This window comes from Malania oleifera, chromosome 1 (assembly GCF_029873635.1).
Source record: "Malania oleifera isolate guangnan ecotype guangnan chromosome 1, ASM2987363v1, whole genome shotgun sequence".
NCBI lineage: Eukaryota > Viridiplantae > Streptophyta > Magnoliopsida > Santalales > Ximeniaceae > Malania > Malania oleifera.
This window is the reverse complement of record NC_080417.1, coordinates 129,719,979-129,792,067: the sequence shown is the minus strand read 5'-3', so window position 1 is coordinate 129,792,067 and position 72,089 is coordinate 129,719,979. Positions and strand designations below refer to the sequence as shown.

General features: G+C 36.2%; 2 protein-coding genes across 3 annotated transcripts; one reads left to right on the top strand and one right to left on the bottom strand.

The window, feature by feature from the left end:
* The first annotated feature begins 32,655 nt into the window (after nucleotides 1-32,655).
* On the top strand, nucleotides 32,656-37,319 carry LOC131146580 (TPR repeat-containing thioredoxin TTL1). The gene is made up of 7 exons (XM_058096252.1): nucleotides 32,656-34,218; nucleotides 34,883-35,078; nucleotides 35,180-35,364; nucleotides 35,485-35,818; nucleotides 35,921-36,125; nucleotides 36,211-36,317; nucleotides 36,442-37,319. Exons 1-7 carry the CDS (start codon nucleotides 33,266-33,268, stop codon nucleotides 36,592-36,594), a joined length of 2,133 nt encoding a protein of 710 aa, XP_057952235.1. The 5' UTR covers nucleotides 32,656-33,265; the 3' UTR covers nucleotides 36,595-37,319.
* A 6,419-nt stretch (nucleotides 37,320-43,738) lies between these two features.
* On the bottom strand, nucleotides 43,739-62,322 carry LOC131146563 (ubiquitin-conjugating enzyme E2 35). 2 transcript variants are annotated; one of them, XM_058096243.1, is made up of 8 exons: nucleotides 62,041-62,322; nucleotides 61,775-61,802; nucleotides 61,360-61,446; nucleotides 54,950-55,008; nucleotides 45,547-45,588; nucleotides 45,375-45,448; nucleotides 44,176-44,273; nucleotides 43,739-44,009 (listed from the first exon to the last, which is right to left on the bottom strand). In XM_058096243.1, the coding sequence occupies exons 1-8, from the start codon at nucleotides 62,074-62,076 to the stop codon at nucleotides 43,972-43,974; spliced, it is 462 nt and encodes a 153-aa protein (XP_057952226.1). In that variant the 5' UTR covers nucleotides 62,077-62,322; the 3' UTR covers nucleotides 43,739-43,971. The 2 variants fall into 2 exon arrangements, with proteins under 2 accessions (XP_057952226.1, XP_057952219.1); XM_058096236.1 differs by having other exon boundaries at nucleotides 43,739-44,273; nucleotides 62,041-62,272.
* Nucleotides 62,323-72,089: the final 9,767 nt, after the last annotated feature.

Below are 72,089 nucleotides of genomic sequence, written 5' to 3'. Positions count from 1 at the left end.
ACTGGAGCTTCCTCATATGCTAGATCACCCCTGAGTTCCAAGTCTGCATAGCTAATGATATGGGAAGGATCGGGGACGTATTTCCTTAACATAGAAACATTCCTTAACATAGAAACATGAAACACATCATAAATCCTGGATAGCGATGGTGGTAAAGCCAGTCGATAGGCCACTAACCCAATCTTCTCGAGTATCTCAAATGGACCAATGAACCTAGGGCTCAACTTACCCTTCTTCCAAAATCTCATGATCCCCTTCAATGGTACTATTTTCAGGAAAACATGATCACCTACTCCAAATTCCTGTTCCCAGCGGCGAGTATCTGCATAGCTTTTCTGCCGACTCTGCGCTACACTGATCTTGTCTCGAATAAGTTAGACTTTATCACACGCTTACTGAATTATCTTTAGACCCAAAACTCGCATTTCACCTACTTTATCCCAGAAAAGAAGGGATCGGCATCTCCTACCATATAATGCCTCGTAGGGTGCCATGTCGATGCTAGTATGACAACTGTTATTATAAGCAAATTCAACTAGTGGCAAAAACTGAATCTAGCTACCTCCAAAGTCTAGTACACAGGCACGAAGCATATCTTCTAATACCCGAATTGTTCTCTCAGTATGACCATTGGTTTGAGGGTGGAAAGCAGTGCTGAATGCTAACTGAGTCCCCAATGCCTCCTATAAACTCCTCTAAAACCGTGATGTAAAACATGGATCACGGTCAGAGACTATGGACACCGGCACTCCATGGGGTCAAACAATCTCATGTATATATATCTCTGCTAACCTATTCATAGGGTAGCTAATTTTAATAGGCAGAAAGTGCGCTGTCTTCGTCAACCTATCAACAATTACCCAGATGGCATTCTAACCATGCGGCGCTGGAGGCAACCTATTAACAAAATCTATAGATACGTGGTCCCACTTCCACTCGGGAATGAAAAATGGCTGCAACTGCCATGTCGACTTCTAATGCTCAGCCTTAACCTGCTGGCACGTCAAACACTACTGCACAAATTCTACTATTTCTCTCTTCATGCCACTCCACCAAAAATACTCTCCGCATATCCCTATATATTTTCGTACTACCAGGATGAACAATGTATAAAGATATGTGTGCCTCCTCTAGAATCGTCCTCCTGATGCTGTCATCTGCAGGCACACACAATCTGGTGCAAAATCTTAGAGCCCCATCGTTTGAAATGCTGAATTCTTCCCCCTGATCATCATGTACTCTGGCTATCACTTCTGCCAATTCCGGATCATCCTTCTAAGCAACTTTAATTCTCTCATAAAGTGTAGGCTGTATCACTAAACTGGCAATAAGCGCCTAAGGATCATCCTCCACTAATTCCATACCGAATTTTTCTAAGTCCATCTGAATCGGATGTTGAACTACCGTTGCTAGCTGTGCTGTATCCCCTGATTTACGACTCAAAGCATCAGCCACCACATTTGCTTTACCTGGGTGGTAACTGATGGTGCAGTTGTAATCCTTAATGAGTTCTAACCATCTCCTTTACCGTATATTCAACTCTTTCTGTGTAAAGAAGTACTTTAGGCTTTTATAATCAGAAAATATCTCACACCTCTCACCATATAAATAATGTCTCTAGATCTTTAACGTATGTACAACCGCAGTCAATTCTAGATCGTGAGTAGGGTAGTTCTTTTCATATTCTTTCAACTGCCTAGAGGCATATGCTGTCACCCTACCTTTTCAAAGACGCGTCACTGTAAATGACATAACCATCACATCCCGATGGGATTGTCAGAACTGGTGCAGTGACGAGCCGCTACTTTAATTCCTAGAAGCTCTGCTCGCATTCTTCATCCCACACAAATCTGGCATTTTTCCTAGCTAATCGAGTGAGTGGTCCTGACAAAGCCGAAAACCCCTCAACAAAATGACGGTAATAACCTGCCAACCCTAAGAAACTTCTGATTTCCTGCACGTTCTTCGGCCTAGCCCAATTCACCACTGCGTCAATCTTGCTGGGATCCACTGCTATACCGTCTCCTAAGATCACATGGCCTAAAAATGCAACCTTCTCAAGCCAGAACTCACACTTGCTAAATTTGGCATAAAGCTTCTCCTCTCTGAGTGTCTACAGCACCAACCTCAAATGCACCTCATAATCCTCAAAACTCTTCGAGTACACCTATATATCATCAATGAAAACTACTACAAACTGATCTAGATATTGGTGAAAAACTCTGTTCATCAAGTCCATGAACACGGCTGGGGCATTCGTCAGACCAAACGGCATAACGAGGAACTCGTAGTGCCCATACCTGGTCCTGAAGGCTATCTTCGCGACGTCCTTTACTTTTACTCTCACTTGATGATACCCGGATCTAAGATCGATCTTGGAATATATCTGTGTATCCTGAAGCTGATCAAACAAATCGTCTATACGGGATAAAGGATATTTATTTTTAATTGTAACTTTATTTATCTCCTTGTAATCAATACACATCCTCATGGACCCATCTTTCTTCTTTACGAACAACACTGAAGCTCCCCATGACGATACACTAGGTTGTATAAATCCCCTATTCAGCAAATCTTACAACTGATTTTTCAATTCTCCCAACTCGGCTAGAGCCAGGTCTGCCAGACCTGGTCCATACACTAGGGGTGCTCACACACTTCTTAAAAACCACATCGACCATCCAATCTCACACCACTCCGTACAGCGGCGTTAACACAAATATCATGATCATGATGACCATGGACACATAGCAACGGTACCATGCAAGTGCTAGCTTAGACCAAGCCAACCAGGTTCTGATACCATATAACATATACTGAAACTGTAATACATGAATATTTCATATCATTAATTATAAAATCAATCATATCATTTTGCATCTATACGTATATCATGAAAATCATCGGCCCGTACGCCGGTATTACACATTTTACCATAGCTCGGCCCGTACGCAGGCAAATCATATCATAGCATAGCCCGTACGCTGGCAAATCACATCTATAGCTTGGCCCATATGATGGAAAATCATATACATAGTTCAGCCCTTACGCTGGCAAATCACATCCATAGCACGGCCCGTAGGCCGACAAAATATATCCATAGCTCAGCCCATACGCTGGCAAATCATACACATAGAACGGCCCGTACGCCGGAAAAACATATAAAAATCTTGGCCCGTACGCTGGTTTTTCATTATAAAAATTTGTATCATTAACACATTCCCAGAAAACAGTATTTCATAATAATTTCTACTCATGCACACTAATAGGTTTTTCGTATATTTAACATACCATCATTTTCAACAATATTTTCCCAAATATAAATCATATATAAATATATTTATTTCCCTAAAATCAAATGCTATAATATTATACATACTTTTCATAAAAATACTAGCTTAATTTATCCCCTTGTCTGATTCTTGAAAAGCCCCTAAGAAAATCTGTCTTGCACCTGCAAGGTTCCCCGTTCAACACCTTGAAAACAACATTACCCATAACTAAAGTTTAGTATTTTTTACGTGTATAACACTTCCTACAACTGTCAAATAACCAAATACTGAGTAGAAAGCCTTACCCTGGATTTGGGATGGTTTCCAACTCAGCCCCACCGACGATCCGCTCCAGTAAACTTGTAAAGAACTTTCCGAGAAGCGTCGTGGTGGCTTCAGATCATCGAATCGGTAGAAATTCAAACCAAAATCTTAGTGAGAAGGAGGAGAAACCATATGAGAGGAGAGAGAGAGATTCGACGTAGGAAAATGACTGAAAATTCTCGTTTAACCCTATTTATACTGTTGGATTCGTCGACGAGCCGCGTCACCTCGTCGACGAGTCTTATAGAAAGTTCGTCGACGAACTTCAAGTTTCCACAAATTCTCTCTTGATATCTTCTCATCGACGAATCCTGTCCTCGTCGACGAGCTCCTCCTATACCCTCGTCGACGAGTCCCCTGTGTTCGTTGATGAGGAGCTGAAAAATTCCTTGGGATTATGCTATCCAAAATGCAATGTCGTCGACTACCTTTTTTGTTCCTGTTTCCATTTCTCTCTCTTTTATTATTTAAATACCATTATTCTTCGAGTCGTTACATAGAGAGATAAGGAGAAAGAAGAGAGAGATGAAACAAAATGAAGAAAGAGGGGAGAGAAAAAAAATAAATTTATGTATGAGTGTTAGTGGGACACGTGCAGTAACCAAGACCACACCTTCGGAAGGGGACGTGGCGTAATCCTGGGCATCTGAAATGTGTTTTCTCTGGATGGCTAGATTACTGCCACATCAGCAATCCGAGTCAAATTCTTATAACCATTCAGAAACTGCCACATTGCGGGTTACATCATGCTAACGTCACCATGCTGCAGAAAATTCAAAAAAAACAGAAAAGTTGCCACATAATGGGTGACGTCATGCTAACGTCACCTTGCTACAGTAAATTCAAATATAAAAAAAGAAAATAAAGCTACATGTCTCCATTGTGGGGGATGCGTGACCTATTTATCCCACTACATCTCACTGAGTTGGGAATCAAAATGATCAAGCCTTTGGTTCATCTGAGTTCCATGAGAAATAAGCTTGTCAACTTTATGATAGATGGAAGATAAAGTTGAATTCTGAGATCTGGCATTCTGAGTTTGCTAGTTTAGAACTTGCTCTGCTTGAGTGGGAGGCTTTTTGGAGCCATCTGGCTGAACTTCAGTGTTTTGAACAAAAGGTCTAGAATGAATGTTTAATTCTGGATGTGCTCTGGGTTCCAGTGGTGGAAAATTTTTGTCATATAGAGAAGCCATAAAACAAGGAATAGGTTGGGTTTGGATCTGGGTTGGTACTGGGTTTTGGTAAGGAACTAGATCAGGTTATTCTGGCGGAAGTAATCCTTCTTGACAAAGAATTTCAAGAGCTCTGTCATAGATCCATAAAGGTTTAGGTTTAGGGTCTGGACACCAAATTCCTATCCATGGGCTGCTTGGGTCATCAGGCTTTCTCTGAGGAGTAAAAGGTTTACAGGATGGTTTGGTTTCCTTCTGGTGTGATTTGTGGCAGTCACAATCTGGATCACACACCATAGGGTCAACATCCCAGATAAAGTGGCCATTAATCTTGTCAGTATAAATGGGAGATCCATCTGGATTGATATTCTGAATGGGAATGTCATCTATCAAGGACTGGAAGACCGGTGGTGTGGAGGAGGAAGCACCACCTTTTGGGTCAAACATAATCTTTATGGTTGCGTCTAGCAGTCTTTGGAATTTTGGATCTGAAAGATGAATAGGTATTGACTGCTGGTAAAGTTGTTCATAGCTGGTAATCCATTCCAGACGGATCAACTGCTTCAATTCGTCCCTGGGAATTTATCGTGGAATCTGAAGAATGGTTGGCACTTCATCTTCTCTTTCAGCAGTGATTAGAATGGTGTTGTCAGACTGTCCCAGAAGGGGAAGGTCAACAACATGATCTTGAAGTCTATCGATGAGCTGATGGTAAAGAGTAACCATGTAAGTAGATGATATCTAAGGATTACCAGTGATTTGAAGCTGAACTTTTATGCAATTCTTCAGATTCTTATCCCTTAAAGGGATATTGAAATTCGGGAAGAAGGTGAGGCAGACACTTCCAGCTTGAAGTGTAGTGAGAGAAGTTCCGATTGCAGCATGCTCATATTGAGTATAAGTGGTATTGAGAAGAGTGATTCTTGCTGTAACAGGAAGTCCTTTTCTGCCATGCAAGGTGAGGAGAAGTCGAACAGCACCGAAGTGAAGGTGAGTATAACCTTCTCTCATCCATTGGTTGATCAGATCTTGGTCAAGCTTAAGATCAATATACTGTTCTCTGGAAGGGGCTGGGATAAGACACTTATCAAGGGCTGTAGTCTGAACGAATTCTTTGACTTGGGGTCTGTTATGGGATATAAGAAGAGTACGGACTTAGTTAGCTAAGGATTTCTTTTTTCTGAAAATATTATAGGGATTTACAAGAGGAAGGGAGGATTCCTGGTTCTGAGCAGAATCAGGAATATAAGAATATTCTACTAGGTTGGTAATTTTGGAAGAAGTGGTTCTTTTTATGGAAGGAGAAAGAGAGATGGAAGAAGAAAGACGATTGTCAGTAGAGGGTGTATCCATGGTTGGCAAGTTTCCCCTTAAACTATTTGTACCTCGTTCTTCTAAAAATCACTTCTATGATCTTAACTCTCCTGGTCTCCAGGAAAGAACATGGCTCTGATACCACACGAGAGTCGAGAGCCCCTTTGACCTTCTTTAGGAAAGCAACCAATCTAAGACGACATCTCCAACATAGGCCTTCCCATGGCCACTCAACGGAGAACTCGGGTCTTTCAACCAATGCTTGATCAGAGGATGTCAATAGGGACCGTACAACCTTTCTAATGTGTAGGATCCTCCTTAGAGGCAAGCATAGAGCATTCTAGGCGTGTCATGATCATCAAAGGTACACATTACAGTTTCGTTAAACCTGAGGTTTGCCTTGTGCTAGCACCGTGACTCGGCAGGTTACGGGTATCCACTGTAAAGTATTCCCTCATAATATCATGGAGGTATTACAAGCTCATAGAAGTGGAAGATAGAAGCCCTTTGGAGAAATAGTCTTTGGGGAAAAAGAGAACTTAGAGAGCCATGGATGAAAACACACAAAAGGATTTTATTTCTTTCAAACTTGTTGTAGTTCTACTCTGCCTTACAAATGGGAAGGCAATCCCTTAAATAGAGGTCTGAGACCCCCCAAGACTTACACTAGAAGCAAGCATTTTACAGACAATTGATAAGGACATAAAGCAAATATGATAAAGACATAAAGTAGACGACAACATAAAACTAAAGTGGGTGAAGACTTTTGTGGCGATGACTGACTACTGACAGAGACGACCTAACAACTGACACGACAAAGGTGACAGCACATGAGCGACTACATTTGTGTGACCCACCACCTTTAATCACGTCAACAACTTTTGACTTACATGCAAACTTATTACATACGCAAACATAAAGTGGCCCACCATTGTGGACTTTGGTGACAATAATAAGTAAACAATATGTGGGGCTAGATGCAATGAGATGGCGAGAGGTTGAGGTTGATGTAATCCTCATCCGTGATCTCTCCATAGATTGGATGATGGTAAGTTGGCAGATCCCAAGGATAATCTTCATCAGTGTCCATAGGATCATGATCAGGGCGGTCCTTGTTAGGTGGCTTAGGAGCTGGAATCTCGTCTGGAACGGCTTGGACGAGTTCAGAACAGAGCTGGAGATCGTTCATTTCACAGAGGTGTTTTAATAGTGGAGGCTTGTAGCTTAGCCATGTGTTGGGGAAGTTGTACAGTGTATCCCATTCGTAGACTTGATTCTGGGACCATAAGAGGTTCCTGTTTGATTTGTAGAAATATGGTCTATGCAGAATGAAGATACTGTGTACTGAGGCTACTTCAGCTGAGTCCATCTTTTAAAGGTTGTGATTACCCATGAGGGTAGTCAATTTCTTTCTCCAAGTGAACAGAGGATCAAAGAGCTGGAGGAAAGTCCAAAACAGGGATTTCTGATTGGCTGGATCATCAAGATGAGCATACGTCTCCTGAAGTGGGAGGAATACAGCATGTACCTGCAAAACAGAGATATACCATATATACCATAATACATAAGTATTAAAGGATGATGGCTTAATGATGTAAGGATTGAGGAAAAGGTAAGATGGGAAAGTCAGGTGATGGTCTATTAGACTAGCATAGTAGCCATAGAAGGTCTTGGCATAGGATTTCATTTTGGAGGCATCAGTGATCTCTGGAGGTATTTCTAGAGGGAACTGTATCTGGGTAAAGGCACCAAGGTAGAGGATATATGGAGGTGAGGAGGAGGATGAGGCCATGAGGATTAGTGGAATGGCTTGGTGTTTGGAGATAAGGAAAGAAGTTTTCCAAGAACGAGATAACATGTCGGCAAGAACATTGTGATCGCCTTTTATATGTTTCACAGAGAAGTCATATCTGGAAAACCAATCTTTCAGTCTGAGAATCTATGGACCAGGATGAATCTTGTTTCGGAATTCAAGCATCTTTGGGAAGGATGAATTGTCCATTTCTATTGTGAAGTGTTTTGATCTGACATAGAAGTCAAACTTCCAAATTCCATTTTTTATTGCAATAATTTCTTTGAACATAGTGTGATGGTGCTTTTGGGATTCTTTGAATTCTCCACTTGCATGTCCACAATAGGATCTCTTGTCGTCCTTATCTTCAAGTAACAAAGCACCCCAATAATGGTCACTAGCGTCTGACTGGATGATAAGATTTCATGTGGATGGAATGGTTAGAGGCGGTTAATCCTTTGCAGCTTTCTTGAGGTGTCTGACAGCTCGTGTCTGGTCAAGGCCCTATGGGGGTGGTTTCTTTTTCAACAGCTGTGACAGGGAACTGGTGAATTGACTTGCATGCGGGATAAAGTCTCTGATGTAATTAATGATGCCAAGAAATTGTTGTATTTCTTTGACAGAAAGATTATCATCAGGAAATTGTGATAATTGATTAGCAAGATGAGGACCTAGACAGATTGTCCCATGAGATATTTTCATTCCCAGAAAATCAATTTCGTGCTGTCCAATCATGCTTTTCTTTTCTGACAGCATTATCCCATACTATGATGCCAGTTGGTGGAAATGTTCAAGAAGGTGACGATGATCTGCAAGACTCTTATAAAATAACAAAATATCATCAATGTTGATCAAAGTACTGTGCAGGATAGGATTGAAAATCCTGGTCATTACCTTTTGAAATAGTAATGGTGCAATCTTCAGTCCGAAGGGTAAAACAATCCATTGGAACTTTTCATTTGGAATACGGAAAGCTATCTTGTACCTGTCATTCAGATGAATTCCAAGTTGCCAAAATGCTCCTTTTAGATCGAATTTAAAAAATATCATGGCTTCAGCAAGATGGATGAATTGCGTTCTGGCCTTTGGAATAGGGAATTTATCATCCCTAATGAACACATTTAATGGCTTATAATCAATAACCAATCTTTTCTTTCCTCTGATCCTTTTTCAACATAAAATGCTTGGCATGCCCAAGAGGAACTGGTTGGTTCAATTAAACCCAGTTGTAATAGTAAATGACATTCTTCCCTGGCAAGCTTAAGATCTGAGGGGGACATCCTCGGATGAGTAGCTTTGGTCAGACTGATATCTTCATTAAGCTTGAATGGGATGTGAATGAAAAAATCTGGGTTTTTCCACAGAGGATGGTTATGGACGAACTGGTCATGACTTTCAGCACATAGTTTTAACAACTGTTTTTGAATGGGAAGGAAATCAGAAGAGAAATGGGAAAGAGAATAGATTTTGTTTATCGAAGTAAAGGCTTTGAATTCTCTTTTGCACCGAATTCCTATGGGAAGAATTCTCAGGGATTTTGAAAGACAGTAAACATCCTATCCTAATAAAACATCTTTTTTAGGAAGTGGACTGCCAATGACATAAGTCCAAATGATGCAATTAGGAAGGAGCTTAATCCCAATTTTTCTTTTGGAAATCAATGTGGTAGTGAAAATTTAATCATTTGCAGCTCTAAAGAATTGAGTATGGGAAGACCAACAGTCTGGTGGTAGAACTTTTGGATTAACCATGGTCTTATGGGATCCTGTATCAATGGATGCAACAGCAAGTATGGGTTTACCATACTTTTCAGGGAGAAGTTGGATTTGGATATAGGGACTTATCTGAGGGCTTTCAGAAGAGAGAACAAGCTGGATATTGAACATTTCTTCTAACGGGGAATCATCTCTTGAATCGGAATTTTCTGAATCAGTAAGGACAAGGATTGTTTCTTCAGACATTTCTTCTTGATCCGATAGGACAAACTCAACGTCTGCATCAAGATCTTCTGTTTGTAACTTTTGGGTGAGTTTTGCAAACTTTGTCCTGTTCATTGGGCACTATTTGGCATAGTGTCCTTTCCTTTTGCAAATGAAGCATCGAAGAGATTTATCATGTCCTCGTTGATCCTTTTTCTTAAAGAATCTGAATTTCTTTCTTTTTCTAGAATTTTTCCTGAGTTGTTTGTCAGAACCATAATCCTTGAAGTGTTTCTTCTTTTTAGGACCACAGATGCAATCCTTTTCTTTGCATTTGATATGAAGCTTTTTGCACTATTTAATGAACTTGTGGTTCTGTTTCATCATTTTCTAGAATAGTTGATGAGTGTCACATAACTTCTCAAGAGAGGCTAAAGCAAGTTGGTGAATTTCTCCAAAAGAGATATCTCTCAAAGATCTTTGAAGAGCAAAGAGCTTTCTTTGTAGTTCAAGTTGAATATCCTCTAGGAGAGAATTAACATAGACCTATCTGAGGTTTTCATCATTCATACCGCCAAGGAGATAATATCGTCTGACATTCTTTGATAATGAAAATCAAGATCTTTCCTTTTTAATGAACAACATCTCATCTCAAAGAATTCCTGTCTGACTTCATTGGCATGAGTATCAGGGTCTCCAATAAATTCACGATAAAAAACTCCAAGAGCTTGAGAAGGAAACTGTGATCTAATGAACGTCAATTGTCTATAATCACCAAGACTTTGAAACCAATCTCTTAATCTTCCAGTGAATCTAGAGACAAATTCAAGTAGAACAGCATCAAGATTGTTTCCTGGTTTAGATAGTTGGAGGTCAATCCAAGAACCAAATTCTCCAATTCTATCTCTCCATTTTGTTGGTGATAGGCCTTCAAATGAAAACTAAGGACCATTATGGGGAATAGGTTGCTTTGGGATTCGGTCAGCAGGAGCTGATTCAACTTCAATGGGTTCTTCTACAATGGGAGTTGTAGTATCAGTCTTTTCTGGATCAGTTAGGGTTGCCATGAGCATATGTGAGAGATCTGTAATCCCGTCATCTGATGTAGACAAGGCTTCTGATGATGCTTTAGTGGAAACATCACTGTCATTTTCTTTAGAGGATGTTTCAGGGATAGTTGGAATACTGTCAGCAAGCATCGATGGTGGCTGATCCTATGATGGAAAAGGTTGTTTGAACCTTTGATCAACAAAAGTGGGATTGGAGGATTCTGTTTTGGGCAAAGCTGAGGATCTCGAAGAGGAAGGTTTGAAGGGTGGTATGAGAGAATTTCTTCTAAACATTTTAGCAGTGGATTTGAAATGTTTGGAATAATCTAGCATGTAAGTGGGAAATGGTGGTGAATGAGATGGGAAAGAGGAATAGGATGGTGAATATGGAAAGGATTTGGGGACATAGGATATTGGAGGAGGACGATGGAGATCTCATTCCATCTGAGATAACTGATCTTCGAGTCTGTTAATCTCAAACTCCTTTTGATTGAACATTGGTCCAAAATATCCTTCATCAATGTATCGTTCGGAGTTTAGTATCAAGACTAGCAATTCTTCTTTTCAGGCCAGTGTACATCTCACTGAGTTGGGAATCAAAATGATCAAGCCTTTGGTTCATCTAAGTGCCATGAGAAATAAGCTTGTCAACTTTATGATCGATAGAAGATAAAGTTGAATTCTGAGATCTGGCATTCTGAGTTTGCTAGTTTAGAACTTGCTCTGCTTGAGTGGGAGGCTTTCTGGAGCCATCTGGCTGAACTTCAGTGTTTTGAACAAAAGGTCTAGAATGAATGTTTAATTCTGGATGTGCTCTGGGTTCTAGTGGTGGAAAATTTTTGTCATATGGAGAAGCCATAAAACAAGGAATAGATTGGGTTTGGATTTGGGTAGGTACTGGGTTCTGGTAAGGAGCTGGGTCAGGCTCTTCTGGTAGAAGTAATCCTTCTTGTCGAAGAATTTCAAGAGCTCTATCATAGATCCATAAAGGTTTAGGTTTAGGGTCTGGACACCGAATTCCTATCCATGGGTTGCTTGGGTCATCAAGCTTTCTCTGAGGAGTAAAAGGTTTAAATGATGATTTGGTTTCCTTCTGGTGTGATTTGTGGCAATCACAATCTGGATCACACATCATAGGGTCAACATCCCAAATAAAGTGACCATTAATCTTGTCAATATAGATGGGAGATCCATCTGGATTGATATTGTGAATGGGAATGTCATCTTCAAAAGTAACAAGCTTTATCATCAAGGACTGGAAAACCGGTGGTGTGGAGGAGGAAGCACCATCTTTTGGGTCAAACATAGTATTTACGATTCCATCTAGCAGTCTCTGGAATTTTGGATCTGAAAGATGAATAGGTATTGACTGCTGGTGAAGTTGTTCATAGTTGGTAATCCATTCCAGAGGGATCAGCTGCTTCAATTCGTCCCTGGGAATTTGTCGTGGAATCTGTAGAATGGTTGGCACTTCATCTTCTCTTTCAGCAGCGATCAGAATGGTGTTTTATGACTGTCTTGGAAGGGGAAGGTCAACAGCATGATCTTGAAGTCTATAGATGAGCTGATGGTGAAGAGTAGCAATGTAAGCAGATGATATCTGAGGAGCACCAGTGATTTGAAGTTGAACTTTTGTGCAGTTCTTCAGATTCTTATCCCTTAAAGGGATATTGAAATTTGGGAAGAAGGTGAGGTAGACACTTCCAGCTTGAAGTGTAGTGAGAGAAGTTCTGATTGCAGCATGCTCATACTGAGTATAAGTGGTATTGAGAAGAGTGATTCTTGCTGTAACAGGAAGTCCTTTTCTGCCATGCAAGGTGAGGAGAAGTCGAACAGCACCGAAGTGAAGGTGAGCATAACCTTCTCTCATCCATTGGTTGATCATATCTTGGTCAAGCTTAAGATCAATATACTGTTCTCTAGAAGAGGCTGGGATAAGACACTTATTAAGGGCTGTAGTCTGAACGAATTCTTTGACTTGGGGTCTGTTATGGGATATAAGAAAAGTACGAACTTGGTTGGCTAAGGATTTCTTTTTTCTTAAAATATTATAGGGATTTACAAGAGGAAGGGAGGTTTCCAGAATCTGAGCAGAATCATGAATATAAGAATATTCTACTAGGTTGGTAATTTTGGAAGAAGTGGTTCTTTTTATGGAGGGAGGAAGAGAGATGGAAGAAGAAAGACGATTGTTAGTAGAGGGTGTATCCATGGTTGGCAAGTTTCCCCTTAAACTATTTGTACCTCGTTCTTCTTAAAATCACTTCTATGATCTTAACTCTCTTGGTCTCCAGGAAAGAACATGGCTCTGATACCATACATATAATGTTTTTGAATATGTAAAGATAAAAGTTAAAATATTATTTTTCTAAAATATTTTATTTGGTTCCTATAAGTCATGTTTTAATTTATTTATGCACTAATAATGATTTGCTAACTAAAATCTGTACAATTATTTTGTGTTTAGTTAATGGTTAGTTAGTGAGCTTTATTTTTAACTCAAAATAAAATTGGTTTTTGTTACCTGGAAGGTGCTCCTAGATCCATTATTTTACTTTAGATATTTATTTTTTATATTTTAATGCTATTATTTAATTGATGATATTAAAATTTTATTTAAATTTGTTGAACTTGATTACTTTAAGTAATAGTTTTTTTCGTACTTTTGAAGAATAAGATTTTTCCATAAGGTAGTGTTTGGAAGCATAGATTCCGAACCTTGAATTTAGATAAAAATTTTAATTTAATTTTATAATACATTTTATTCTAATCAAATATAACTCTAAATCTAATATCTCTCCAAACATAGGGTAAAAAGATTTATAATATCCATGATTTTACATAGAAATGATTGAATTGATTAAATTTTGTGATTTAGGAATGTTTGTCTTCAAAAAGTTCAGGGGTTTTTTTATCCGCAAAATGATAGTTTTGAAAGATAAGATATTTTGTTCCATAAAATGATTTACACAATCCATAATTTTACATATATATATTGTTAGCTTTGGTGTATTCTCAAGAGGGGGGTGAATTGGAATTTAAAACATTTTTCCTTGGTTAAATGAAGTATCCGTATAATACAACCTAGGGTCGATCTATATAATTCCCAATGCGTAGATATATGAGAGATGCGAAAATTTAAATCAAGCGCATCATTCACACAATAACATATAAGCGCGATAAATATAAAGTGCGGAAATGTAAATAAACACAGGATATGTTATCGGGGTTCGGCCAACTGTGCCTACGTCCCCACCTCTAGCTCGCAAGCATGAGGATTCCACTAATGGTTCACTTAAGGGTGGAACGGCACCGATTACAACCAGGTCAATTACCACAGGGCTGACCTCAACCTTAACCAAGTCAATTAGTTGGGCCGACCTCAACCTACACGCCTTAGCAAGATGACGCACCTAACTTTTCTAACCGGTTCTAAGCCAATTCGAAACTATTTCAAAGGATTAGTCTCCCTCTTCAAGCCCGTGCCTGGAAATACAATAATATTGAAATACAATCAAATGGAACAGTGATAGTGCTTTCGTGTAAAGCAAATATGTACCCAAATATGCTCAGTCACATACACCACAAATGATATAATATGCAAGCTCAATGTGGTTTGATATATCAACTCTCAAATAGATTTACCATCGGTGTAATCAGTGCGTGAGAGTGCAATCACTACAATCTTTGTATCATAAGATGTATTCAATCTAAGCGCTCAAACAAAGACATTAACCAAACACTATATATGTATATATTTCAATCAGCAGATTTTCTCAATAGTATAATGCTCAAGTAATGTATATGTTTGGTTTGCAAAACATATATAATCTTTGTATTCAACAAATAATATATTTGTCAATGAATATTGCAACAAAGATCAATATCACGTAAACAAATATCTTTTCAAAGTTATATCAAAATAAATCCCACAAGATATTTGGAAATGTTTTGAAGAGATTTTGCAATCCAAAAATAAATACAAACTTCACAAGATATTGCAATGAATGTGCAATACTTGGAAGTTTAATATAAGTCTTCTTAGGAGAGACTCATTAACAACGTCCCCTAAGAAAACTTAGGTTTGACTCTCAAGAAAATCGAATCAATCAAACAGTGCAAGGAGAGCAAACCTATAGAACAACCACACTTAAACACACTTACAAAGAAGTTTGAGAAGTAAGATCAAGTAAGAATAAGTGTAAGAGGCTCAAAAATGAGTATTATAGGTTTTTGGATTTTCAAAGAATTTTCCCTAATCAAATATGTTAATCTCTTAGTAATAATCCCAAATGAGGGGGTATTTATAGACACCCTATGAATTATGACCGTTGAGGACCTATTGGGAATTATTAGGAAAGTTTTAAATCATTTTAAAATAATTAACCCTATTTAAAAAATTAACCGCGGTAAAAAAATTCAGGGCAAGCCAAGAGACCTGGTCGACTAGAACCATTTTGGTAAATCGAAGTTCATATGGCTCGGTCGACTAGGACATTTTTGAACTTGTGACTCGGTCAACCGGAAGTGCATGCCCGAGGTGAATTTTCCATTTTACCGAGGTTCAGTTGACCAGGCTATTTTGAACTGGTGATTCGGTCGACCATACAGTTGGGGATTTCTCCCGAGGACCCTTGGTCGACCAGACATTTGCAATGCAATTTGGGCTCGATCGACCAAGTGGTCAAAATGTTGACCCTATGAGGTTTCGGTCTATCAGGGGGTAATTGAACTATTCAGTTCGGTCGATCGGGACATGGTCAACTGTTGACCTGGACCTAGGTTCAGTCGACCGGGGTACAAATGATCTATATGGTTTGGTCAATCGGGCTGAGGTCAAATTATTGACTCGGACCGGTTTCGGTCAACCGAGGCAGAATGAACTGCCAAGGTTGGTCAACCGAAAGTGCACAAAGTGTGCATTTTGGTCCTATTTTGAATCACAAACACCCTAATCAAGTGTCTAACATTTATAAGTGCAAAGGTGAGTGTCCTAGTGTCTTAGGGTCATTTCTGGGTCGACCGAAGGGTAACCCCTAAGGTCTTTCTAAGATCATTTTAGTTATACTTGGGTTAAGCTTACGTAATATACCATGCATGTAATGTGTGTGAGCTTATTACAAACCAAAGACCCTAATTAACTATTACAGACCAATTACACAGCTGAATATATATATATTATAATTATAAACATGAAATGGTCTTCAAACTTCATTTGTTTTATGTGCATTATGATCTTGACAATTGAGGTTGCTGCACATAATCTCAAATACCCATTAGATACAATGAGTATTTGTCATAACCAAAACCGAGCGTGACCTATAAGGTCAACGTTCTCCCCCTTTTTGATGATGACAAATACAACACGTAAAAATATGGGTATAAGCCTAAGAAGGCTCCCCCTATCAATATGCATTTAGGGAAATCAAATTTTAACCCAATTTTTGCCTCTCCATCTCCCCCTTTTGGCAACAGAAAAAAGGGCCATAAAAGTTAAAAGCTCTAGGCAATGGCCGAATGTAATATTTATACATTATAAGTTTTGGAACGTTTTTAGAAAAAATTTGGCAGAGTGTTGTTTGAAAACCAGACTTTCCAAAACAGATCATGTTTAAATAATAACCTATTTGAGTTGATAAATCCTAACAGTTTATCCACAACTACTCAAACAGTTCAGTATGATCAACGCATAGAATAGAGGTATAACTTGCAGTCATTCAAAAATATAATAGTCATACTTATGCACAAAGAATGACAAAGATAACCTTAGCAATTAAGCACACAAACAATATAATTGGTTATTAAAGGTTCAAATGACATATCAAACATGATTAGACCAGAAATATACACAAACCATTTGCAGTTGAAACATATCATAAGACCCATGGAAGATTTGAGTTAAAAACACATGGCATATTTGAGCATAAACATAGTCTAACTAGTTCACATGCATTTTTATGTGAAGTTATTGAACTAGTTATGCAACCTTAAAACATATATGTATATAATAATAAGGCAAGAGAGAAGAAGTTTGAGTTTTGAAAAAGGTTCTTGCCATAAAGTATTACAATAAATATATACATATAAATATAAATCCCCCTTGATATTTGCAAAAAGTACTGGGGGTTGTTTGCTGAAAAAGATACTTCAATTTTGAAACAAGCAAGCAAACACAAATTTTCTGGTTTTAGCATTTAAGTACATTCATAACATAACCAAAAAACCAAATTCATAATGATCCTAAAAATTCAATAAGCACATGCAAGATCATATGGCAAACACAAAATATTGTGGCAATATAAACATGCTTCAAATTTATGATTTTCAATAAAACATTTCATTCAAACGCTTGCCACACTTGATTCAATAACAAATCTAAGCTAAACATATTTGAAAGCAAAACAAACTAGGAATTTATGTTTAGATGCTCCCTCTATTAATTTGAGTTTGTGCTTAGATTTTTTAACTGCTTATACTAACCAAAGTTTAACTTCATTATGTTCAGTAGTATGACCCATTTCCAAATCTTTTAAAATCAACTATACTGAGTATTTGTCAATTACATATTATCACTTGATTAGTATAGTTGTCCCTATAGACTATAGATGCATCAGAGAGTATATATTGAGACATGCAATAATGTTCATGACCCAAGAACATTTCATATCAAAGAACTTTACGTGCAGGATACAATGTTCAGGGATATCAGAAGAGCCTCAATATTTCAATAAACAATAGTGATGCATATGAGACTTATAAGTTCTTTCTATAGGAAAGATGCTCAGATCTCTATGTGCCTGATGATTATGCAAGGATGAAAGTGTGATATTTCTGTTTAAGTTTTCACTTATCATTTCAAAAAATATTTTAAATTTAATTTTATCGTAATCATCTTTAACACAAGGTTTTGGTTTGGGAAAAATCCTATCGAAATTTTGGCAACATGCCGTCTATAAATCGGACATTTCCCAAATTTTCATACACCAAAACCTGATAGATTCAAGCAATCAATTCAAAATAGTATTTAAGCATGCGAGAACCTATAATCCACTACCAGCATGCAATTCTTATCAACTGCATCCGCCATGTAGGAGGCTTTCAACACAGGCGTGCAATCTAGTAGTATAATCAACAGATGATACAAAAGATAAACTATCCATTATAAGATATACTCATTTAACGCATAATGAATAGTAGGAATTTAGTGCTTTTCATATGAAGGCATATGAGCATAAAAGACAAAAATTCATGAGAGCATTTAATGTATATATATTCATGAAGAGAAATGCTCCCCCTGAGTTATGCACTTATTCAATTTATGCCTTTTTCATTTTATAGTTCTTTAGCCAAGTGTTTTAAGATTTTTGATGATATATGCTTGGCTTTGGATGAATAGGCTTAGAGGACCAAACAGTCACAATAGATATTTCTTTAAGTGAGCTAAGCCAGTATTGCCTCTATTGATATGAATTTCGATATGTGTGAGAGGCACAAGTTAGAATGACTTTCAATTTAAAAGTACACATGCAAAGGTCTACTTGAATTTTATGCATTCATCTCGATTGAGACCTAGGCAATCAAGTTAGTCATTCAACTCATCTTTAAGTATATAAAGCTCTAAAGGACATGACTTAATAATTTGAAAGCTTGTGAAGTGAAAATGAGTAAATACTCTTGACAATCAAATTATCATTTAGTTCAAAAGAGTATTAAGAATGAGTGGACATTTTCAAAAATATTTTTGTGCTTAGTAATCATGTGTATGCTTGGGCAAAGAGTATATAGGATATGTGAATGTTGTGAACAATGCTCTTCGGAGAATGGAAAGTATCCTATAAATATAATTACAATCTAAAGCATGGATACAAGTAGATAGGTGAAACCTGACCGAATATGATCATGGTTTGGTAAGGATTTCCTATGAAGGGGATAGGTGAATCAAGATTAGAGGATTTAAATATTAAGCTCAAAGGGAATAATTTGATTTAATTAATAAAATACGAATTCCCAAGTGGATGCCTCTAATTTTGATTGTGTGAGGGATGTCTTATTTATTAGCACAAGAAAGATAAGGAATTTATTATCATTGCTTATACCTAGAGTGATGACCAGGTCTTGACTAATGAGATTAGGGTAAAAAGATACAATGCAAGACGAGATCCCTAAAGCTCAATTCTATACAATGGACAAAAGTATGCTTAAACTTGTGATTTTCATGTGAGCATGGGTTAAGCATTTTGAATTAAATACCAGGCATACATGTCATGTCCATATGGAAGTGGATAAAGATTCTTAGTATAACAAGATAGGTGAGTGTGTATACTAAAATTTTCATTTTAAGCAACAACCACTTCCCCAGCCCACAGTCATCACAACCCCCTAAACCTAAACCTAAGATCTAAGGAAGCATTAAATAATTAAATAGTGTTAATTTAAATCCATGTTTCCTTAGATCATACGGGGTTCGCTTTGCTAATTATCCATTTCATTTCCTTTTCTAAGCCTCTGGCACTTTTAAGTAAACAATTAAACCATATGTGCCACATAGTTTTGCAAAATAAGCAGGTATTGAATTTTCGTGAAGGGATATGCTTATTTATTCTGTTTTTACTCAATGAGGCATGAAAATTTTGATGAAAATGGGATTTATAAAATGAATCCTTTTTAAATGATTTATTTCTTTTAACTCCAAAGGGTTTATTATGATTATCCTTCTCATTTTTAGCTTTGAGTGTAAATCTAGAATAATCATCTATTTTTTCATTTAAGCATGCAATTTTCAATATTTTCTCAATCTTTTTCTTTTCAAGAATAGCATGAAAATTTTCCAACCCCTTTAATTGTTTTGCTATTCTTTTGTTCTCACTCTTCAAAAATATTTTATGCTTGTAAACTCGAACTAGAAACTTGTGCATTTTCAATAAAGTCTTTTCTGGTTTTTCATGTGACAACATGCTTTTAATATTCAATTCAGCACATGATTCATCAAAAGATATGTCATAGTTATTATATGAATCATTGCATGCATGTTCAACAGTATTGTCATAGGGAATATTTGATGATTCATCATATGACACAACATAGCATTCAGCATAAGAATCATCACACACATCATCACAAGAATCACCAAACGAGTGCGAGTGAGAATCATATACTTCCTCATTGATTTCTAGCTCATGATTTACCTCCTCCTAATCATTTGAGCTTGGAACATTCGGAGGAGTTACGATGTCCATCTCCTGGGATTCTCCATATTTTTTTTCTAGTTCATCCCAGATTTCCTGTGCACTACGACATGCCATGATCTCAAGAAGGATGTTAGAGTCCAAAGCACAATATAATAGTTCCATGGCATATGAATTTGCATGCATCAAGATAATATCATTTTCGTTTACAGGCATACAAATTCTTTTGACAATCACCTGCCAAGCACTCCAACTCATAGATTTTATAAATATGTTCATTCTAATTTTCCAGGTGGTGTAATCGACACCACAAAACAATGGAGGACTAGTAGGTGATTGTCCCTCTCCGAATGGGGATACACCAATTTGAGCCATTGCGATCTTTTTGCAAAAACGTTTAAGTCTAGTGCAACGAGACTCTGATACCAATTGTTAACTTTAGTGTATTCCCAAGAGGGGGGTGAATTGGAATTTAAAACCTTTTTCCTAGGTTAAATGAAGTACACGTATAATACAACCTAGGGTCGATCTATATAATTCCCAATGCGCAGATATATGAGAGATGCGGAAATTTAAATCAAGCGCATCATTCATACAATAACATACACGCGCGATAAAATATAAAGTGCGGAAATGTAAATAAACACACGATATGTTATCAAGGTTCAGCCAACTATGCCTACGTCCCCACCTCTAGCTCGCAAGCCCGAGGATTCCATTAATGGCTCACTTAAGGGTGGAGTGGTACCAATTACAATCAGGTCAATTACCACAGAGCTGACCTCAACCTTAACCAAGTCAATTAGCGGGGTTGACCTCAACCTACACACCTTAATAGGATAGCGCACCTAGCTTTCCTAATCGGTTCTAAGCCAATCTGAGACTATTTCAAAGAGTTAGTCTCCCTCTTCAGACCTGTGCCTGGAAATACAACAGTATTGAAATACAATCAAATGGTACAATGACGGTACTTTCGTGTAAAGCAGATATGTACCCAAATACGCTTAGTCACATACACCACAAATGATATAATATGTAAGCTCAATATGGTTTAATATATCAATTCTCAAATAGATTTACCATCGGTGTAATCAGTGCATGAGAGTGCAATCACTACAATCTTTGTATCACAAGGTGTATTCAATCTAAGTGCTCAAACAAAGAAATTAACCAAACACTATATATGTATATATTTCAATCAGCATATTTTCTCAATAGTATGATGCTCAAGTAATGTACATGTTTGGTTTGCAAAAGATATATAATCTTTGTATTCAGCAAATAATATATTTGTTAATGAATATTGCAACAAAGATCAATATCACATAAACAAATATCTTTACAAAGTTATATCAAAATAAATCCCACAATATATTTGGAAACGTTTTGAAGAGATTTTGCAATCCAAAAATGAATACAAACTTCACAAGATATTGCAATGAATGTGCAATACTCGGAAGTTTAATATAAGTCTTCTTAGGAGAGACTCATTAACAAAGTCCCCTAAGAAAACTTAGGTTTGGCTCTCAAGAAAATCGAATCAATCAAACAGAGCAAGGAGAGCAAACCTATAGAACAACCACACTTAAACACACTTACAAAAAAGTTTGAGAAGTAAGATTAGGTAAGAATAAGTGTAGGAGGCTCAAAAATGAGTATTATAGGTTTTTGAATTTTCAAAGAATTTTTCATAAACAAATATGCTAATCTCTTACTAATAATCCCAAATGAGGAGGTATTTATAGATACCCCATGAATTATGACCGTTGGGGACCTATTGGAAATTATTAGGAAAGTTTTAAATCATTTTAAAATAATTAACCCTATTTAAAAAATTAACCACGGTAAAAAAATTCAGGGCAAGCCGAGAGACCTAGTCAACTAGAACCATTTGGTCGACTGAAGTTCATATGGCTCGGTCGACTGAAAGTGCATGTCCGAGGCGATTTTTCCATTTTACCAAGGTTCGATCGACCAGGCTATTTTGAACTGGGTGATTCGGTCGACCAGGCAGTTACAATGCAATTTGGGCTCGGTCGACCAGGTGGTCAAAATGTTGACCCAAGGAGGTTTCAGTCGACCGGGGGCTAATTGAACTATTCAGTTCAGTTGACTGGGACATGGTCAACTGTTGACCTGGACCTAAGTTCAGTCAACTGGGGTACAAATGATCTATATGGTTCGGTCGATCGGGCTGAGGTCAAATTGTTGACCCAAGCCGATTTCGGTCGACCAGAGCAGAATGAACTACCAAGGTCGATCGACCGAAAGTGCACAAAGTGTGCATTTCAGTCCTTTTTTGAATCACAAACACCCTAATCAAGTGTCTAACATTTATGAGTGCAAAGGTGAGTGTCCTAAGGTCATTTCTGGGTCTTTTTGAAGACACCGAAAAAATCTAGTGTCGGTCGACCTTAGGGTAACCCCTAAGGTCTTTCTACGATTATTTTATTTATACTTGGTTTGAGCTTATGTAATATATCCTGCATATAATGTGTGTGAGCTTATTACAAACCAAAGACCCTAATTAACTATTACAGACCAATTACACAGTTGAATATATATATTACAATTATAAACATAAATTGGTCTTCAAACTTCATTTGTTCCATGTGCATTATGATCTTGACAATTGAGGTTCCTACACATAATCTTAAATATTCATTAAATACAATGAGTATTTGTCATAATCAAAACCGGACGTGACCTATAAGATCAACATATATATATATATATATATATATATATATATATATATATATATAGGATAGATTTAATTAAATTTTATTATTTAGAAATGTTTACTTCATGTTTACATCATGAAATGCTTACTTCATGAATTTTACTTAATGCATAAAATTGTTGAAATGTTTACACTATTTTATGCTTACTTCATAGTGACGTCACCCTGTCACAGTATATTTAAAAAAAAACGGTTGCGTGTCCCCACAATGGGCGGACACATGGCCCAACCAAACTGAATTGGTTCATAATTTATTTTTTTTTTATTTCACTTTATTTATTATTTTATTTTCTGTATATTCAATTTTAATTGGATTTTAAATATAAAAAATGAAAAAAAAAATCAATAAAAATCGGGAAAAATGTTTTGAAAATAAAAAAAAAAATGTGAAAAATTTTTGAGTCATTTTTAAGTCTCTTTAAAGTTATAAAAAATTTTATAAAAATCTTGAAAAATCTCATAACATTTTTAGAAATTTAGGAAAAATTTTGGGATATTTTTTAGACTCTTATTTTGACAAATTTTCCCAATTTTTTTTTCCAAAGATGTCCCTATAATTTTAAAAATAGCAATGGGGTATTTTAAAATTCACTTGTATAAGCTCTGAGGGGGGTTTATCTAACAATACCCCCTCGTTTGGAGGTCTTATTAGACATTCTTAAATCACACCTTAATTCTCATTCCTCTTTTAAGTTTTTTTCTTATTTGTTTGTTTTATTTTTAATGGAGTTAATTAAAACAATTAGAATTCAATTTTGGAATAATTCATAATTGATTAGGTATCGTCATCGAATGGGTGCGTAGAGGGTATTAATATCTTCCTCTCACATAACTAAACTCCCAACCCCAACTCTGGTAAAAACAAACTTTGTTCCTTGGCCTATAATTAGTTTAGAGATTAGTCAAAATGAGTAGTAATTAAGTTTTCTAACCGCACTTAGGTAAATAATAGGTTAGTGACGACTCAATTTCAATTTTCAACATTTAATAAACTAATTTGTCGGCCAATTACACCTAGAGCCAAAAAAAAACAAAACAAAGACAAAAACAAAGAGTCAACGACTCGACTCATTAAATTTTTAAAAAATTATTTTCATACCTATTTTTAACCAATCAGCCGATCCCTTACGATCTACACATTGCGACATAGTTATTAATATAAATGTGCGTACTAAATTTTAACCAAAATATGATTTCCTATAGTAATGAAAGTATTTTATATAGCATGCTATTAAATTTTGTTTCAAATTGCTTGCACGACTTTGTCTTCCCCCATTGAATTGTATTAAGAAATCACATTAATTATTTAAGAATTCCATGTGATAGATGAAATTAATTGTGATATTTCTTATTAATTATTCTTTTTCCTGATCTGCAAATATATGCGCGAGTGAGTTTTGACTTGCACTCGAGTTGTGCCCGTGAGACCTTGAGATTGAGATCGAGATTGAAATAAAATCATTTCATTATTAATCCGCAGTGCTTGTAATGAATGAGACTTCGCCATTAAAATTGATTCAATTCTTTAGCTCTAAATTCCACCCTTAAGAACGAGATCTGCGGTGACTTGTCTCCCCCACGGCCAAACCATTTGATTATATTATATGCTTTGAAAGATGTTATGTATATGTGAAGTTGAATATGATACTTAAATTTATTTTAAAAGTCTGAGCAAGCAGAACCTTTTAATGATGATATGCAGAGATTTTAAAGCAAAAGGACATTGATTAATCATGGCTGCAGCCTAATTGATTAGTGAAGAAGAAGAAGAAGAAGCAGTGAGTGAAGACAAATATTTTTGAACATGATAATTACACTCTTCTCTAGATAGTTTGGGCCTTGAGTTTTGCTTTTGTATTGTCTAGTGATTAATGATGACCATTGATCAAAGGTCATTAGTCAAACATGGCCATATAGTCTCAACTTAACAACCATTCAAAGTAAAATCACCCCCTTATGTAATTATATATATATATATATATATATATATATAAAATAAGATATATGGATTTAGATCAGGTCGAATTGTTCAACGATCGTTCTTTAGACATTTATATTAGAGATCACAAATTCAAAGTTTAAGAATGAGTAGAGATGTTTAGAACAGGATTGAATTATCCCAATTAGATGTATTGCTAAAATATACCGAACCTTCTCAGCTAAATAAAAAAATGAAGGGGGGTGAGGGGAGGAAAAATTTTAATCCCATGTTGACATAACATCTTCCCCCTCGACGAATAATCTTAACGATCTAAATCTTCTAAGTCTAAATTCTAACTTTTAGTAAGTTAGAAAGATAGATAAAATGTTTAAATAATTTTATTTGGCCCTCGTGTGCAATTGCTTATAATGGGAAAATTAGTAATTTTATTATTAAACAAGCGAAAGGGTCAAATTTTCCTCCCTCAATTTTGGCCACATTGATAGGACCCCTTGGTTTTGAAATAATTTTTTCGCCAATCAAATGCGATTTTTATTAAAGAACATTCTTAAATTCTAAGAATGCTAGCATATAATTAAGTTGAAGGAGGTAATGTGATGGTTTCATTGAGGAGATGTACAGAATGATAAACATATCCTTCTTTGAGTTCTGTCAAAGAAAAATAAATCGTTTGATAATTAGTCAAGTCACATGTTATTCAATTCGTAGGTATATGTGCGGACTCTCATACCCTAAGCTATTAAAATTAAATAATAATACTAGGGGGAGCTAGGGCCGTATTTTATCTACATAAGAGAAAAGTTTAAGATCCCAGTAACTTATAGTGCTAAAATTTAGATTAATACTGGGATCCTGATTAAATTACCACGAACAACTCAAAAGATAGTATAAGATCAATGATGACGAGTTTCTTTTAATGCAAATATTTAGTTGGGAGATACCCAAATCGGTACAAGTTGATGTAGCGTCTACTGTGTTATTTTACGAGTCCCACTTTTTACGAAACTTTTTAAACTTCATAAGAATATATATTATTAATTTAAAGTCACATCACTATTTGCCTTTTTAGGAACATGCGCATTGACTGTTCTTGTGTATGTTAACAAGTATAATCAAATAGGTGGCAGGACATGTCTCAACCGAACACCTGATTAAGTACTTACGATAAAGTTACGAGAATTATACTATGAAAAACGAGATTAAGTGATAAAAAAAAAAAAATTCCATTTTTGTGTTTAATTGAGTAGTCTTAATCTTTAAGATAGCATCATCGATCTTCTGTTTTGTTTTCAAGACCATATATAAAGAGGTCCAAAGATATCTTTCTAGTTGACAGTATTTGGAAGCGACGCATGGGACAAGAGCCACATGTTGTGGTAGAAAATTTTAAAAAGAAAAAAAAAAAGAAATTCTACTTTTGACGAGTATTATTAGTAATAAATATTTATATATGAAAGAGATGATGGATGAATTAAATTGTATAGTGATGGACAGTGAAGTCAAGATGTGCTTCTCATTCTTGCGCCCACTGCCACGTTAGATGGAACATGTTCATTTACTTGTGTGATTTGCCATTGGCAGGCCAGCATATATATATATATATATATATATATATATATATATATATATATATATATATTTATGTTACTCTCCCAAATATTTCAATTACCTATGTTTTTAACTTCTCCCGCATTATAAGATGTGTGATTGAAGTTTTTTGATTAATTAATTTGACCCCTTGCATGTATTGTAGATGAGGATGATTTATGTTAGAATTAATGGATTTTTTTTAAAAAAAAAAATTATGAAGAAAGTAATATATATATATATATATATATACACACACACACATATTAAGTACAAAATTTGCTAAAAATTACTTAATTAATGAGGGTCACATGAGAAATTATACAAGGGACCTCCCCTTCTGTGTCTGTTTCCATAATTATACATTTATTGAAAATTGATCACTATTTAATATTATTATTGAATGTAGGACCAATTTGTCACATATATAATATTAAAAAAAACAGACACACGAACACGTAGAGGAACAAGTTCCTGTATAATTTCTTAGGTCACATAATGAAAACAACATAAAATCAAATAGGGTGTAGATTTGAATTGGGAAATTGCTATCTATCCTTAGGCCTCGTTTGGGACTTTGAAAATATTAAAAAAAGGAAAATATATATATATATATAAATAATTTCTCATATTTAGTTATATATATATATATTATTATTGAAGGGAGTTAGGTGGGGAGGGATGCAGTATTGATAGTAGAATCCAGAAAATGAAGAAGAGTTAGAAGGATTTGCACGGCAAACATCATAATCTGCAGGAAGAAGCTGAAGAGATGGAGGTTCATAAATACAAACATATAAATTTCAACCATTAATTAATTAACACCACATGAGTTATATTCAGATAAGGCAGCTAAAATTTTAGGTTTTCTCATTTTGAGAAAGGGACCTATGATGAAGCCATGAATGTAATTTTATCATTTTGTTTGATTATCAAGAAAAGTAAGAAACGAAGAAATAAAAGTTCATAAATAAAATTTTAGTTAAGGCTACAAGGTTTCAATCCTGTATTCTTTTTTTTTTTTACTTAGATCGTTTAAATTCATATACTGATTAAGAGATCGTTTAGAACCACTTATATATGTAGAAGTGATTTTCATAAAAAAAAAAATGTTGAATTTACAAAGTATCGAACTAAAAAAGTGATGAAAGTTATAAGTGGCGTTTAATTATATTTAAAAGTGGTATTTGGATACTTACTAAATTATAGTACTGTATGATTATTTTAAAATATATTTTAAATTATAAATATGAATATTTTTAATTAACAATTCGTAATAATTAGTTAAACTATTTATAATTAAAATTTAAATATTTTTAACTAAAAATAATGTATGATTATCATTTTCTTGTTATTATTGTATATTTATAACATATTACTATCATATTAAATTATGATAAAATTTATATTATTAATTAAATTTATATTTTTAATTTATTTAATGTTAATTTAAATTAATAAATAGTTTTTGTTCAATCTAGAATTGAATTATAATAACTAATATGTAATTTTAAATATATATATATATATATATCAAATTTTTTTTGGATTTTGTTTGATTTTTTAAATCCTCAAAGCACCCACATAAACATAATTACTCATACCCCTTCAACTCCTATTTAATTATTTTTGCTCCATTTATTTCATAAAATTGAAAATAAAATAGAGATACTAACTATTAATATAAAAAGAAAGTCGATCGACATACGTTAAAATCATTACCTTTTCAATCTGGTTTTTACTCAATTCTCTTTTTATTATATAATATTGCTTACTAAAGATTCTGTTTTTAATTATCTATCTTTTCAATTTCATTTTTCCTTAATAAACTTCCAATTAACAATTATATGCGGTCGGTCTGTCTTCATCTTTTCAGTCTTGTTTTAACTAAATTTTCTTCCAATTTTACAATTTTCCATATCGATTATACGTGTTCTTATATTTATCCTTTCGATCTTTGTTTTTCCTCAACTTTCTTCCTATTATATAATGTTAGATAAAGATTGTATTCTCTAATTTAAATTTAATTAATTTTTACCATAAATAGGTTAATTTTCAATAAGTTTATCTCTATTTGTATGTTGATTTAATAATAATAATAATAATAATAAGTGTCAATATTTTTACTATATAGCTTTCCAAATAAATATCGCAAATATTTAAATTCAAAACTATAAAACTCTACTTTAATGCTTCTAAATAAGCACATATCTTAATATATATTTTCAAGTAATCACGACTCATCAATTACGTAGTGAATTTTTCATATACTTCTTTCCATCCTTGTGTGGATCAGAGTATCTTAATGCTTATTCAAAATTTAAACTTAATTTTAAAAAATTCTAACGTTAGAAAAAATATAAATGAAATATCTAAGCATTTGGATTTGACGAATTCGTGATTAGTTTGATAAAAAAAAAAATTTAAAATTTACGAAACTTACACATGAACTGTGTGTGTGTTTCTATATATTAAGAGAAATTTTCTCATCCTAGTGGGAAAATTGCCCACACCTAGATGAATATCTGAGAGGTCAAATATATACAACCTTATTCTCACATGTAACGAGGTTATCTTAAGGAACGATTCAATGAATTATTGAAAATCAAACAAAAAAAATCTCCATTTCCCTTTATTTTTTTTGGATTATGCACCGAATTTTCACGTGTCTGTTTTACGATCCATGTGACTAATCCCGCGCCCCTTGAAGCCAACCCCACAACTCTAAAGAGTGGTAAATTTCAGAAATTCAGGAGCGGAAACGAATCCGGAAGGGTTTGAACACTTGATTTCGTGAGAGGCACTCCCACAATCCACACTACCACCTGAACCACCATTTCCCTTTTTATCTGTAGATATAGAGGTTAAGAGATACCATTTGTTCAATCAATTATGGGAGTCTCACTTAGTGCCTTCACTCTTCTCCAATGCTCATACATTCATATAACTGTTCGATTGGGCTCTTACCTAAATGTTGTTTCATAAAATTGAAACGAAATTTTGAGTCTATACGTCGCGCTTGAGCTATTCTAACTAAACCTAAATTTAATTGTTTCAAACTATTTTTAATTTATTATGAACAATATACATGTACAATATTTGCATTAATATTAGTACATGATAACTGATAATCTAATTAATATCTTAACTCAAATTCTTGTTATCACTTTTTAAACTAGTCTCAAGATTATCTTTTACCTTATACATCAACTCGTTCATTGGGAAAAAAATAATTATAAGTTTGTGTCTACAAATTTGATTACTTGAGTTGAATTTGAACAAACTCAAATTGCTAATACTATTGATCTACAACACAAACATTTGAGAACATAATAAACAGAATAATATTAGATCAAATGTTTATGTATGCTTCCACTTAGTTGCACCACAATTGGATAATTTAATGGGCATGGATTCCTTCCTTCACATTGTATGGTTCTCTCATTTGATATATGCAATTGCATAGAATAATATAAGAGTTTTTTTTTTGTTTTTTTTGGGGTAGGGGAGGGGGAGCCTAGGATTTTTTAACTTCATCCCATATAATCGCCTTCGATTTTTGTAAAATATAATTATTAAATATGTGGGACGAGCCATTAAAATTTATACATGTGTCATACGCGAGGGGCATGAGAATCTTTTTTTTTTTTTTTTTTACTTTTTTAAAAAAATTCCTTTTAATAAATATGAGTTTCATTTGCCCACATGGCCAACTGTTCCAATCCCATCTCTTTCTACTTCCATGTGAGCCACATTACATTTGCATTCACATTTCTATATTTCTTATTTGATTAATTATTTGTTTTTAATTGATCATGATCTCGTATAATATATGTATGAAGAATATATTAAAATTGTAAGGATGATTTAAACTTTAACTATGTGAGGCGTATTTAATAGGATAAATATGTAAGATCAAAGAGTCAAAGCGAATAATACTTCATCAAAGTTAGGCCAAAGATCATCATATACTCTGACGGGGACATTATAGATCGAACAAGAAAACATGGCACGATCTCATATCGAATACGTGTTAGGAAGATCTTAAACTTATAAAGGATAGTTTTGACTCTAACTATTTGAGACGTTTTTTATAGAACAAACTCATTAGGTTATTGTGACAAAACGAGCAATATCTCGTTGAAATTGAGTTTTAGATCATTACAGACTGTATTAATAAAGAAGAATAAATAATTAATTCCGAAGAGAAATGCTGGAACTATAAATTATGAAATTTTTATATAAATTGAATCCTACATCATTTAAGTAAATCCAAATATTAATCCGACATGAGTACATTTTGAATAGATCTTCTTTTTATTCTCCGCGTAGCACAGGATTACATCTCAGGAAGCAAGCAAGCGGATGCTTACCTGGCAGAAATAGATCGCCTGGTCATCATTGATCATTCCTCGACCCTGCACCCACCGGATGGCTGCCCTTCTGCTGTCGCCATCTCGGCGCCCTCCGGTTCCCGCAGTCTCGACGTTCCCAACGGAGCATTTCCAAATCCGGAGAATATTCGCGCATCAGGAGTAACGCCGTTGCGATGGCCGTCAAGTGCCTAGCTGGAAAGCACCGTCACCCATGGGGCTTTCTGAATGGGCCAGCTGGCGCACCATTCCGCCCTCACATGGCCAGCTGTGTGCTCCTGCCGAGGCTGCCTACCGGTTTCCCGAAACGCCCCTCGGACCACACGAATCCACGGCCCTGCCACCGGCACTTGTGCGGTCGCTTTGAGGTTGACGTCTTGCAATTACGCTTCTCGGTTTTATCGAAGCCACCCGATGGGGTTCGGCGTTTTGAGTCTTTTGACCCCGTTTGAAGCATTTTTGTGATTCAGGGAACCCACGGGGGGTATTTTTGGAAAACGGAATTCAGGACGAAAAATAGTAGCAAAATTTTAATTTTGCAAGGGAAAGTAGCAATAAAACTATATAAATAATATATATATATTTTTTGGAAAAAAGGGAAAAGGGTGTGAAAATTTTGAAATTCTTTTATATTTTTTTTAAAACTTTTTATGATATCAAGGAGATAAATGTCCATTAATTATTTGTGAATGAGTTGAACGGAGACACGTTGAGTAATGGTGCTGTTTCAATTTTACCCAGCCAAAATATTTAATGTTGTTTTCTTTTATGCTACAACCAATTTCAAACTATTTTCTATGCAAATTTGGGTGTAATTCTTAAGGTATTTATTCTTATTTTTAATAGTAGCATTTAGGTAGGGTTTGAATATGATAATTTTAGGTGCATGGAATGACGGGAGCGAGAGATAGATGATGATGCTGATAAATGCATATAAATATTTTATTTATAAAATATTTTTATAAATTTATTAACCAAACGAGTTTTAAGGTGAGATGTAACTTGACTTAATTTATTTTACGAATGTAATTTTTATATATTTTTAATTTTATGATCGTCACGTGTTATTCGTATCTCACCGCTCAACGGCATGTCCTACAAGTTTACAAAAATAAGTGTATATTCGTCGTAATGGACGGATCAGAAGAAAATGACACATTTATTCCTTATTTTCAGATAAAAAAAATAAATATAAATTATTTTAAAAAAATAATTTATAATTTTAGAGAAATACACATGCCAATAATCCAATGAAGTCAATTTTGAAAATCTTATTATATGGGAAATAATCATGATCATAATCGATATTTAAACAAGCAAGTCATCCAATTGGGTCAATCCCAATTCCAAAACTGAAATCGAGTTGAGCCCTTTGTGGTTGTGAGGGCCTAGTGGGGGCGAGTGTGGGTCCCACAGCCCTACATGGATCCCATTTCTAGGACTTCCCCTTCTCCAATTTGGAAGAGTCTTGATGACTGGGAAGGGGATCAAGATCCGAAAGTCACAGATCGGACGGCTCACGGCCGCCGTTGTTGATTATGATAAGCCGATGTGTCCTACGCGGAGACTAGACATGTGGGACGAGCCACTGAAGGGATGCCACCTGGCGGGGGAGTCTTTAGTTTGGGGGTGAGTGCCCTACACAGGAGGAGGAGGAGTCACCGAAAGAGTGATTAATTAGTAGTGGAAGAAAGTATTAAAGGGCGGAGGTCTAACATCAACGCCGAGGCACAAGGGCGTAACCTGCGCACTCTCTCCACAGTCCACTCTTTATAACATTTTTTTTATAAAATAAAAAATTAGAAAATTGAGGGCTCACTCGCCGTGGGAGCACGCGTCAGTCATCATTTGCGCACTGAATGGGTAGATTGATGGCTGGTGGTGGCGCGTGGAAACACGCGTCTGTATAAATAGTGGGGGAGAGTTTCTTTGAGAAAAAACAACATATATGGCAAATTATGGAGAGAGAAAGAGGAGAGGAGAGGAGAGGAGAGGAGATGAGATGAGAAGAAAAGAAAATAATAAAAAGAAAACTAAGAGAGAGAGAGAGAGAGAGCATTGAGTATAGAGGGGAGAGAGGAAGGCTGTCTCGTGAAGCAGCAGGTGAAGAGAAGAAAAGAAAATAAAAGTTCTTTCTTTTCTTCCTTCCCTTCTCTCTCTAGAGCTCGGTGGTCTCTGAAAATCCCTCGCCGCTCTCTCTCTCTCTCTCTCTCTAAAATCTTCGGCTCTCTCCCATTCTCCAAGTTTTCTAACACTCACATTCATTCTTTGCTTCCTCCTTTTAAATCACGAGATCCCCATCTCTGTCTCTCTTTCTTTCTTTCTTTCTTTCCTTCTTTTTTTCTTTTTTTTTTCTCTCTCTCTCATCCTCTATCTATCTCTGGATCTTCATGTCTTCTTCAAAGGGTTTCTGCAGTGGCTGCTCTCTCTGCTCTCTCAGTTGGTGGTCTTTCAATTTCATCGATAGACATTGTTGAGAGAGTGGGGAGTGAGAATTGCGAGACATTGAAAAGATTTAGAGAGAGAAAGCCTGAAGTCCCCTCCCCAAAAGCCCCTCCGCGCACAAAAAAGAAAACCCTTCGCTGAGAAAAATGTCGCATTCTGGGAAACCGATTTCGGAGCTAGGGTTTGAGTCTCTGTCGGATCGGTTTCGCGATTCAGTGAGCTGCGATGCCAACAAGCCCGATTTTAAAGAGCTTGATCTGGGTTCGCCCGTCTCCCCTCTGCGAACTCGTCAGCTTGGCTCCTCCGCCACCGCCACCACCACCACCACCACGACCAGCAGTAGCTCGAGCTCTTCCGGATCGGTTTCGGGTCGAAATGTGACTAACCCACCTCCCAAAAGATCCGAAAACAGCGGCAACAGCCACTCCGGTGAGCTTTCAGTGTCGAGTGAAAGCAGCCCAACAGCCGCCGAGACTTTCCGGTCCGGCGGAGCAACCAAGAACTTCAGGCCGGGACACAGGAGATCCGATTCGGGGCCGTTAATCTATTCCGGCGGTAGCGGTGGCGGTAGCGGCGGCGGAAGCTCAGCCAGTTCTCCGCTGATGAACGTTCTTCCTACCGGGAACATATGCCCGTCCGGGCGAATTCTGAAGACGGGCATGGCTGCGGCGAACCGGAGCTCTGCGAGGAGTGATGTTCTCGGGTCGGGCACAGGTAATTACGGCCATGGAAGCATAATGCGAGGCGGCATTGGCGGAAAATTGGGCGGAGGGGAGGCGAGTAATGTGAGTTGGAGGGGAAATTCACATGTTGGAGGGGAAGCGCCGAAGAGGGGAATGACGATGGCAAGTTTGGATGCAGAGGAGGTGAAGAAGGCAGGGAATGAACAGTACAAGAAGGGCCTTTTTTGCGAAGCATTGAGTTTGTACGATCGGGCTATTATGTTATCGCCGGCCAATGCAGCCTTCCGGAGCAATAGAGCGGCGGCATTGACAGGGCTTGGCCGGCTGCAGGAGGCGGTGAGGGAATGTGAGGAGGCAATTAGGTTGGATCCAGGGTACGGGAGGGCTCATCAGCGATTAGCTTCTCTTCTCATTCGGTGAGTGATGAAAAAAAAATGCGACTTTATCTTTCTTTTTGGCTTTGGGTTTTCTTGTACTGCCTGTGTTCTTATTCATTATCTTTGGGGTGAAGCTTTGGTGGTTCATAATGTGAAGCAGTGATTTTACATCTGCATAGGTGAAAAAAGAAAAAAAAATGATTTCTTTCTGGTTTGTGAGATCTAGTTCATGTGTGATGATTTGCGCGTTTCTTTGTCACATCTGTTTTCACTGTTCAATGTTATTATTTCGTGTGGTGCCTTTTATGTGATTTGCTTTTGCATTCAGCAAGCATTCAGTTCTGTTTGCTGATTTAGTCGCTTAGCATTAGGCTGTGAGTTTTTTTTTTTGGTTGTCTTGAGTAACTATGATTAATTGGTTATCTCGGACATTTTGAGTTCATGGTGTTCTTTCCTTCTTATTTGTTGAGTTTTGGAGTGATAGATTTATAGATCCTTGATTTGGGGATGTTTGTTGGGTTCGATGTTAATGGGTTATCTGATTATCGATGAAGCCTTTTACACAAATCCAATCAATCTCCTTTTGTTTCAGTATTATTATTCTTTTTTTTTTTTCTTCTTTTTTTTCAAGTTTAGCGAGTTGGGAATTCCATTGTTTCTCCTGCATTATGCAGAAGCAATCTAATTCCTGTAAGAGTCACAGGTTAGGGCAGGTTGAGAGTGCGCGGAGGCACCTTTGTGTTCCAGGGCAGCAGCCAGATCAAGCTGAGTTGCACAAGTTACATATGGTAGAGAAGTTTCTAAGTAGATGTTCTGATGCACGAAAGGTTGGTGATTGGAGAGTTGCATTGAGGGAAGCTGACGCTGCCTTTGTTGCTGGAGCTGATTCTTCTCCTCAGGTAAAAACCCAATTTCTGGTTCTTTATTTTTTAGTTGTAGTTTGAGAAACTAGTGCAAATGTAAAATAAAGGGCCAAAACTGATTCAGATTAAAATTTCAGCTTTCTGCATGTAGAGCAGAAGCGCTTTTAAAACTTCACCAGCTTGACGATGCCGATTCCAGCTTATCGAGCATTTCTAAATTTGAACCATCTACCCAATCCTGCTCGCAAACCAAGTTCTGTGGGATGCTTTGTGAAGCGTACCTCTTCTTTGTCCAAGCTCAAATTGAGATGGCACTAGGAAGGTGAAGCACAAATTCTTATCTCTCTACATACATAACATACATGCATACATATCTATAATAATAAAAGAAAAAAGTTTAGTGTTTGAGGAAGAGTGAGAATGGATGATGGATGTCTTGCAGGTTTGAGAATGCAGTTACAGCTTCTGAGAAAGCAGGGCAGATTGATCCTCGAAATGTTGAAGTTTCAGTTCTAGTCAACAATGTGAGGTTGGTGGCAAGAGCTCGTGCCCGTGGTAATGATCTCTTCAAATCTGAAAGGTTCACTGAAGCTTGCTCTGCATATGGGGATGGCCTCAGGCTTAATCCCTCCAACTCTGTCCTCTATTGCAACAGAGCAGCTTGTTGGTACAAGCTTGGGATGTGGGAGAGATCCATTGAGGACTGCAATCAAGCTTTGCAAATCCAATCTAATTACACCAAGGCCCTTCTTAGAAGGGCTGCCTCAAACAGTAAGGTAAATGATACCTCGAAACTTTTGTATTTTAAATTTTCTCAGCCTTTTAAATGAAGTTTTTATATGGTTTAAGTTTCATTTTCTTGTTATTGTGGACTGTAGCTTGAACGGTGGGTTGAAGCTGTGAGGGATTATGAGGTTTTGAGGAGGGAGCTTCCAGGTGACAATGAAGTTGCTGAAAATCTATTCCATGCGCAAGTAGCATTGAAGAAATCCCGTGGAGAAGAAGTTTATAATATGAAATTTGGCGGGGAAGTAGAGGAAGTGTCGGGGCTAGAACAGTTCAGAGCTGCAATATCTTCACCTGGTGAATCTTATAGTTCAGTTTGCCTTGTCTCATTGCTTGAGGTTCAATCATTTTATGGTGTTCTTAAGATTCAAGTTTGTTTCAGGTGTCTCAGTGGTCCATTTCAAAGCTGCATCCAACACACAATGTGAGCAGATATCACCTTTCGTGGATACGCTGTGTGGTCGATACCCGTCTTTAAATTTTCTCAAGGTAAAAGATCAACATCTAACATCTTGTCAATCTTGGTTGCATTCAACTTGATTTTTAATGAGGTTTCTATTTGAAAGGAAAGAGGAAAGTTCCTTGAGACATATGCATCGGTGGTTGTTAACAGGTGGATGTTAAAGAGAGCCCAGCAGTTGCAAACAGCGAGAGCGTAAGGATTGTGCCAACATTCAAGATTTACAAAAATGGTGTCCGGGTGAAGGAAATTATCTGCCCGAGCCATCAGGTGTTGGAGTACTCGGTGAGGCACTACAGTTTTTAGGCCTCATGACTGTACTGTACTGTACTGTATGTCTGTTTCTATGCTCTACCCCTACCATTTTTTGGTGCCTTCTTCTTGCTGCCCAGCTCTTTGAACCCAAACTCCTTCCACAGCTCGTTCTAGCTTTCCCCCCCCCCCCCCCCCCCCCCCACCATGAAAGGATTACCAGTTACCTGTGACATAATCAGAGCTACATAATAATCTCAGTAGGAGCCAATTATGCCTGAGGAGCTTAGAGAGAGATAGTTTAGTTCCCCTTTTGCAGTTTTTATTTATTCATTCATTCCTCATTACTCTCTGGTTCCATTCACCTTCCATCCCCGTCTCATTTTTTTTTGGTTTCCCTTTTTTTCATTTTCACGTAGGACAGGCAAGCTGGTTTATTGTATTCTCCCTCCCCCCCATTCAGTGAAGAAATTTCAGAAACAATGTACAATTAATTAAAGTGGCTCTTTAGCAGAGAGAGAGAGAGAGAGAGAGGAAGAGCTTAGGGGGAGGATGGTAGTAGAGGGGATTATGTACATGTCTATATGTGATGATATATACAAAGGAAAGGAAAAGAAAAAAACAATTGGAAGCCATGATGAGAGGGAGAATGGCTGTCTGGTGGGTTTAAACTGGGTTAGTGAAAGAAGGGTGGATATCATGATGTTATTAATATTGTTGTTTCTCTGCTCAACATTTCATTAATAAAAATTCTTTTCTTTTTTCTTTTTTTCATCAAATACCATTCATATCTCTTCTGAGTTTTTTAATATTTCATCCATTGTCTTTGTATTGCAGTTCAGTTCCAGAGAAAAGAGTCGTGTGTGTTTTGGAGGGGAGGGGTGGGGGTATATTTTGTACATCTCAGTTGGGACTAGAGAGAAAAAACGGACTTGGTCTTGCGGGGTGAGGGTGGCAAAAGTAACTGTCTTTTTTAAGGAAGGCTGGCCTTGGTGGTTGAGTTACAATATCCATTAATGCCCATCAGTGGACTGTTTCTTTCACAAAGAGAGGGTGGGGGAGGGTCCGGAGGGAGATGGGCGTGGGGCTGGGCCAGGGCCAAGGCATTCTCAACTTCCCCCCCCCCCACACCTCCTCTTTTTTATTTTATTTTCTACATAAAAAAATGTGGTGCGGGTTTTGGGCTGTGATGGATGTGTTATATAGACACGCTGTAATGCTAAGGGTGGGGTTGTTTAAATAATAATGTTAATTCATATGTATGTATGTATTGTGTTGATGTGATGTGTGCAGGATAGGACGTGGCAATCCAATCCATACCACTGTTTTTACCCTCTTTGCCTCTGTGTTGGACCTCACCCAGTAATCCAGTTACCAGACCACACGCACACAGCTTTATCGCTCTTTGCCTCATTCTGGGTCACAGGTGGGCATTTATAACTCCCCCCCTGGTTCTCTCTCCCAAACAGACCCATCTTAGGGGTTATGGACCAATATGACCTAATCATCAATCCTACAGCTTGAGCTTGCGACTGCTCCTAACTACACATTGTTAATTTTATAATAATAAAAGTGGTAAGCAGGTCCAAAAAGTGCAGAGGGTGGGGTGCTCTTGCCTCTTGGTCTTTTGGATGAACAATCAACCCTGCATTTGCAGCTGAGACCCACCGTCCTTTTTGGTTGACCACCACCCCGATTCCATTACTGATGCCGACATCTATGTGGTTGCCAATTAATTTCACCCTCCCTCCCCCTCTCCATTGGGCAACTTTTGAAGTTCATGCACATCTCTTTTTTTCACTTACCTTGAATACACTCGCCTCTTTTGAGTTTTCCTCCCAAAAAAACAATCTTGAATCTTTAAGAATTACACAGATTGACATTGAGGTTTCACAAGATCTTTGGATCCTGTTTAATTTTCAAGACATTTGTACATCATATTAGGCTTATTTTTTTATTAAATGTTGGTGGATATCTGCTTCTCTTCAACAAATTTAGAGCAAGGCAAACTTCAAAAGAAGGTTTGAGGTTTTGTATCTTCAACAAATTAAGAAAAAAAGGGTTCAACATTTTAAAATGAAATGTACGCGAGCACACTTTTTTAATTATTGGGCTTTTACGATTCACTTTATCCATAGGCAAGGTTAAAGCTCCCATTTCAAGCAAGAAGATTAAGAACTTCTAGGAGCTATTTTGGCAGCTGCTGTCATATAGTGGGCAAAAGAGTTTTTGTCTCTCTATCAACTCAAGCAAGAGCTACTGAGCAAATCATCAACCAGTCCTTTGGCATTTGAACGAAACTAAAATACTTGGCAACTTAACCTTGCTCGCGTAGACAAGAGCTTTCGTGATTGCTATGGCTTCCACTTGGCAAATAACCATTCTTTAAAAAAAAAAACTTTAATATGAACTTGGAGGGAGAGAAGCCACAAGTTAATGCTTCAGGTTTAATGGCGTTGATTTATTATGTTGAAAAATTTATTTATATTTGTTAAGAAAAGTATTTGGAAGTCAAATTTATGAATTTCTATTTCTAAGTATTTACCCAACCAATAGTGGGGCTAATTTTTCAATGCCCCGAAGGTATTCAAAATCTTTATATTTGATGTGATTATAGGGAAAATTTATGGGTCTTGTGTGTTTTTTAAGTGTAATTATTAATTGGAGTGGAAAAGATTACGAGATCTTTGTGGATAATTTTTATTAAAATTATATATAAGTTTGAACCAAACAACATTAAAATTTTATAAATGATTTAACAAAATTTTAAATAAGACTATGACTTTGACTTTGGTGATCAAATATTTATCACTGAATGAGATTGATCTAAGTTAAGCACAACATAAAGTAAAATTTTTGTTTAATAATATTAAAATTTTGAGATATCTTTATTGGTACTTGAAATGAGTAGAAAAAAATTTCCCCTTTTTGATAATCAAAATAGAAATTTCATGTTGCCCAAAAAGATCATTATATCTATCATAACTTTTTATATTAGGCATTAATAGCATGAAAAATTTTTAAAAGTGGAGAATTTCAAATTTTAGAAAAACACTTAAGAATGAAGCCAAAATAAAATATAATTAAATAAAAGATATACAAAAAATCAAATAATAAATTTAATTTCATTCTATTTTTATCGACTAAATATAATTTGATCAAATAATTTCCAAAATATAAATAAACCTTATCAACTTGTATATAATAAAAACAAGCAACAAATCATTTTTTCCAAAAAAAAAGCATGAAAAATTTAAGAGGTTGCTAATAAAATTGGGAAATCAAAAGTGAGTGTATAAGGCCTAAAGGTGTAAGTGAGTCAAACTTACTTGCGTGTTACTCGAGTTTGACTTGTATCCTAACACTACTTAACTCGATTTTATTTGAATTCAAACTACTCGAATATTTAATATTAATTAATAATCAACTCAAACTTAATTGAGTTGACCTCAAGTTTTATGAACTTATAGTTGAGTTTAATAATAATAAATCGATCAAATTCAAGTCGAGTTTCAAGTTTAACATTTTTCGAATTAAGTCGAGTATTTTACAAATCAACATGGATACACTACTATTAATGGTACTTGTAAAGTCACTATTTATTATTTATTTTATTTTACCCTAAAAATGTTTTTTATTTCATATAAAAGTAAAAAAATAATAATAATAAAAGTCAGGATTCAATGCTGACGTGTCGACACGCGCTGGTGCGGTACGATGAGCGCGTGAGGAAAGCTGACGCAAAGATGATTGACGGGAAGTGGGGGTGGGCGGGGAAAAGGGTAGGGCCCAGGGGAGGGGAGATCCAAGGCAATGATGACGGTACAATACAATTCCACTTCATGCGGTTCGTACGGTGCATTAAAAGCATGACGTATCGCCGTGGCTTTTGTCTGTCATGAAACTGAAACTGTGTGCTGTTTGGTTTCCCCTTTTTCAAATTTATAATAAAAAATTTTTTAAATCGAAAAGTAGCCGTTGCGGTGTGGATGAGTTGACAATAGGGTTTTGTTTTGATCAGAGGTCTAACCGTCTAAGGCCGTGTTTGGTTTTCTGACGCCTCTTTTCAGACGCTGCAATGAACACGTTTTTGTTTTTGCTTTGTTTTGTTTTGTTTTGTAATGTATTTTTTTTTTTTTGGTGTTTTTGTTTTGGTTTGAGGGTTCCTACAGAAAGGAATATATATATATATATATATATATATATATATATATATAGTGGAAAAGTCCCATTAATTCCTTACCGAAAATAATCTCATTTCGTGTCACCTCATATTCGTTATTTTTCCTTTCGAAAAAGAAAAAAATAGACACTTTTTTAGGGTTTTTAGGCTTTTATTTTGTTATTTATTATTATTATTTGGGTGGTTTTGTTTTTACAATAATTTGGAGTATTTTATTTCAAGAATATAGGCCTAAGGTTTTTTGACGGCGACAAAAGTTATTGTAAAAATAAAATTCATCATTATATCCTTTTTTTTTTTTATGTGTTGGAAGTAAAGACAAATTATTATTTTTGAAGATAGGCTCTGAATCAAATCTCTAATGATTTTTATTTTTTTTCCGGCGTTTGAATTAGAATTAAGATTCGAATCTCACTTTGAAGAATTTTAAAGAATAGGATTGAGTTTATCTCTTTAGGTTTGCGTGTTAATTGAAATACTATACTTTGATAAAAGGTTAACTTTATAAAAATCATTATTATTCTCATATCATCAAAATGTTATCAAAGATTATCAAACCCAAAGTGAAGCCTAAAACTTTTAGCGTGAAAAGCACACACTAGACAAAGATGGATTATATGTTAAATAAATGATGCACTCATTTAAGATCATTTTAAAAATATCAATAAATTTTTCTTTTTTAGATTTAGCATCATTTTTATTGACGTAATCTTAAGTTTTTAAAATTTGGGTGAAGAAGTAAACATTTTTTTTTTTTACATTTTTACATGCTTATCGTATGAAAAACACTTTATAAAAGGTACATAATTAAATTCTACGAATACCTTTTAAAACAAGACAAAAAAACACTAACTTGTTCGGGTTTAATGAAAAGAGATAGACTGTATGTAGTATAATATAAAAAAAAATTAAAATGGTAATGTGTGCTTAGGGCCCCAATCATTGATCCAATAGTGTTTGGGAGCAGTTGATTAGAATTAGATAACTACTTACAGGGGAAGCTTGCCCTTCCCCACCGGCCCCATTTGACATTCCAATGCATTGAATGATAGCTCTGTCTTATCATTTTCCTTCCCACAAGAAACCTCCAGATACCTTATCTTCCACTCTTTCATTCAAAAATACAAGATTTGGAGCCCCACTATAAGACAGACACTTGTACAAAGGTGAAGTCTAGGATTTAAATCCTGTTGCTGCTGTAACGCACATTCTCGATTTACCACTTACGTATTTATCGAGGGCACTATGACGTAGGCATGGAATTACTCTATTGCTTAAGTCCAAGACACCTAGGGACATAAAAAATATTTGATGTTTGGATTCCAAGAAAAATTTTGATTGTCAGGTCCTTTTATTTAATAAAAGCATTCTAAATAATGAGTGTGACTTGATAAAATTTACGATCCACTATTTGGAGCCCCACCGTAAGACAGACACTCGGACAAAGGTGAAGTCTGAGATTCAAATCCTGTTGCTGCCTGTAACGCACATCCTCGATTTACCACTTACGTGTTGATCGAGGGTACTATTGACGTAGGCGTGAAATTAGTCTGTTGCTTAAGCCCAAGACACCTAGGAATTTAAAAAATAAATAAAAATATTTGATGTTTGGCTTCCAAGAAAAGCTTTCATTGTCAGGTCCTTTTATTTAATAAAAACATACTAAATAATGAGTGTGACTTGATAAAATCTACGGTGCGTGTGTTTTCATTCAAAGAGAAAAAGAACCTAATTTCTTCTTTTGATTCCATCACCTACTTCCACTTCACTTTTTCGGTCCACAAATTTCACAGATAAACATGATATTATTACTTCGTCTCACACACGCCAATTCACATTTGCTTTGTGTTTGCTAAATGGGGATATAATAAATAAAACAAAAAAAATTAATTACTGTATTTTTTTTTCACATGTTTATAATATTCTTTTTAACTTCATTTTACTTTCATTATTTATTTTAATATATAAATTATTAAATTAAAGTTTATGTTTAACTTGCAAAATAAAATATATGTTTAGTAAATATGCAATATTTCACATATAAATCTTAGAAAAAAGGAAAGAAAAATATAAACAAATCCTTATTTTCATGTTTAATTATAAAAAAAAATAAATAAATATATATATACACCAAATTTTTAAATAAAAACTTAATTTTATACATCATTAATATTAAATTTTTATTTTTATTTTTTATCATATTTAAACAAGCTTTCATTTTTTATAATATTTAATAGAGAACAAAAATAAATTTCCTTATTTTCTTTTTCTTTTCTTTTTTCACACAAAATTCTTGATCCAAACCAACCCTAAAAAATAATAATAAAATAACTACTTTTTAGACATAATGTTAATGCAAAGGACATTAAAATATTTCAAAAGTAAAATAAAAATATACATTTTTATAAAATAACATTTGTCTGGCTTCTCTTTTAATCCATAGTAGTTGAAGCTTTTAAAATTGCCTCACGATAACAATGTCTAAATCATTCGTTCCCTAGTCCACGCGGCCCTAAAACATATATTAAAATTAAAATAATTAAAAAAAAAATGATAAAAGTAAAACTACAACAATTACCAGATGCTAGTAAAAGCTGAGGCTAAGAAAAGAAACCCTCCCAAATGACCGCCTGAAAAAGTTGCAGCAAAATCCCTTTGGCTGTTGACCCTTAAAAACCTATATTGAAACTTAAAAAACATTTAAAACAAATAATACGCACAATCACGCACTATATTTGGTTATAGAAGTTGCAAAAAGAAAACCTACCATTAACGATTCACGCAAAAGATAATTTTTCATTCATTCCGTCTCCAACCACACTTCCTCCATCTAGTAGCAAGAAATCATATTCTCATTCACTGAAAAATAAAATTGGCATATACAGTCACACAACCTTACTCTAAGCTTTTCTATACTCTCTTCCCAACCCGTTCGGCTCCATTCCACTCTATAAACCAACCAAACTAACTCATCCAAACAGCACTATTTTTAATGACAATGACCCAAATTCAGAGTTTGCAAGACAAGGTACTTTTTTTGGAATCTAATTATACAACTTTGAAAAGGTTCCAGAGCATGGGGAACAATTAACAGGTAGTAAGTAAATTGGAAGCCTTGAGGATATCAAATGCGGATTGTTCAAATGTAGTTCTTTCAATTTTCCATTTGAAACCATCAGTCAAATAACATACATTGCATAAATGTTATTTGAAATAAGCACAAACATCCAAGATCTGCCGTTATATCATTAGGCACCACTTGCATATAGCCTGGCCCATTCCTTTGCTGCAGGGTTCAAGGGGAACCAAAAAAAAAAACCTCACTCAGTAAAAAGATGAGGGCAGCAATAAACTGCAAACTGGTGAAATTAATTAATATTACTATCAAACCCTTTTCAGTGCTCGAGTGGCTATGGTCCATGTGACCAACACAGCAAGAAAGTAAGCATTACCGGTTTCAACAGCCTCTGCCTCATTTGTTTTCCAATGCTTAGCAATGTTCTCAGAAAGTGGATCATCTGGATTTGGAGCACTAAGAAGTGCTTGAATGCTGGTCCAAAAATAACAAAGCCCCATTACGCAAGTTTATATTACTATCATTTACTAAATAAAACAACTCTTATTTAATAAAATAAGACCCTGACTCACCCACCCCAGCCCCCAACCCATGGCAGCGTCCAAAACCCCAAAATATATGCCTCTACCCCACTAATGAAAAAAGAAAGGCCCCAACGTTTTATAATGGGTCAAATAAGAACTACTCAACTTGAAGACTTATCCTTTCTCAACAAAGTATGCATGATTCAACACCACCCCAGCCTTCCTACAAAGAGAAACCTTTTCCAATACCAACCCCCCCCCCCCCCCCCCCCCCTCTTTTTTTTTTCTTTGAAATCATTAATTTTCCAATAGCAAAAGAGAAAGATGGACCAGCAGAAGATGAAACCTTTTTCTCATATCCTTTTTACATAATATAATTATTATATTTTCATTTATATTTCACAATGTTAAAGGCAGAAGGCATGCATTTACTCCTCATGAGGCCAGAGGCAGGCAAGAAAGCCTTTTGAGAATTTTATTGTTCATACAAAAATATATATAAAAAATAAATAATTAAAAAAACATAGAATATTAAAAATAAAATAAAAAATTAAAATTAATCTGTAAAAAAAAATCATTCCTTCTTTTTTTACTAGTGTACTTGTAGGCCAATCATAAGCTTATAAATTATTAAATTCATTCAAACCAACCATGGAAGATAGAATTTTAATTTGTTTGTAATATCACGATGCCCTTCAACCTTTTTCATGGTCCAATATGCAACTTTCACAAAATTTGGAAAGGTTTTGCCTCAAAAGTTGATTAATTAGTTTAACCAACCAAATGCAACTTAAAAATCACACCCCAAATGCATGTACAGATGCATAAGCCTCACGGGATAATGTATTCACCTTTCAGAAGTTTCAATATTTTAGACCATGCCTCTCTGCATTTGGAACATGGCGGATCTTGAGGCCTCAACTATGCCTTAATAACAGCCTTTTTTAATTGCAAAACATGATCATCACCTCATTTTTTTACAGAAAAACCACATTAAAAAAAAAAACAACTCTCTTTGGTCATATTCTAATTATGAAACAACTTATGTTACCTCAGAAGAACAGTCCTTATCTGGAGAGCAGGACTCCATTTGTCTTTGAGAATATCAAGACATATCCTTCCAAGCTACATTATAATTAGGGGGGAAAAGAGGCATAAAACATTAGCTTTGAGATATTTTAAAAGAAAAAAATTCGACATGAATGAGAGCAGGTGCAGCCTACCTTATCAATGTTAGGATGATATATTTTGGTGAGGAACCGGACCTGTTGAAAGGAATATATAAGAAAATAAAGAGTTTCAGAGGCACTATAATTTAGGAAAAGAGAATCTGATGGGAAAGTAAAGAAGTTAAGAAAAATTCTATTGCAGGGAAAACCACGTACCAATCAATTTTCAACTTAGATAAATGACAACACCCATGGTATTAAATAACGGCCGTTACGTAGTGTAACGGCCGTTACGTAATGGAAAATCATCTCTCCGATACCACTACAGGCCGCATTAGCGGTGAGCAGAAAATTCATGTGCGTAACGGCAATTACGGAACTGTAGCGACCCATAACAGCTGTTACACTAATGTTACGGCCCGTAACATCTGTTACGACACGTTACAGCCGACAGCCCCTTACACTACCGCTTACCTTCCTTATCTCCTCGAATCTGCTCCATTTTGTGTGTTTCTCTCTATCGTCTAGCTTAGATCTCCTCATTTGAAGCCTCCAAAGAAACGAAAAAGCAGCTTCGAAGCTTCGATTTGTTGTGTTGTTCCCCCTTTCACTCTTCGTCTCTTTTGTACAGCTTCAATCTACTGATTTGAAGTTTCAAAATCCCCAAAATCAACTTCGATTTTTGCCTTGAAGGTGTTCTTTGCAGTTCGCAGACATCGCAGGTCAGCTGACTGGCAGTTCGTCTTGAAGATGTTCAATTTTTTCCCTTGAAGGTGTTTTAATTTTTCCCTCTTCATCAGTTCATCTCCTCCGTCCAGCGTAAGAACCCAAAAATCAGCTTCCAATCTTCGATTTGTCGCTTGAAGGAGCTGTACTCTGCAGGTTGCCTCCATTCGCAGTCGCAGCTCCAAAAATAAGCTTCGAAGCCTTCGATTCCCCCAAATTTTGGAGGCTAGCAGGTTGCAGCTCTCTCGCAGCTTCGGTGGGGACTGACTCGGAAGTGGGTATGTTTCTTTAGTTCTTCTACTTCATTGGTTAATGTAATTGTAAATTACCAATTTATTCTAAATTAATAATTTAGTCTATTTTATAATTTCAGTTTATATTTATTATTTAATTAGTATGCAAATTTGTAAATGATTATATAAGTAGAATTTATTAATTAAAATAAAAAAAATTAGTATAAAATTATTAAAACATAAAATTTATAGAGTTATTTAGAGAGTTAAAAGTACAGATTTAGTAAAAAAATTTTAATTAATATTCTACATATTTATTTTTTTAAATACCTTGACAATTAATAATTTAATATTAGATCTAAAATTTATAATAAATTCTAATTTCTACACAATTAGTCAAAGTCTCAAGTGACTCAAGTACACTACCATTTAGATAATTAAATTATAAGATTTATAATTCCATATATTTTTTAAATTGTAAATTGTAATATAAATTATTGTATTGAAATATAAATTATTGAGTCTATTGACTCATTTTTAGTAACTTTATGTCTTTAATTAATTGATTCTTCATTTTAATTACATTTCTACATCTTTTTTACCCATTAAACTAATGCAAACTTTAAAAAACATGCCTTTTTTTGTAAGCAGTGCGCTAAAATTAATATAAAATCATAATGTCTATTAAAAAGCATTTGTAGGTTGAATGAAAGTTGTCAAAATTCATTAAAAATCAAGCATTAATGGATTTCATGCTTATTTTTCGATTTTGGCATGGTAGTGCATGCGTGAAAAAAATTCCTACTTCCCGTTACGTAACACCCGCGTCTCCTGCATCCTGCGATACCCGCGACCGTTACGCGACATTACCCGTGACCGCAATTTTGAACCATGCACCAACCCCTTCACCAAAAAAAACCAACCTTATCCTCCCCTCCCCGAGAAAAACACATACTTCTGCTCTGTTTTTTGGGCCCTAACCTAACTCAACCAGCCAATCCCAAACAAGTCTACAGTTCTAATGATTCTGCCTTTAAATGACTGGAAGCACTATAGTCTTTAGATCAACCAGAACCCATCTACAACCAGCCTCACAACCCATCATTCCTGCCCACCACCACTAGGGTTTCAAACAGTTCATTATTTGCTGCCTACACACAGCCCAGGCCAACTACAATCCAATCTGGAATTGAAGTTCAAATGCAGTGTGTGGGTATCCTCTAATAAAGAACTCACATTGTACGGACTGTGGATACAAATAAGGGCATGAATTCCCCACCATATGACGATGCCAGCTAGGCAAATTCTACTTCCAGAGAAGGAAAGAAATGGATGCTGCAAGCACCTCTTTCTCATATCCATCATCATCTAAAATATGATAATCTCTTTTGTGAATATAGCTAATTATATCTCCTCTACTCTTTCTAGTGCCAGGATTTTCCTCTACTCGCTTCTCAAAAAATTACTCAATTTTTTCCATTATTTAGGGAGGAAATGACCCATTTTTATGTAATTTTCCTTCAAAAAAAAGTTATTCTATAAATTATATTATTTCTTATCCTCAATTAAAATATCATGACTATTGTCGACTAACCAGTCCCTCTCATTCATACACTGTTCAATTTAAAACTTCATTTCCCAAATTTGAACATATCTGAAGGCAAGTTCGACGTGTCTAAATGACAAAAAGAGTTAAAGAAGTATCAAAGCATCCTCTTTAAAATTATGTATGCATTATTGCAGACATAAAGGTCCCATTTTGTTCACATGAAGAAGGAGCAGGAAATTATGGTCAACACTAACAGGTGCAACTGTCTTGTTGGGGGAGGGTTTAATGTTTCATTGGAGTTGGAGCTTCCAAATGAGGATAAATTCATTCCTAATGAGATGAATTCCCAAAGCAACTTTTCCATCGGAAGCCATTCTTCCCATGAACCAAAAAAGGCCAAAATAGTAGACAACAAGGCAAGAAAATGACAAATGACAAATTATCAAACCTCAGCAATATGCTCCACGTGAAGTATCATACTATTAACCTAATGTCTGATTTTCTCATAAAATCAAATATATATGATTTTTTGTCAGCACAACTTGCAGTAGGTAAAGAATGCAGTCGGGGCTGCAAACCTGAACCAAATGGAGCTTTAAAATGTCTACGCTTGGGCAGTTTGATAACCAACCAGATTTAAAATCAAGCTCAAGATGAGCTTGTCAATTAAACAAGTACAGCTCAGACTTGTTCTTGTTCAGTTCATTTATTAAACAAGTCTAAAACAAGCCAAATTTAATCTTGTTCAAATGTCCATTTAAATTTCAATGCATTCAGAGGTGGTGCGTAGATGTGGAGATATCAAGGATGACGAGTGATGTAATAAAGTTGGATATGACAGAGTACATCATCCAGAGTCTAAACACTCAGGTGAGCAAACTCTTCTGTGGGGAATTTTTTGTTGAGTCTCAGAATTGTTCCAAGCCAGGCTTAGAGAAGGATCATGGAGGAAATCATATTGAGAAGGAAAAGAAATGGGGTGATCTTGCAGAAAATGGCAATGAGTATGATAGTGATTTCATCTGAGTGGTTTATTATGGGATGAGTTCCATGAACATTTTGGTACTGCTTTCTACTCTTTGGATGAACTTGGGGATATTTCTCACATGCCTCCTTTTCCACTGGAAGGGTTGGAGGATGTATCTATTTTTGAGGAAGGAGGTTTGGGTGACATATTGGTGGTGAGTAGTCATTGTAGGATGGAATTTAACCCACCACTGCTGAGGAGGATGCAAAGGATGGCAAAGCTAAAAAATTGTTGGATATGATGGGACTATGACCAGCTGATCCTGGAGGAAATGAAGTTCGCCGTGGTGGTGCTAAAAGTAAAGCGAAGAAAGGGTGACGTGAATTAGCAAATAGGCATAGTTCTATCAACTATAATGGAAGGGTTTAGGGGCGGGGTGATCCTGCAAGGGGGAGGATGTTGCAATTACTCAAACACACACTATCTCAATTCTTATCATGACCCACATTCATATTTTCCTCTTTCTGCATATTGAGACCTTCATTCTCCATAGAAACCCCTATGGAGGATTTGTCATCTTTCAAAAAATTCCTCCCCTCAACTCTCTGCCCACCAAAAGATGATATATGCTAAAACCGTATTGCTGAAGAGGAGTCACCTACTTGCTTTGCCCCAAACCAAACTTGTAAATCCCCTCCTTATCAAACCCCAGCATATCACAATCAACTATGCAGCGTCACCACTACCAGCTGAAATAGTTGTTGGGCTTGAGGTGTATTTAATTGTACAACCTCTTGTACATTGGGCCCTAGAGCATGGGTCTGTGAAGAGGAAACAGCCCTATTATGGGCTGGCAAAATCTCTTGTGCAGTAGAGATCTCAAAAATATTTAAAAGCTCCCTTAAGAGCTTAATGAAATGTCATTGGGCTGAATCTCCCTTAAAAGCCCCTGGCCTATTCCCAGTAATTATGGATTGTAATGTTAAGGATGCCTAGCCCAACCTAATTAAAGCTCAATCCACCATGTGGTTCCTATGTGATCATCCCCTTCCCCCTAGTTTCTCCAAAAACCTCCTGGACCACCATCAGCCACCAATCCAACACTCACCATTTGGGAACCCTCCACAATTCCCACAATGCCTCCCTCCCTTCACTATCTCTGAACGACCAGATAGGACTTCCTTCCCAAGGGTCAGCAATATTCAGAAAAACCGAATTAACAAACTGTAACTATTTAAAATCAGTCAGTTTGGTATAAAAGTTGCTCAGTGATTCGGTTTCGGTTCAGTATGTTATTAACCATAACTTGGTTACCAAATTAACCATTTTAAATATATTTATTTATATTTTAAACCCACTTCCTACCTTCTCTGTTCTCTCTACATTTGACTCCCACACTTTCCCCATTCCCCATTTCTTCTCTGTTTGTCACTCTGCAATTCACCTTCGCCCCTTCCAGTTTCCCTCCTCAGATCCTTCTTTGCCAGCCGATGACCCTTCCATTTCACCTCCAGCTACCTAGTTTCACACCCTAGGTTCTTCTCCAGTTCTCCCTATTTCTAGGTTCTAGGATCTGGACCAGCGGCACTTTGTAGGCTATAGCTCGCCACCTCACCCTCGCCTACACGAGGGTTGTGCTTGTCTGCTTGAAGACTTGAAGCACAGTTGTGCACTTGTGCTTGCCTGCTTGAAGACATGAACCAGATCTGCTTGAAGACTTAATTGAAGCAGATTTCTATTGAATTTTATGGAATACCATTATATTATAGCAGTGCTTGAAGGCTAGAAACAGGTTCTTAACTAAATTTTATTGAAAATTATAGCTTGGAGACTTGAGCAGATTTTCATTGAATTTTTATAGAAAATTACAGCTAGAAGATTAAGCAGAATTTTGTTGAATTTTATTGAATATTGAAGCAGGTGTTTGGACACAAGTGTAATTCAGTTAAAATTGGCTAACCATTTTAACCGAATAATTATTTGGTTTGGTAGGGATTCAGAATAAGAAGCAATTCGGTTCAGTTTGGTTTGGCATATGGATTTTATCAAAAGAAATTTTTCGGTTAATTCAGTTAGTTAATTAACCGTACTGATTGAATGCACGCCCCTACTCCTTCCAGTTCCAATGGTCATGATTCCCTGAGAGATTGGGCCACAACTTACTCATCTTCTCCAAACCAACAATTGGTTGTAACCTTAGCAAATCCTTCCGCCAACCTTCCGCTTCCAAATCTGTAGGAATGAAATCGCATAATCCTCATTGTAAAAATGGTAAACCCGACTCCATAAAATTGCCTTTTTGATTATCTTTAATCGCCACCCAAAAAAACTCTCACCTAACTTCTAGCAATGGGAGCTCTTCTTCAATTTCGAGACAAGTGAAGGCAAGCACTCACATACCAATCTAACATCCAACAAAGTGATTCTAATCAATCAGCCACAATCCTAGGTCACTTCCTTACCTATATGATTGAATCCATCAAAATAAATGAGAGAAGACTAGAAAGAGAGCAAGAGTGAATTAGCAAAAACAATTAAGTGAATGCAACTGAGCAAGTGCAAAAGCAAGAATAGCCATCTCCTAGAAATCAATTAAATCATGTAGGGAGCTTCAGGGTTTGATACTTCGATTTGGCAGTCACTTGGTGGTGGTCTTGTAAGGGGTCATTTGGTATCACTGTCAAAAATTAGAGAGACAAATCAGAAACGAAAACCAAAAACCAGAGACTGAAACTAAAAACTAGACAACCTCTTGTTTGGTTAACATTTATAAAACTAATACAAATTAAAAACTTAATTAAAAAAATGCTCATTTTCATCTTTAAATCAAATAATATTATTAAAAAATGATTAAAATAATAAAATTTCAAATAATACACATTAAAAAATTACTAAAATAAAAATAAAATTAATTATAATTATTTTACTTAATTGTTATACTTTCAATTTTTACTTTACAATAAAAATTTTATTAGACATGCAATTGAAAAATAGTCAAAGTATTTTGTAAATAGCTTTATTATTATTTTTTAAAATTTATGTATATTTTTATTTTAATTATATTTAAATTCATATGATTTTTTAATCTTGATTTTAATTTAAAGGTGTATAAAATGAATAATTTAATCCAAAAAAACTATTTATGCATATTACAATTTTTGGCAACAGGTTTCCAAAACAACTTAAAACCATAAAATCTGGTTTTTAGTTTTTTGGAAAACAGCAGAAAATCAACAGCATAAACAAACGCGTTTTTATAATTTGTTTCTTAACTGTTGAGAAACAAAAATAGAAAATAGAAAACAACAACAATACCAAACAGGCCCTAAGGTTTTAGGTGCATTAAATCCATGCTTTGATATCATGCTAGAGACAAAATAGATTAGGGGGAGTCTCTTGGAACAGGAGGAACCCTAATAAGCCTAAACAAATCCATTGTTTAAGCATTTACAAACCAACCAGCTTGCAAGATAGTTAAACAAGCCACGCCATCATCTAGCTCAAACTTGACTCATTTAGTTTTCAAGCTTCAAATCTAGGCTTGAGTTTGGCTTATTTATATTAGAGAACAAGTTTGAACATGACTTTATGAACTGAGCTCCAAGTAGCACGCAAACGTTTGGCTCATTTGCAGCCCTCACGCAGCCCACTACAAGCATAATTTAAAGTGGAACGAGCAAATGAAGAGTACTCACAAATAAATGGAAGGTAATTTTAGTATAACAAAGGGTAATGACAAGCAAAGAAAGAAAAAAACAAACTAGCAGCACAAAAATATGCCAAGCGGCCTTTTTCTTTGGTCTTGGCTTGTATCTCTATAAAAAAGAGAGGAGAGATAATTAGAGATGGTGTCCATAATCCATACAACTTCTCCAATATAGTAATCAATCAAATGTGGGTCAATTACACATCAAAAGTAAGTTAAGTGCTTCCAAAATGTTCACCCAACAAAATGAAAAGAAACTAGAAAAAGCTAGATTAGGCATGGAACCCTCCAGGCTCTAGAAAAGAATGCTAAATAATCAAGAAATCCATCTGTAAAACTATTCTCTGCTGTTAGTATGTTGGGGAGGCAGAATGCAAACAGAATAAAAGATATGCATCCAGATTTCCATTGATTGAACTTTTTCTTCCAAAGCCAGCAAACAATAACAAGATAAGTTACCACCACTCATCAACTCAGAATAAGTAGGGAAGCTCAAAGTGTACCTTTTTTTTTTTCATTTCTAAAGGCCTGAAGCCTATCTCAGTATAATTTTTCCTGCTTCAGCCCTAACAAGAACCCCAAATTTCCAATAACATTCTTAGTTTACACACCCCTGGTTCATAAGAATCCACTCCTTAGGGTATGAATGCATGACCCATACCATAAAGGTCTGACAACTCTGACCCATACCATTGAACATCAATGAGGAGGAAACAAGTCAACTTGCTAAAAGAGTACACCAGATATAATTCTATATTCAAGGCAGGAAGCAGTAAGTGCCAAACTAATTGGTAAACTCATACGAAGAGCTGGCAAGTCAGCTCATAGAAACAAATTCTGTCAAAAAGAAAGAAATAGGTCCATACATCTATGCAATGGAAAAGCAAATATTGCTCTAATACACATATCACAAGGGAAATGCATGTTTTAAATAGAAAAACCTAATTTGGTCAGTTACAATGTTAATTACCATCTTATATGAAATTATCAGCAAATAATATGCAGAGCAAAGATATCAATGAACAATTTTTTGCATGTTCCGAAGCTTCACAAGGTGATGAAGTTTTTGCATTAGTTTTCTGGCTACATTAGTATGGCTTCTAATACGGTGCGAATTTAGATGTGGATTGCAATTTGCATGGTTGGATGATCACAGGAAGGCTGTTTTGGAGTCTAATTCACTTTAATCTTTGCAATCAATAGATTGGTATCCTATAACATCTCACCCCTTAGGTTCTATCATTGAGGAGACATTAGATAGAGCTACGAGGGAGACATTAAAAAAGTGGATTTTACTCGCACACTCTGAGATGGATGCTGTTACAGTACTACATCGGATGTGTACCAAGGAAATCTTGGGCTTATAAGGATGGTTCCAGCTCCAACTATGTGAAACACCTTTTATAAGACAAATCCATAAGGTCAGTGGACCAAAGCACACAATACCTCATCGAAGTTGGGCCCAAGACCATTACATTTTATATCAAAGCCACCCTAATGGTACTATCATGTGAGACCTTGCTTGCAGGGCATCCTCAGAGAATAGATGGGGGAGAATGTCATAGTACCACATCGGATTGTACTAGGAAATCCTTGGGCTTACAAGGATGGCTTGCGCTCCAACTATATGAGGTGCCTTTTATAGGACAAGCCAAAGCGGACAACAACTCACCGGAATTGGACCCAAGACACATTGGCATCAACACAAATGCCAATGTGTTGATGCAATGCCAAAATTGGCTCAGCTTGTGAGATCATAGTGGAAATATTGGCTCTTCACCGGATCTAATCAAACCTCTCTTGGCAGATCAACTTGGAGTCTTAATTAGTTTCATTAGGTAAGCTAGTTACTTTCAATTCCACGTACCAAAAGCAGCTTCATAACCATAATGAAGATGAACATTGCAGGATGATTAACCAATGGCGCATAACATACTGGATACCAATATAAAAATCCCAACTAGAGTATCGACCAAGTATAAAACCTTCATTGAAAAATCAGCATATGAAGTTTGCAGATTGTAAGGGTGCAACTCCTCTGGAACATAATTTTCCTAGCACTCATCTAGGCTTTCATTTTGCTTCCTTTTTTTATGTTTCTACTTACAAAAATAGAACCATTCATACTACAACTCAAAAATTAGCAGTCTAGAATATAAATACGTACATACATACATATAATTATATAAAGGAAATTTCTAGAAAAAGAAGGCAATCCACATTGCAAAAAAAAATGGCATCCATACTGCGAACAAAATAGGCCCAAATTAAAGTACCTTAGGGGCAGCCATTGGATATTCTTCAGGTAAAAATAACTCCAACTTGAAAACGCCTCCTAAACAGAGATTGAGCACAAGAAAAACCAAATGTCAATACAGATATATAAAAAATATTTTCATACCGCAATACTATTTGGTTAGAACAATAAAGCACTAATCACATTCTTTGAAGTTTGATATATGCAAAAAAAAATGGGCATCGTCCCCATCCATTTTTTCCTTCTAAAATAAACCTGTCATCTGTATCACTTTTATTTACCCAAATTAGGGGCAGGTTTCTCTTCAAGTTAAAATGCAAAGGCAGGTATCATTGTGCAGTTGAAAATGTGAATGTGAACAGACCATCTAGCAATTTCAGTTGGGGAATATAAGCAAACTTTAATATCTAGTCATCACAGCACAATACTTTGGTAACAAGCCCAAAGATAACAAAGAACACTGCCCAGACATATTTCCAACTTCAAGTTCTGATCAAACAACGACATTTAGGATATAATTAAACACAACATGTTCCACATTTTGAAGTATTCTGACATGAATATTCACCCACATCCAACATAATAAAATTGACCACTAAAAATTCCCCACAAATAACAGCACAATAGTTCAATGAATAAAATTTGGATATGCATTTAAATTGTAGTGACAAACAATTTGGAAATTCAATGAAAGGCTTAACAGAGAATATGATATACAGAAAGTCAAAATCAAGTTGAAAATTAAAAAAAAATAAAATGGAGATGCACAAATTCAAGAGTAACTTCAAACCATGGCCCATTCCACATGGACAACATGCGCTATTGCTTGTACAAACTAAGCTGCAGTAGATTGTACGAGCAAGGAAAATGTTGACATCAGTAGTAATGTATGTGTTCTTGCTTGATAAGTGAAATCAACAGAATGATTTACCAGCTCAAAACTATATTATGCATGTGGCATTGATAAATACTCGGAAACATTTTTTTTGGTGTTATACCCAGCATAAGCATACCAACATCAAGATCCAATATCAGAAGTGATTCAGAACAAATGATCAAATAAATTACAAAGTCCATTCCATTAGTCCCAGCCAATACCCGTGTGCCTAGGTACGTCCTCCTGTTCCTCACCTACTTGGCAATCGTGTGAAGCCCCCACAAACTAATTTCTCTCTCATGAGTATCTGAGCCACAGAGAATATTGATACCAAATCCAAAGCCTAAAAAGCAGAAATAAATCCCATTTCATTGCCATCAAACACCCAACATCCAAAGACAGTAACTTCTGTCAATCAGCTCTCTTGTAATCAAGCATGGGGAGCATAAAGTCATCCATGTCTCGAATGTGATACCAAATCCAATCCTAGAAAGTAGAAACAAAACCTATCCCATTGCTCAGTGTCAACATCCATAGCCCAAGATACTTCCTTCAATCCCTCAGCTATCCCAGCAATCATGTGAAACCAAGATGAACTCATCTACATCTCATGAGTCTCTATTTCGTGAGTTAAAAATATTGACAGCATTCCTAAATGAATTTCGTGACAGAGGAGGTTAAAATCTGTTCACTCCAACAAGAAATCTTCTTTAAAGGGGAAAAAAATACCTCATAACAAAAGGAAACAAACCAATACAAATTCTAGCATTGACAATAAAAGAAAATGAATACGGTGCCCCTTTGGCCCTTTCTTTTATAATCTAGTAAACATTAAAACAGCACATACATAATATGAAGCTCTTCCAATGGTCATTGCATGATGGAAGAAAGGCCTCCCATCACACTGTCTACTGTATTGTCATGACTAAAATTCACAGTGGTAACAGCCAATTCGCCAGTATAACAAGCCATAACTGGTCCATAATGAGGATTTAAGGCTGTGATGGAAGCATTATGCGCCCCGCCCCCCCCCGGCGGGTTAACATATAAAGCAAGCTTTCCACCTTTTTTTGGAAAAATTCCCGTTATTTTGTGCTCCAAACTTCTACTCCCTTTCAACTGAGATCTTTTTTTTTTATCAGCAAAAAGAAAATATATTATTATTTTTTTTGCATTAAAGATTTGTTCAAGCCGACCCCACTTTGTGGGACTTGAGGCTTGGTTTTGTCGTTGTTGTAGATTTGTTCACTTTTTTTTTATAGCCAAAGAAATTTCATTAATAGGAAAAGAATTTACAAGGAGGGAGAATAAAACATCTCCCAAAAAAAATCTGGAACAAGCCAAACAAAACTAAAACAACAAAAATCAGAAATCAAGCCAACCAGTTCTTCCTATCCCCATTTAAATCCTGAAAGCTAGATTCCCTGAAAAATCCAAACCCAACACCATAAAGAAGTCAAAAACTGAATCTTTTCCCACGCCAAATAAGAATTTAACTTCTTCCTAGAAAAAATTCACGCGTTACATTCCAACCATAAACCACATAAAACTGCATATTTGCTGATTTCCATTGAGCTGCCCTATCCTTCATTCTTCCAAAGCCAGCAAAAGAAGTGATTAAAAAGTCTCCCACTGAACAGGGGCAAACCCAACTAGCTTCCATAAAAGATCAGAAATCCTAAAAAGAAAAAAAAAAAAATGACAAAAGAAAAACATATCAAAATATAAATAAGAAAGTCTTCTTTTAAACACATTCCATCAAAAGTAACTGAACACAGAAAATTTCCTAATTCCCCTTTTTTCACTTTACTTATACCACCATCCAATCAATCTCTTGCCAGCCAGGACAAGCTTATCTTGACCATCAATTGTTGAGTTACCTCCACCACAAGAGAGAACATGGTGGGCAAAAACACCATCCCTAATCTGATCTCTTGTCAGATGCTATTAACCTACTCCATCATCCTCAAAAATATAAAAAACATCCTCTAAGCCTTTGTGCAGTGTAGCCGGCACATGCGAATTATCAACTACTAAATTTAATGAATCTGGGAAAAAAACCATATTTTCCATGAACCTCGTGCAATAACAAACCGCCACCGCAAGAAAATTCACTATTAATATCATTCTCATTATCAAAGACACAACCCCAATTCCTATTTTCCTAAAGATGATTTCACACTAGCCTTCTTGCCTAGCCAATCAACCGAGCAATCAAAACCTCCTCAATACAATAATTACCATTAGTATTTCTTTTCAAAATCTTAACTCATCCACACATGAGAAGTATTTCGCTATGCTTGCCAACATGAGAATTGCTCCTCTCAAACCCCTTCTGCACTGCCAGCCAATGAGCATAAACCTCAAGAGCATCAGCCTTGTCATACTCTCCTTACCAACATCCACGCACTTATCTCCACCATAAATTCCCCCATTAGCACCCCCTATTACCTGCCCTGCATGTACAATTAACCCCTTCCCCCATCATCTCTTACACTCAACTGATGACCAAGAACCAAATTCTCCAGCACCTTTTGTGAGATCTCACCGCCACCAGCTTCCAAAGAAAGCACTCTAGCTTCCTCCGCTGCAAACGCACTTTTGTTTCCACTGCACTTGAGCCACCCAATAGTCTCATGAAATCCTTCTGTCTCAGTGGAAACAACCGCCAAGCCACAAACTCTCATCATCTCCTGTACACCCTCCCTTTTAGCAGACCACAGATGCTCCTCAAATACCTTCTATTTTAATTCACCTGACCATAAGGTATTCAGCATTGACTCGTTGAATGGGCCATTTTACAAGTTGTAACCACTCAAGTAATATGAGCATCACTAGGTCTCTCTTCCAGATTAGACTTGAGCCGCCATATTGTGAAATGAAACACAGGCCTGGTCTTTCGAGAATTGACATTGCACCGCATTGCATTGGCATTCTACATTTAAAAACTTTTGTTCCTACCCCAAAATTAAATCCCATGTCACCTTTACAACCCAATAGCTAGCTGACATGCAACACCATAGTCAAACAGTTCGTCCACCCCCCCCCCCCCCACCCCCATCAAAACCCTACCCACCTTCTTAACAAGTTCTGCGCTCCCCATCTGAAATTCCTCCCTACCCCTTCTCCTCGCGAGGGTGCAAGACACTTCTCTTGTTTGCCATTACAACATCAGTCCACATTCAGTCAAACAAACCTTCTGCTGTATTCTTGCACCTTCACCCATGACAAGGAGAAATCACCATAGCCAGCGCATGGAAATTCTTGCACAATACCTCTCCAACCATCTCCACAAGTATCACTCCACCACAAGATGCACAAACACTTTTGTTGTCTGCCTTCACAATTAGCAATATCAATTAGCAGAAGAAATCACAATAGCCAGCACTTGTAATTCTTGCTCAAAAACTCTCCAACCAATTCTTTTAGACTCACCAGGTACAAACACCAAAAATCATTTCGCATTCCATCCCCACCCTAACTCCAAAAAAGCTCCTCATTTGCATAGGCCTCATTGCCATCCAATAAAATGAACTCGCTGCTCTCAACACTTAAAAAGCACCTTTCCAATCTTTTCAAACTGAACTGAACAAAACAATCGTGCACTCCTCTTGTCACGGCATTCAACAGTAATCGCAACAATATTCAACAATCAAAAAAAAAACTTACACGCGCAAACTTTGCTATTTTTTTTATTTTTTTTTAAGTTTTTTTTTTCCATTAGAACTTTTTGGCCAATAATATTGCGTTACTATTAATTAATCCATAGCAACACAAATTTTTCATTTTATTACAAATGTTTAGTATATTTAATTACTTAGTATACATTTACTTGTTTTAATATCGTATAACAAATAAGTAAATATGTAGTATATATTCTGAGGTGGTGATATAATATAGTCCATATATGAACATATGAATATATGATGTATGCTATAAAAAAGTCTCTTTTATCAAGTTATCTACAATTATTTTAATGTATCCAATTAATTACTTCTTTATTTAATTGTATTTTTAAATTTTAGTCACTAAAGTGGCTAAAAGTACAAGAAATATAGATTTTTGTGTAACAGTGCCCTAAATTTATATAATAAGCATTTGACCTACTAAATAGTATTAAGAGGTAGAATAAAATTAGCCAAATAACACCATAATGTATTCTTTATTCTCCTCCCCATACTCAGTTGCACTTACCACACTGCATCTCATTTCAGCACATGTTCTACAAAGTACACAACGAACTCCACATAAAATAGGACATTGAAATGATCAGCATATAAACTCCAGGTAGAACAAGGAAAATCAAATAAACTCACAAAAGAGGAATATGAGGAATGCACCAAAGGAAAAACAAAAAAAAAAAAAACAAACAAACAAACAGACAAAAAGTCCAGTCCAGCATGCTTTCCACCAAGTGTACAAATGATATTACATACAATGGATTAATGATAAGACAAATATGAAAACTAGACAAATAGGAATCACAACCTACTTACAACTTACAAGCAATCTGTTTATAAAATGGAATCAAATAAAAAAGACATTTTTTGTAGTACCCAACACCTTTAATATGATATTTTAACAAGCCATTGAACATTGAAATGAAAATTAACTGCGAAGATAAGGCCCTAGATCTTGCCTCACTAACCCACAACATATGCACATAATAGGTAGTGCTTCTGTCATAGAGTAGGGCAACTAGCACATTACAAAATGTAGGACATAAACAGATTAAAATAGAAGGCAGTAAAGTGTTCGACAAATGAACAAAGCTTCCACATTTTATAATCTCAGGTCAAAATATGGTCTATCACATTACAGCAACAGAATAGTTATTATATGAAATGATACTGCAAGTTCATTGAAATAAGTTTTCTAAAAATCAGCATGTCTGATGTTGCCGAGGTATTTGAGTGATTGAACAGGCTACTAGGGACCCTTGGTGATCGATGACAAGTTTAACAAAAGCCTCAACTTGTCATATTAAAATATAGTTGCTGGGCAAATTCACAAAGAGGAAATCTTTAAGTTGGGGGAGCAAAGTCAATCAGAAACTATCAGAGAGTTGATATCTTGGTGAACTTAAGACATTTCCACAAAATCCTTCTTTTATATAAATCTCAATTCAGAATAGTTTTCACTCTGTTGTTGGCCACCAACTACGAGGTAAGGAAGCAAAAATGTAAAAAAGTACGTAAATAAGTAAACTATCACACAGCAATGGAGGTGTTGGCCAGTCAAAATTAATTGACTATTTTAGGTTACAAATCATTTCAGTTATAAATCTGGTTCCAAAGTCAAATTTAACCATGTGACTTCTCAACAGAGTAAGCATGCACAGAATCAGAGTTCTACACGATCAATTTTCTGGGCCTCTTGAACTTACATTTCGTTAGGGTTAAAAGTCATAAAATCAAGCATACTGCTTTCAGTAATATAGAAAAATAATTAATTGTACAATACCACAAATTAGCTAGCAAGAACAATTTGAACCCAAATACAATCTTCTGGAAAAAACATATTTCCATATAGAATGTTATTCAGCTAATTACCTTCATATGGAGACTGAGTAGGACCTAGGATCATCACATTAAAATATCGCATGTTATCTTCAGAAGGCGACGCACTGATTCCAGGAGCTGCACCCGTAATCAAAAATAAATAAAAGCAAAACTCATTATTAACTAATTACTTACATTGATTCACAACAATTTCAAAACACAAACAGCAGCGAATGCACGGTTAAACAACACACTATAGCGTTCCAGTTTTTAAAGTTCTTCCTATCTCCCTATCCGAAAAAATCATCTTGAAAAAGCAAATAATTCCAAAAGTGCTAAATAAGACCGAATCAAGCGTTAGAATTGAGATTTAGAACTCTTAAACAACAAATTCCCTAGCACAGAACGCACAAGACCAGCAGAGACGCACGCAAGCAGAGAGAGAGAGAGAGAGGCAAGACGAAACCTGGTTCGCTGAGAAGACGCTGAGTTTCCTGCGCAATCGCAAAAGCAAAGTGATCAGCAACTCAAAACTCAAAAGAACAAAATCAAAACACATAAAGAATCAAACACGAAAACCCTAAGCTCAGACGACGAAAAAAGATCAGGATGCAGCTAAAGCACCCAAATCGAAGGCGCTGAGGGCTAACAGCACGTCGATCGAAAGAATTCAGAAATGGATCGGAATAGTAGAGGAAGAAGGGGACGGAGGAGGAGGACATCGAAACGCACCTTGATGATTCTTCGAGGAAGGTTGCTATTGGCCATTGAAGCGCAAGGTCGATTGCAGAAACGCAAAAGGTGCCGAAAAGTAGAGAGAGAGAGAGAGAGAGAGAGAGACGAAGAAGAAGAAACAAGACAGAGATGACTCGGTGCTTCCTCTCACAGTAAAATATAAGAAAAATGAACTACATACAACAGAAGGAAAGGGTTCCCATCGACCCACTCGGGAAAAGGGTTTTATTCCCAAAAACGCTTCAGATACCATCTCACTTCTTTTTCCGCTTTTCTTTTTCTTTTTCTTGATATCTATTCATTTATTATTTTTCAATAATATATATAATTTATTTTCTAAATCTACAATTAATAATAATAATATTTCTTTAATAGTGGACTAACCCTTATCTTACTTTTAATCACTATTATTTATAATTTTGGTGTCTTCAAGGAATCAATATTATGTGTGGCGTACCACTGGCCCCATTTTTAAATATTAATTTTCTAAAGATTGCTACTCTCTTGTCTGCATTGACTAGCATTTGTGGTGAAAAATAATTATCATTATTAAAATTGTTCATTAGGTTTTTCGTTAATAGTTTGCGTATTTATGGGGGGAAAAATGCAAGTGAGTATGGTGGAGTTTGACTCGAATTATATAATTTGTTACAAAAAAAAATCAAATATTTTAAGATGCAAAAATTTATATTTTATTAAGGCGAAATTCATACACGCCAAATAGTGTCTAAATAAGTTTTGTACCAATGAGACAAGAGACGATTAGCTGATTATTTGTAGACTACACATTTCAAAATAATGTGAACATACGATTTTCCAAATAATAACACTTTCAAGACGAGGAAAAAAAAATTATACACTGAATAGTTGGTTTTGTTGTGAAATGAATAGTGGATGTCACCATCCATGTACCTGCCCCATCTCCCTCATGTGTTTCCATGCAGGTGAATCCATTATTATTATCAGACAAACTCATTTGCTCCTCCCACGGCTATATAAAGAGGATCACCTGATTGAGATGAGTAAAGGAAAAATAAAGAGTGTAGAGCGAAAATACAAAGTACAGAATATTGAGCGTGCAAAAAATAGAGAAGAAAGAAGCAGAAGAGAAAAGAGAAAGTGAGATATTTTGTAAGATAAGAAGGGTGAGATATTTGTACAAAAGTCAAGTATATTTTGTAATTCCTCTTAAAATAGTGGATTTCGGATCTCATTTGTCCGTGGAGTAGGTGTCAACCGAACCACGTAAATCCGGTCTCACTTTTATGTATTATTTATTTTTATTTTATTTTGCTTGTGTTCATTACTTTCTGATTATCCACGTTTATTTATTCCTGTATTATTTTATAACACGTTATCAGCACGATGCTCTACCCAGCTGATACATCTATATATATACCGCCTTAATGGACGTTTTATTTTTGTTTATTAATATTGTCTCAATGGTTAGTTTTATTTCTATACTGTCTATATATATATATATATATATATATATATATATATATATATTACCAATTTTCAGAAGAGATGGTAAAATAGTCCTCCTGAAGAGGCTATATATTTAATCTCCAGAAGAGATAGTAATTGTTTACCTCTTAAAGAAGATATATTTTTAATCTCCTAAAAAAATATATATGATATTACTATTTCTGAATTATTTCAATTAGTATGTTTTGCTTTTCTAAATCGCTTTATTATTGTTAATTTATTCAGATGTTGAGCCTAAGCAAAGTTGACTTTGTTCCCCTTAACATCAAAGGCAACAACTATCTCTCATGGATTCTTGATGTAGAAATCCATTTGAATGCAATGAACTTAGGAAATACAATATTAGATGGAAATACCGCATCCCAGCAAGATCGCGCTAAAGTCATGATTTTTATCCAACATCATTTAAAAGAAGAATTAAAAACGGAATACCTCACTGTTAAAGACCCACTCGTCCTATGGAGAAATTTAAATGATAGGTTTGACCATAAAAAAACATTGATTTTACCAAAAGCTCGAAAAGAATGGTTGCATCTAAGGTTGCAAGATTTTAAAACTGTCAACGAATATAACTCAGCTCTACATAAAATTAGTTCGAAGTTAAAGTTATGTGGAGAAAATATTACTGATGAAGACATGTTAGAAAAAACTTTTACTACTTTCCATCTCACTAATGTGCTCCTACAGCAACAATATAGGGAAAGGAAATTTACTAAATTTTCCAAACTTATATCATGGCTTCTTGTAGCTGAACAAAATAACGAGTTTTTGATGAGAAATCACCAAACTCGTCCAACTGGTTCGACCCCATTCCCTGAAGTGAATGTAAACACATCTCGTGGTTGAGGGCGAGGCCGCAAGAATGGTCGTGGATATGATCGCGGTCGTGGTCAAAATAATTACTGACATCGACGTGAGGTAACAAACCCCCAAAAAAGGGCAAATGATCAGAATCAACGACCCAAACACTATGAAACTAAATGTTACAGATGCGGAGGAAAAGGTCATTGGTCACGTACCTGTCGTACACCCAAACACTTGGTAGATTTATATCAAACATTCATAAAAGAAAAGGAAAAGAGTAAAGAAATTGAAACCAATTTTTCTGATGATATTGTTCCAATGGACCTTGATATTGAATAATCCAACTCTGTGTATCTTGATGTTACTAATTTCCTTGTAAATCCAGATGAAAATAATGATGTAATATTTTAGGACATATATATAGTAAGTAATATTGTATTTTGATAAATTGTTGCTATTATTATAGTAAGGAGTTTTTAAAATATTTGTTGTAGTGAAAATTATCTTAAAGCTTTGAACGAGCATAAGATGTCTATGGAAAAAGTTTGTTTAGCTGACAGTGCTACAACACACACAATTCTCTAAGATAGAAAATATTTCCATTATTTGAAAATATCATCAATAAATGTCAATACAATATCTGGGTCTACAAATTTGATTGAAGGTTCCGGAAGAGCTAACATAAAGTTATCCAATGGTACTTTATTACAAATCGATGTAACTTTATACTCTAACAAATCTAGAAGAAATTTGTTAAGTTTTAAAGATTTAAGACTCAATGGGTATCATATTGAAACCACAAATGAAGGCAGTAAAGAATTTCTTTACATTACTTCCATTATTTCTAGGAAAAAACAAATTTTAGAAAAGTTGTCAACCTTATCTTCTGGACTATATTATACAAAGATTAAAGCAGTTGAATCATGTAATGTCTTGCACTAGAAGTGCAATAACCCAAAGTTATTTACACTTTGGCATAATCATCTTGGACATTCTAGAGATGTAATGATGCCAAGAATCATTAAAAACTCATATGGTCATAAACTAAAGAACCAGAACATTCTTTTGTCTAGAGATTTCATGTGTACTGCCTGCTCTCAAAGGAAATTAATTGTCAAACCATCTGTTTTGAAAGTAAATTTTTGAGTCACCCAATTTCTTACAAAGAATTCATGGTGATATATGTGGACCAAAACATCCACCATCTGGACCATTTAGATACTTTATGGTTTTAATTTATGCATCCACTAGATGGTCACATGTTTCTCTGCTTTCTACTTGAAATGCTGCTTTTGCTAAACTTCTTTCTCAACTGATTAGATTACGAGTCATTTTCCCGATTATCCAATTAAATCAATTCGTATGGATAATGTTGGTGAGTTTACATCCCAAACTTTTGATAATTATTGCATGTTACTTGGAATAGATGTTGAACATCCTGTTGCTCATACCCATATACAAAATGGTTTAACTGAATCTTTTATTAAGAGACTTCAACTTATTGCTAGGCCTATGATTATGAGAACCAAATTGCCCATATCTATTTGGGGACATGCTATTCTTTATGTTGCATGTTAAGTTCGTATAAGATCAGCTGCTTACAATAATCTTTCACTCATACAATTAGTCTCTGGGCAACAACCTGATATTTCTTATTTAAGAACTTTTCATTTTGTACAGTATATGTTCCTATTGCCCCTCCTCAAAGAATTAAAATGGGTCCTCAACGTAAACTTGATATCTATGTTGGTTTTAATTCTCCTTCTATTATTAAATATCTTGAAACTTTAACGGGTGATTTGTTTAAAGTGCGGTTTCAAGATTGTCATTTTGATGAAACGACATTTCCCTACATTATAGGGAGCAAAATTAGTGCCTGAAGCACAACATGAAACCACATGGAATGCCATGAGTTTATCTCATTTAGATTATCATACAAATCAATGTGAACTTGAAGTTCAAAAGATTATACATTTGCAAAGGATTGCAAATTAGTTACATGATTCTTTTGCAGTTACCAAGGCAATACTAAAATCTCATATACCTGCAGCAAATACTCTAACACATATTGATGTCCTTGAAGGACAACAACCAGCTAAGAAATTTAAACCGCAAGTTAAACGTGGAAGAGTTGTTGGTGCAAAAGATAAGACTCCTAGAATGAGAAAATTGAAATTTGTAAACGCTCCAGAAGAGGTTACAGAGGTAAGTAATCCAATCGACATTCACAAACCTATTTCTCATAAAAATGAAATCCCTATTATAGAATTTCCTGAAGAGAAATCTCCTCTTGAAAAGGAATCTCCCGAAAAGACATCCTTTGAAAAAGGACAGGTACCTGGAAATAATAATGAGATCTCAATACATTACACAAGAGAAATTTGGGATAGAAATAAAGTTGTTGTCAATAATACATTTGTATATGCAGTAGCTACTGACATTACCAGAAGTAATGAGGATCTTGAACCAAAATATGTCGATGAATGTCGATATAGAAGTGATTGGCCAAAATAGAAAGAGGTCATCACATCAGAAATAAAGTCTCTTTTAAAAAGAAAAGTTTTTGGACCTGTAGTCCAGACACCAGAAGATGTCCAACATGTTGGATACAAATGAGTATTTGTGAGCAAGCGAAATGAAAATAATGAAATTACTCCATATAAAGCAAGGCTTGTGGCACAAGGTTTATTGCAGAAACCTATAATTGATTATGAAGAGACATATTTTCCTGTAATGGATGGAATCACTTTTAGATTCCTAATTGGTCTAGCCATGGAGGAGCAGAGGATCTTATTTTCCACCTATAAATTGACAGGAGAGACTAAAATATGGTGGATTGCGGGAAAATTATTGGAGGAACAGAGGGCGGTACCTATGGCTATGACTCGGTGCCGTTTTAAAGATTTGTTCTTCAATAGATACTTTCCGGCCACTATCAGGAAATCCAAAGTGGAGGAGTTCCTGAATTTGAAGCAGAGACAGCAGTCAATCCAGTAGTACACAGCGAGGTTCATAGAATTATCCCGCTTCGCCCCGTATATTGTTCCCGATGAAGTAAAGAAAGCGAGATAGTTTGAAAAAGGTATGAGGTAAGAAATTTATAAGCAGTTAGCAGTGTTGAAAGTGTAGGACTTTGCCGAGTTGGTGGATAGAGCAGTTGTGGCTGAGGCTAGTGAGTGGATGAGTGCGGAGGAGTAAGGCATAAGAAGAGGTCCATGCCTTTAGGCTTACAGGAAGGCTCTAGTCAGAACCAGTGGAGGAGAGGTAATTATGGCAGGGGATAGAGGCAGGATACGAGAGGTCATGAGACTCAGGGTATGCTGATCTAACCAGTTTGTCAGATATATGGAAAGAGACACTTGCGATAGTGTCGATCAAGGAGAGGCGTCTACTATTACTACGGTGTATCGAGACATTTTGTATGAGATTGCCTTACACCATCTGGTACCGCACCTACTCCCAGGCCGCACCAAGGAGGTTATCAGGTGCCTTATGGAGGCCAGTAGAGGAATGTAGCCCCGACGAGGGTTTAGCTTTGACGTCGGGAGACACGGAGGCCGCAGATGACGTCGTGATAGGTACCTTTACTTCTTTATCATACCAAGCTATTGTTTTATTTGATACAGGTGCCACCAACTCTTTTACGTCTGCGGGGTATGTTAAATTGGCTACTGTTGAGACACAGTTATTAGATGCTGAACTGTCAGTAGCAACACCTGTCACGTCCCGAACCAGGCAATGGGACCTAGGGTGTGATGTAGTACCTAACTTGTCCCTCTATCATACAAAACATAAATGATACAATAATGAATGAGGGTCCGACCCTGTGGGGTTCCCGTACACCCTATACACATTCACATACACGACATATATGCAGCGGAAAAGTTTAGTCTATACATACATACTACCATACCAGAGTCTATACAGATAGAGTCTAAGCTCCAAAATACAAAACATAACCCAAGGTGCCAGCAAATACCCAAAACAACAACCCTATCACAGTCCAAGTACTTACACTAGTACCCTACGCAGTAAACCGACCACCACGCTCCCAACACAAGGATGCTAGTTCTGGTTACTTGAAGGACCTGAAAACATGTACGTACAATAGGGGTGAGACACCTTTCAGTAAGAAAGAATCAGGTTATATCGGTATGTGGCATATGAGTGTTATCATGACATAAAACATATACAGTTCAACACCATTCCAGTATTTTCACAAAACAGTTCCATTATAGTTCTCAACACCCACACACACATGATCAAGTAACCCGGTGTGGTCACACCCTTTGGCCTGAAGCCGACCTGCAGTACACAACGTCCCCAGCATATGGTGTAGCTCTAGGCTCGCATGGCATCATACTGGTACAACTGGTGGATCCACACCCTTCGGTGATCAGCTGATAAAAGATGATATTTCATGCCCTCAAATATAGATCCAAACACTCTTGCCACTGGCAGGTGGTATTTCACACCCTCGGATATAGAGCCGGACACTCTTTCACAACCTGGAACAATTCGGAACTCATGTTCCTATATCTCATTTCAGCAAATCATAACTCAATGCATGCTCATATAACAGTTCATTCTACTCTCATTTGGTTAATCTCAAAATCATGATTTCCAAAATACAGTTTAAAACAAGTCAAGGCACGACCATCTCCATAACACAATATATATCACAATATATCTACGTTTTTCCAACGAAACCAGAGATGCAACCTAGTGCCCTATTTTCCCAAAACTGTAACATGAAAACCCCATAATTTTATCTATTAGATTTCCCCAAATAAGTAGCCAAAACACACATAGGACCGTGAACCACAGTTCTATCGAATCCGATTTCAAAAATAATCGATATAAACAGAATCTCCTTACCTTTCCCCAAAAATCCAAGCACAAACTCTACGGCTCCTAAACAACGAACTGAGTTCCCAAAACCTATAAATCACAGTACAATATATACTTACAATTTTGTCCTCTATAGATATACCAAAATGGAAATAAAAACCGAACCCTACCTCGATTTTCAGTTCAAACATGAAGACCTCAAAACAAAGATTCGTTCCACAAAACAAGTAGAGATTTCTTCCCTGATCCTCACAGTAACGTTGGTTTGTCGATTCTAACAATAAATGACAAAAAAATCTAGAGAGAGAGAGAGGGTGGCTTCGAGTTCTTAGAGTGAGAGAGAGAGCATTTTGATAACTTAGATTCAAAGCAACCCAAAAATATATTTATAGCACCTTTGACTAGGCCAACCTCGTCGACGAGGCGGCGTCTTCGTCGACGAGTCAACAAAGGGAGTTCGTCGACGTAGTGGTGGCCTCGTCGACGAGCCTAAGATTTTTGGATTTCCACAACCTCTTGGTTTCTCTTCGTCAGTGAACCTCTGAATTTCGTTGCCGAACAACAAAAGGACCTTCGTCGACGAAACCTGCTCAATTTAATGTTTTACCCTTTTCGTATTTAATTATTCCTTATCTCACGGGTCGGGTTCTTACAACCTCCCCTCCTTACAAAAATTTCGTCCTCAAAATTTGTAATCTCTCATTTACGAACTCATTCACACAACCAATTACACATACTCGACTCTAGGAAAAGCCGACAGGTACTACAACACAGCCCCATCACAATACATATATACCCTCGCTTATGGCGGAGGAATACTATGGTTACATACATATACCATCTCAAGAGTTCACAATAACACACACTCCTAAAGACTAACCACTAATCACAATACAATAGTAGAGTAATACACACATACTCATTGATTCTACTATCAAAACCACAACTCCAAATAACTATGGATACTTCCGGCGTATCTCTGCTTCCAATTCCCAAGAAACTTCCTCAACCCCAAGAAACTTCCTCAACCCCAAGATTTTGCCACAACACCTTCACTAACAGTATATTCTCGGTGCGTAGCTTCTGAACTTTACGGTCCAGAACCTGAACGGGTACCTCCTTATACGTTAAAGCATCCACAATTTCTAGATTCTCGAAACTAATAACATGTGATGGATCCAACACGTACCTCCTCAACATGGATACGTGGAACACATCGTGGATCCTCAAGAGCGTAGGGGGTAATGCAATCCAGTAAGCTACCGGACCCACTAGCTCAAGAACCTCGAATGGTCCAATATACCTCAGGCTCATCTTTCCCTTCGTCTCGAAATCTCATCACCCCTTTCATCGGAGCGATCCTCAAGAATATCTTACCCCCCACCTCAAACTCCAACTCACGGCAGCGAACATCCGCATCACTAGCTTGTGCGGCTTTAATATGCTCAAATAAAGTCAGCTGGATCACCAAGCTAACAATGAAGGCCTGATGATCTCCGGCCACCAAATCTATACCAAGGTTTTCTAGATCTTGTTTGATATGATGCTAAGCCACAACTGCAGATATTGCCACATGCTCCGACTTCCGACTCAGTGCATCAGCTACCACGTTAGCTTTCCCCATGTGATAACTGATGGTGCAATCGTAGTCTTTGATCAGCTCAAGCCAACATCTCTGTTTCATGTTCAACTCCTTCTATGTGAAAAAGTACTTGAAGATTTTGTGGTCAGTGAAAATCTCGCACTGAACACTATACAGGTAGTGTCGCCAGATCTTCGGTGCATAAACTACAGCAACCAATTCCAAATCATGCGTAGGGTAATTCTTCTCATATTCCTTGAGTTTCCGAGAAGCATAAGCTATTACCTTACCCTATTGCATAAGCACACATCCCAAACCCTTCAGAGATGCGTCGTTATAGATCACAAAACCACCATCCCCAGAAGGAATGGTCAAAACCAGAGCAGTAACCAATTGTTGTTTCAGCTCCTAGAAACACCGCTCACAATCCTCTTTCCAATCAAACTTCACCCCCTTCTTGGTCAATTGTGTCAGAGGCCCAGAAAACTTAGAGAATCCTTCCACGAACCGACGATAATAACCCGCCAGTCCTAGAAAACTCCAAACCTCTTGCACACTCTTCGGTCTCACCCAGTTGACCACAACTTCAATCTTGCTAGGATCAACTGAGATACCGCTCTTAGACACCACATGGCCTAAAAATGTGACTTGGTTCAACCAGAACTCACACTTATTCAACTTGGCATATAGCTTCCTCTCCCGTAGAATCTGTAGCACCAACGTCGGATGGTTTTCATGCTCTTCCGGACTTCTCGAATATACCAGAATGTCATCAATAAACACCACTACAAACTAGTCCAGGTACTCGTGGAAAACCCTGTTCATCAGATCCATGAACACTATCGGAGCATTCGTCAACCCAAAAGGCATGACTAAGAACTCGTAGTGGCCGTATTTGGTTCAGAAAGAAATCTTCGCCACATCCTCAGATCTAACCCTCACCTAATGATACCCTGACTGTAGGTCAATCTTCGAAAAGACCTGCATACCCTGTAACTGGTCAAAGAGATCATCGATACGAGGCAACGGGTAAAGGTTCTTCACAGTCACCTTATTGATCTCACGGTAATCAATGCATATGTGCATCGACCCGTCCTTCTTCTTCACGAACAAAACTATAGCTCCCCAGGGTGAATCACTAGGTTGGACAAAGCCCTTATCTAGGAATTCCTGCAACTGTTACTCCTAAAATTCTACTGGAGCCATCCAGTACGAAGCTTTAGAGATCGGTGCCTTGCCAGGCAGCAACTCGATCGCAAACTCCACCTCGCGATCCAGAGGTAAACCAGGTAAGTCATCTAGAAACACATCTGGGAACTCT

Coding starts and splice junctions, on each gene's coding strand:
- LOC131146580 (XM_058096252.1), top strand. CDS start 33,266: ATGTCGCATTCTGGGAAACCGATTTCGGAGCTAGGGTTTGAGTCTCTG. Junction 34,219..34,882: donor TTAGCTTCTCTTCTCATTCG/GTGAGTGATGAA, acceptor TAAGAGTCACAG/GTTAGGGCAGGTTGAGAGTG. Junction 35,365..35,484: donor ATTGAGATGGCACTAGGAAG/GTGAAGCACAAA, acceptor GATGTCTTGCAG/GTTTGAGAATGCAGTTACAG.
- LOC131146563 (XM_058096236.1), bottom strand. CDS start 62,076: ATGGCCAATAGCAACCTTCCTCGAAGAATCATCAAG. Junction 61,803..62,040: donor TTCCTCGAAGAATCATCAAG/GTGCGTTTCGAT, acceptor GCGATTGCGCAG/GAAACTCAGCGTCTTCTCAG. Junction 55,009..61,359: donor TACTCAGTCTCCATATGAAG/GTAATTAGCTGA, acceptor ATCTCTGTTTAG/GAGGCGTTTTCAAGTTGGAG.